Source organism: Ostrinia furnacalis, unplaced genomic scaffold (assembly GCF_004193835.3).
Source record: "Ostrinia furnacalis isolate ACB-3 unplaced genomic scaffold, ASM419383v2 OfSCF2998, whole genome shotgun sequence".
Taxonomy (NCBI): Eukaryota; Metazoa; Arthropoda; class Insecta; order Lepidoptera; family Crambidae; genus Ostrinia; species Ostrinia furnacalis.
Genome location: NW_021133237.1, coordinates 67,937 through 140,025, shown reverse-complemented (window position 1 = coordinate 140,025; position 72,089 = coordinate 67,937). Strand labels below are relative to the sequence as shown.

The following is a 72,089-nucleotide window of genomic DNA, read 5'->3' as shown; positions in this document are numbered from 1 at the left end:
ACTGATAGCTTCATCTTATTCAGGATACTTACTAAAACAGATAATAAAAAACGCGCATTGTAAATCGTTTTGTTACCATATTGTGTAGCAAGACTAGCAATATAGTATGTCGAAATATGTGTACCTACCTCTGTAGGTAGGTACTATGTTTACGAATAACCTATACAAAGAACCCACGCAGCTTATTCTTCGTATTCTTTAAGAAGAACTGCCATAGATCAGCCAAATACACGCACTACCTACTATCCGCGGGCGTACGTTTTATTAAGATAAAAGTTGAGGAGCCCTGGGAGGAATACCGATGAGTTCAATCACATAACTCGAATAAAAGGGTAGCCCTTCTGAGTTTGTCGCGCTATGTAGGCCACATGCAAATTGATTGAAAAAGGATTGTACCACCGCTTTGTTGAAGGTAAACACTAAACACGGTCGGAAGGAACGAGAAACCATCAAAAGAGTAAAGACGAAAATTGGTTTGTATTGTCAACTCGATACAGAAGCGTTTTGGATTACACGAAGGGAAAACCTCCAGACCGTAACTGGTTCCGGAATCCGAGAGATTCCGTTGGGTTTACGTTTACGAGAATTCGTGTTGACTGATTTTTACGCGCCCCTGAACCGCAAGTATTTATTGTAGTCGTTTTTTTACGAAAGATATACGAGTTTAATGTAAAAGTATACTTTGTTACATTAATATACTTACTAAATACACCCTATATCAAACGAACAACAACGAAATTGTAAGCGGGATGACATCATGCGTCGAAATGAAAATCCATTGACTTCTTTTTTCCTGGAAAATCCACGAATGACCCTAATACACACAGCACTGTGGTTACTTTGGCATCAAACAATTAATTAATTGTACATTCCGGAGGCAAAAACACAGTTCAATATAAGGTTATTTTACATTTATTAAGGACAGTATAATTCACTTTCAACTTTTTGGCGACTACTCTCTTCCACCCTGTATTTGTTAACCCTGAGTTGTATTTTTCTTGATAATTAGGTGGGTAGGATAAAACAAGTTTATCACGCACGCCTTGTTACCTCCAGGTTAAATGAGTAGCTAACTTTTACCTTNTTTGCCTCGAAACTCCTTATTCGGGAAAAGTAAAATAATACAGTACTTTTGCATGTTTTCTTGGAAAACTTTAATACTTAAAGCACGGTCTCATTTATGATTCAGGCGAAATTTTGTGCTTGTGTGCACGAAGAATTACTTTTGTTTAAGTAATAAATCTTTTGAGCAAAATGTAATTAGGAAGCAGTTGGTACGTAAGTTGCAAATGGGAAAACGGTGCATCTAAATACTTGAAGTACTCGAACTCTCCAGCACAAGACGTTAAACATGGAAATGTCTTCAGGAGTACTTCACTGAATTTGTGTGCTTTAAATTCTCAGTTCTTCAATTGAAATTCAATTTATTTTATAAGGTCTTGCTTTGTAGGACCTTAATGTAAATATACTGAAAGAGCAGTTTTTCTAATATTAAAGGGGATATGACAAAATAATAAACTATAAATTGGTTGTACATTCTATACTTTTCAATTTCAGTCTTGATAAAGTGCACATAATATGAAAATATGCCTTTTTTATCGAAGGAAAAAAATAAAACAGAAAATGTAACTTTTTGAGAAAAATCTGTATTTTCACGCGTACGAAGTCGCGGGCATGGCTAGTATCATATTAATCTGATGTTTTGACTAAGCCTCATTACTTACTTAAAAAAAGAAGTAGACAATATTATTCGTTCGTTCGTTTCAGCCGAAAGACGTCCACTGCTGGACTGCCTCCCCCAAGGATTTCCACAAAGACCGGTCCTGCGCCGCTTGCATCCAGGTACCTCCCGCGACCTTCACCAGATCGTCGGTCCACCTAGTGGGAGGCCTGCCCACGCTACGTCTTCCAGCTCGTGGTCAGCTATGTCAGCTCGTTCCAGCTGACATAGCCCGCAGAATCGCTAAAATCAAGTGGCAGTGGGCGGGGCACATAGCTCGAAGAGCTGATGGCCGCTGGGGCAGGACAATATTATTACTATTAAACATTTATTTATTTATTTATTTATTAAGGTACAGCAACAGATTGCAAATCATGGCTTAAAAATAAAGTACATTGAACAAAAATTAACAATTAATTTGCACTCCGATTGTAGCTGAACACAACATTCGTTTTAGTCTAGCTTTGATTTAAGTGATACAGTAATAATTCTAATAAATACATGCATGTTAGTTTACAATTTGCACCTACACAATTTAAGAAAAGATGCACGAAGATTTCTAACTATTCCCAGTCTACTTTGTTTATGATATCTTTATTTCAGAAGGTCTATAAACGTAAATATTATTCTAATAACTTCAGCCGAAAATCCTTTGCAATGGACCAACCATATCTTGGTGTTAAGAGGATTTATTCCAAGCTTAGATTACTTTTGTCGCTGTGCGAATATTTCTTTTTCTCTGTATCTTTAATAGTCCGGTCCAACATTTTCATAATCTAAGTAACATTTACAGATTCGATTTCGTGACCGCTTCGTTATGTTAGCACAATAACTTTAAATGTAAGAGACTTTATCAAAACTAAATAATGTCAACATTGTCTAAAGCCACAGATTCTCAAAGATTTCGTCCAACTAACTAAAGGCTTCGCCAAATAGAACTCGTACTTACACGGCGTAGAGTGCTAGCCTGACGTCTGAAATGTATTGGTAGAATGTAAAATCCGGCCGGCGCGCATCACCCTAAAGCTCGATTCACACATATCAATGAAGCTACAGTTCCGTCACAGTTCCGTCACAGTACCGGCACAGTACCGGCACGCATCCCATACATCTGACAAGTTTCAGTGTCTGTGACGATAGAAACTGTATGAAAGAATATTTCGCACTGTGCCGGTACTGTGACGGAACTGTGGCTTCACTGATATGTGTGAATTGAGCTTAAACGTCCTCATCGTCATCCTAATGCAACGCTCTGTCTTAGCTCTGTTTGACATAAAACTATCCACATTCTAACAACACAATTCGGTCCATAGCGCGCTCACGCGTAATGTTTAGAGAAGCCATTTTGATCACACTGGAAAACAAAACTTATCACACTCGCAACACATTTCTAAATATTTTTAATTAATGTCATTATTTTTATAAAATCTCCCAATTTCATTATGTCATGATGCTTAGTGTTATTCACAATATACAACTACTTCTAAGAATAAAACAAGTTTCCAGAACTTATTCAAGTTTGTTTCCCTGCTTATTGATTCCAGCATTTCGGAGTGCGCCGCAACACCGGTTTTCAAACTGGTTGAATATTTTACATCCGCCGGTGAAGTTTCCAGCGAACTTTGTTCAAGCTTCTAGTTGTAGTAGGTAAGTAATTTTTCGCTGAAATTGATAAATAACGCCAAACACTGTGTCTTAGAAATCGTAATACATCAAAGAAAACAGAAACATGTACAAAATATACTTAAATGACCTAGAAAAGTCTGTTTTTTTTAATTTATTTAAGGGCCTTTGTGGAGAATCTAAAAAACTAATGCGAGGAATCAAATGACGACGGTCTTTGAAATAATTAGTACGTAGTTAAATAGGTATTTAAAAATGTATTAAGAAAAAATTACGAAACAAGACTAGAAGAATCTACATAGATATTATGTATTTCTCGACAGTTTGATAACTGTCCATTAAAAATAGCTTGTGTTATAATAAAAAACTTCTATTCAAACAGCGCAAAAACATAGAGCTAACTTTAGATAAAAAGAACAGGCTGAATGTAATGTCGAACCTCTTAATCACAGCAGGACGCTTTTATTTTCAGTTCACTACATGTCTTGTAATTAAATCCTACACATTAAACACCACTTAAACTGCAGAGATAAAAATACAAATTCAAATACACCAGCTTGCGATTAAATTTACGTTCTAAAGCTGAAACCTGAAAATAGCTGGGAAAATTCCTTCAACTAAAACTCAAGATCTAAATACGCCACGGAAAGAACAATTAAAACTTATGACTGAAAATTCACTTAAACAAGTTGGAGACGGATAATAATAATAATTGCTCTCGGGGACACTTGAAGCAAGACTCGTTAAATTCTAGTGCTCTCCCCGTTGCAGGCCGGCCGGTAAACGAATCGAGCGGGAAAAAGGCGCAATCGAAAAGTACAAATTTTATGAGAACCCGTTCATACGGTTTAGTGCAAGTTTTTCTAAATCGCATTCCCGTCCACTCCTAACCTGTTCTAGGGTACACTGGGTGCAGTTGAAACAAATTATCATGATAGTAAGACAAAGTCCAGTATTTATGTGGTTCGTAAGCTCAGTGTTCTGTTAAGGAGACGCGATGGTTAAAACACTAATGGTATTAGTTAGATCTTACTTAATAAAATAAGCCACTCTAGCAGAGCTCGGTTTATTATTGACTCATTCTTAGTTTGCAATAATTAGCTTGTTTATAAGTCCAAAAAAATATCCCTCGATTAAGTCAGTACAATATGACAAAGTTCAGTAAATATTCATTACACCTCCCGTCATCAAATATATTTCAGTTCAGTCAAAGTTAAACATAACTCAACATAGTGTAACTAGAAAAAACGTTTAATTGATTCAACTTAATTTTTGCTAAATAATACTCGAACAAAGGTAACCAACAGGATAATCGACCAAACATTCAGAATATGTAGCATGGACATGAAAGCAACAAATGCGAATATTTTAAAAAGTTAAACATGATAAATCGTGATTTATGCGAGTCGCGCAAAAAGGCCAACTTTTCGTGTAGTGATATTACAAAAATCGCAAAAGCCTTTTTGCGAGGCGACTTTGATGTCAATTTTCGATAGCTACAGCTTTGCGGTCCATCGATCATCCATAAACAAAGTTAGCCGCGCTCTCGAAAGGGTCGGTGGTGAATTTTGTAATAAATAGGCCACGGAGCCAGTACCGTCTTTGCTGGGTCACAAGGGGCCCATACACAAGGTTTCTGACCTCTTGTAGGCCTAGCAAGACCGATTGTGTTCTTTACAAGAAAAAGGACAACATTTTTTCAAATTTCAGCGAGGTATTACTAAGAATTAAGTAGTTCCTAAACCAATATTTTTAATTAAACTTTTCTAAATCCACACTCAATTAATTTTAGCCCTGAAAGCTCAATAATTCATTTTTACTGTGACAAGCATTTTTACTATCTAGATACGTAAACAGCTCATAAACAGTATGTATGACATTTACCATGTTGGTTACTCGTATATTCAAATGTCAACCGGTCGATGATCAAAACAAAAGGTGTTAGGTGTAAGTACGTAGCCTATACAACGGGGCGCGAAATTTTGCAGTCTTGGGGCCCCGGCAAACCTTATACCTTACAGTCAGCCCCGTCGCGAGTTCACCCAAGTAGGTACACACACTTCACTTAAATTGAGCGGATACGCGGTTTGACCACTTGAATGAAATTATTTTCGCTCTCGTTTAATCTTGACTGCTTATTTATCTAGGATAGCCAATGTAGAGTATCAACCCCAAAACAACATACAAAAACCGTTAGCACAGCCTCTGAAACTCATTCTAAACTTTATACTGTAGATTCTCAATTAATGTCATTGCAGAATATTGTGAAAATTAGGCTTAGGCTGGGTTGCACCATCTTACTTTAACTTTAACAAACGTCAAAAATCTGTCAAACTCCATACAAAAAACACCGGTTATCGTCATAGTTNGAAATTTATTATTTATTATATTTATTTATTTATAGTTACGGTCAAAGCTGGGTGGTGCAACTCAGCCTTAAAAAATAAATTAGATTCAATAATGCTTCGAAGGATTCTATAAGTGATGTCCATGTGACTTATAGAATGACACGGCCGTGTTCCCAGTTGCTATCCACCAAGAAGACAATTTTCATAAAATAAAATTACCAAGATGAAACCTTAAAATTCATGTTTAAGACCAACTCGTGCCAAAAATACACCTTCGTTAGTGATTTTATGAAATTTTAATTAAAATGTAGCAAGTAGGTTATGTGCTTTTATGAAAATGATGAATACATTATTCCTTAATGAATCACCCAGAAGCAAGGTTGCCTCACTAACCGCACCACAACTATGATTTACGTAGCTATTTTCACTTAGCCTGGCATCTTAAACAGAAAACAAAGATTTTGCACCGTAAAAGAAACTGGGTAAGTGATTTATGAAATATGCAGGACTTTGCCAGGGTTAAAAATACTTACTCACCGTATCGTTAATTAAACGAAATTAAAAATAGTCTTAAAACGAGCTTTCATCATATATCAAATTAACTTTACGAAATTCCTAGAAAATTGTGAATTTCAAGTCAATAAAACTCCAAAGAATGGATCATATTCATTCGTAAAACTGAAACTTTTATTAAAAATAATAGACTGTAGTCGTATTATTTAGCCCTATCCTACAAATGAAACATTCCAGACCTTCAGCACAAATTATTTATATTTAAGCGCAAATTCACGTCCGTGCCACACNTCATTTACGCGGAAACCGCTTTGAATAATTTGACGCCTTTACGATTGTTAAATTCGTACTTTTCATGTGTTTTATATTTAAATGCGTTTAAGCCAATTAAGCCAAATTTCAAAAATAGTATGGTAATTAGGCTGAGAACGCCTAATCGTGAGAATGGCCGTACTAATTATTTTTATTTCGGTAACATTATGCACAGAAATGAGTGCGCTCATTATAAGTTTTACCAACACAAAATAATTTATATTCCTGGGCATCTCACACGTATGAAATATGAAAATAGAGTCTTTCGTTCTAACCGGGAAAAAGTACTTATGTCATTACAAAAAAAATACCATCCAAAAAACCTCCAAGTCTAAAAAAATCTTGAGTTAGATGCACTGAAACCTCAGATCATATAATATCTGAGACTGAAACATACCTAATGTGGAAAAAATAATAATCAAAGATCTCGACATGAAAGCAGAGCCGCGGGCAAAAGCTAGAGCCGTAATAACCCCGCGTTTATTTACACTGCTCTTGACAGAGGGCGCGGTGATAGCCAGGATTTACGCGGAGGTGATTCATGGCACACACAACGGTCATTAAGACCGCAATCTACGTTACGCGTTGGGACCATAGCGATTCCGACCGTTGCAAAACATTTATGACATATTTCCTTCCTGAGAACGAGAAAAATGGCGTCCAATCATGTTTGTCCACATTATCCATGTCAGAAAACTCCACGTTTAAACTGAATTAGGAAATTGTTATTAGGAATAGTCGTTTCCAGATCATAATAGTAGGATCCCCAACCCATCTGGCCAGCGAGGGGAGTGTTGTAAACCCTCCATTTGCCTCTGGTAAATTAGAGATGGCTCTGGGACCTACGATCATGTAAGATACATAAACATTTGCAATACAAGACGTTTATCTGCAAGAAGTATGCAATTCTAAAAATACATCAAGACGCTGGAAGCGTTCGCGTTCGAATAAACCAAAGCTGAATTTATTTGGCCAATATTTGCAGGCACTCAACACTATAACAAGTTCCCGCAAACAAAGCCATTCGTACAGCCAACCGCCGTCAAAGAAATAAGTTTCAGTTCAAAAGGATCCTTATTACCAAAGCAAGAAGGGCACCGTTAACAAGACGCTATGTCAGTTAGTACATAAACAAAAGTGAGTGCATTTGTAAGCAGCTACGAGTAGCTGAAGAACCCGTACGTACTGTTGAAAGATTAATGATTTGGTGCACGAAACTAATCTAAACTTCACAGTCTTCGGGATGATTGTGACTTTTATTGGATGTTCCGAACTTAGCGAGTTTGCGATGATGTGCACTTGTGCAGTGACAAAGAGCGTTATAAATAATTTCACGTTGGCGGAGTTTGGAAACTTTAAGGATATTTCAACGTTAAATTCCTGAAAATTCAACTTCAAATTTTATTGAAAGTAAAACTTTTCTGTCGCTTTTTTATGTGAAAACTTAAGCTATTTCTTTTTCATTAAGTATATTGAACGAATTAGATGCACCGAAACCATTTCCAAATCATCAATATCTATTACTGTACTAAAAGATTGGACGCGAACACGTTCCAACACTCTTAAACTTAGATCTGTAAAGCTACTTATAAATTATCTTTCTAATCTTTCATGTGTATTTTGCTAACTGAAAAGATAGGAGTGGTAGTTTTAAACGACAGTATTATTGTCTCAAAATATACCTCACTACTGTTGTCACCGCGACCCAATAAATCGTACAAAAAATAAACCTATAAACCTCATACATCACAACAACGGTAACTCATCGTAATCTGCCGAAAGTTTGCATTATCTATGGCCGCACGACGCAAGCGCAGCCGGAAGGATCCTGTCGCGGCGGCCGATTTATGACAGGGCGGCTATCTACCACCTAGCTACCGGCAGCTCCAGCGCTATTTACGACACCAACCTATGGGTAGCTGTGGATGATATTTATCGTAGAGCGATTCTATCGATATTCGACTTAAAGCTGTTTGGGGCGTTTTTAAATCGACAGAGAACATTTTTTCACCCGTAGACTAAGTTTGGCGTATGGGAAATATGACAATAAGAGATTGGAAAAACACTCCTCACGATGTTTTTGCGTGAAAGAAAAATATTAAATCAGTATTAACTGAATAGAAATTAACCTTCTACAGATAAACTTTTTATTTGGTATACCAATTTGATGCTATATTTTTTTCGAATGCCAAATAGGAATAATATGTCCAGATTACTATGAATCAGCAAAAAATATTCTGATTAATCCTTGATTCCCGTTAATGTTAACCGTTCAGAAGTTTCCAGAAACTGACATCAGAAAACGTAAGTAGGTACACTGTATTTTCCTTCTACAATCTGAGCTCGTATTATTACTGTGGTTTTGCGCATTTTGTATGAAACTACGATGAAAATAGCGCGATTAAGTACACGTGTATTCGGAAGGATACATCTGACAATATATTTTGGGAATACACTCGTACTACAAATTGGTTTTCCCGATGCATTGAACCGTAACGCGGTCATTAGGGTGACCGCCACTGGTGGTACAGCCCAAATAGGTACCTACACTCGAAAGCTCATCAGACTCTACATTTTTAATGCAAAATAGCCCTACAAATTACGTACCATCCCTTACTAAATTAATTGGTGAGATATTGCGGTCAAATACCTGCCTTGGCTAGCATAAAAAAAAAAAAAAAAAAAAAAAATGTCTGTACTCATACTTAACTACTATTATTTTACTGCGCCTTACTCGTCACCAACAGCAAAGTGACTCAGGCGTCGTTTTAATGCAACGAACTTTAAAATGTACCTAATTCATAGTTATTTACCGACAGTAAAACTTTGTGTTTGTTCAAAAACACTATAAAAGACTATGGAATAAAATAAAAATGAAAATAATAAATACCATAAATAAAATGGTGTGGTCATTCGCCAGCGGATAGCTTTTCAGTTTGGGATATCGCAGCTGCGATCGTTTTGAACAAAATTACATTGTTAATTCATTACGTACAGGGGTCCAAAAAGAAGGGACACTTAATTTATGTCATTATTCTCTGTGGTGTATTCTCTTAAGGTTCGGCCAAACCAACGCGATCAACCGGCGTGCAGCGATGGCGATCAATGCATTTAGGTCAGGTCGCCATCGCTGCACGCCGGCTGATCGCGGTGTGATCGCGTTGGTTTGTCCGAACCCTTACAATTTAATGTAGGTATATTACAATGGACAGTGGGAACATTATGCTGTGGTTGAATTGAATGCCACACAAATGCAATTTGGCATCAATTTACGTTGAAATATGAGTTCGTTCGTTCGTTCGTTTCAGCCAAATGACGTCCACTGCTGGACAAAGGCCTCCCCCAAGGTTTTCCACAATGAACGGTCCTGCGCTGCCCGCATCCAGGCTCTTCCCGCGACCTTTACCAGATCGTCGGTCCACCTAGTAGGAGGCCTGCCCACGCTACNAAAGACTTGGAGATCTGTCTGTTAAGGCGTGTCTGTTAAGGAAATATGAGTAAATGATGACAATCAATGTAGTAAATGGAGAAGAAGAACAAAATCGTTATGGATTTGTAATGTACTTACACTATTTGCCTCTTAGTTAAATTTTCTTTGTAAGAAACTAATTAAATATACCTAAAAGAGTAGAACAAAAGGCCGAATGTATGGTGATAAGAAATTTAAGAAATTAACATAATTTTGGAATGTGATTTTTTTTTCCTTAAAACTAATAAATACGGAAACGAATATGGACTCTAATTAACGTATTACCTTATAAACTTGTGAAAGTTACTAACATGTGTAGGTATAATGTTTAATTCTAGGTATACTAGGTATTTATTTTCTCCAAAATTAAACTTTATCGAGTTCATCGCTATTAAACAAGACTATTAGTCTTCGCTTTAAGTTGGATATAAACTGAAATTACCAGTGTGATCCTAAATCCTAGTAAATTAAAGCGAATAAATAATGCTCCATGGCAAAGGTAAGTGAAAGCTATAAATGACAATAGTCGTGAATCTTGCCTGTATTTTAGAGCTTTAAGCTTTTAGACGCAATATAATTATAATAAAGTTTATCATTTGATTTAAATATATTTTCAGGTAGTTAACAAGGAGACTTAGAAAATAATTTCGTGAAGATAAGATAGCTTTAGTAATAAACATTTTCACATTCAAAATAATCTGACTTTAGATTCAAATAGCCTAGAGCCTTAACCGGAGATATTCACAAATTCTCAATCAGATATAACATGAATCAATCAAGGAGCTTTGACTTTATTGCTAGTATCATTATTTGAATAATAATGAAGTAAGTAGTAACTGAATTTGGTTTAGATGTAAGTTTCAATTACATCATTAGAGTTTGTGCATATTGATGATAACAGATTTCTTTGGGAAAAGTAGGTTTTCATTATCATCGTCACTTCAGCTAATGACAGTTTCTCAGCTGGACACTTATTTCCTGCAAGTGTTTCATCTCTTGCGCATTTCATCCAGTCATTACCAAATCTCTCAATCTTAAGGTCGTCAGTACATCGAACTGGGTACACTAGTAACTTAAGTTGTGGTTTTCACTCAACATCCCATTCACTACGCCATTCATCGTATACACAAATGTAATGCATATAAATTATCCTAACAACCAAAATAGCCCAGCTATAGTATGGCCCTAGTTTATGCTACATACATGTAATGCAAATAAATTATTCCCACTCCCAAAATAGCCTAAGTAGACAGAGTACGGCCCTGGTTTATGCTAATACATAAACATGGAACACTGAGTACATAATACATAACTAGAGCTAGTTATTCTATTTTAGAGCCATTCAAACACCACTGGAAATGAGTAGTGATTTTAATAAATAATTGCAAGTAAGTACTTTTGTGTTACATTTTCATAATTACAGAATATCCTTTATAGTCCAGTCAATAAAGCATTATAGATGGAAAACTGTAGAACACAATTTCTGACTTCAGGACTTTATTTAGACTAGTTAGGAGGTGAACATAGCAAAAGTCCCCGCCCTTAGCCCTTGAGCCGGCGGGGAGAGGGGGGTTTAAAGGTGCCACTTTTCGGTTTTTCACTTAATCGCAGTAGTTTAGTTNGAATATCCTTTATGTAGGTATTCATCAAAGAGTATGAAATCTGTGTAAGAGTAGGTACAGTCAACGTAAAACAGTTCGTGACACCCAAAGTAGCCAATAAGTTCGGAACACGTCTTTGTTACAATTGGAATAAGGTTGTGTTACCAACTTTTTGGTCACCTTTGGATGTCACGAACTATTTGATGCTGACTGTACTGTTATAAGACTGTAATATTTTATCGTGCTTGGCATTTCTTTACAAGAAACATTTAGTATAACTGCATAGCAACTTTAAATTGCTAGTTAAACAGCTATTAGCTATGCTGAAGCAATACAATACAAATAACTAGCGCTTTTTCGTTTTTCTGGATAAACAGATGTAACAAGAACTAAAATTACCTTTCCATAAAATTGATCTTTCCCTATTCTCTCAAAGATCTTTTACCTCTACTATAAATGGAAATATCAAGGAACTAAGTTGATCGAAACTACTGCAGCGTAAATAGCGCGCCACGGGTATGTAGCCAGTTTGCTGAGATGCTTGCAATAACTTCGCTAAGATAAGGTTGGTATTGCATTACACGGTTGAAATGCCAAAGATTTTAAACAAAAAAAACTTTTTGAAAAAAGACTATTTGGTTAGTCAACTATGTTAGCCAGTTAAGAAGAGAGACAGTAGGGAAGAGAAATAAATTTAAGTATACTTACTGTAATAAACTTTTATTGAAAAATAGCAACTAGTCGTACAATAACATAACTATATTATCATTATATTGTTTTAAACTTTCATGTTCACTTTCATTAGAATAATTATTATTTACGGGATTGCTACCTTTTTAGTATTACATACCATAATAACCATACAATCATACTTTATGAACCCCCTTAATGGCCTGTCTGAGAATTGAACCAAGTTCGAAAAAGTCTCATGCGCCATTAATTACTTCTGGTACAGATTTCTACCTAACGTATAGAAAACTCATAAAATTAACATCTGGTTCATTCAGTACGTGAATTTAAAACGTTAAAGGCCGAGAAAAAGCGGAGTTTTATTTATATTAGTCAGGCGCGCGTTTTTGTAGCCATTCGAATAATGCCCGCTGCATCAGTTTTTCAGGATTATGGAAGAGAAACGAGGGCATTATCGGATCTTAGGGAAGTAATCGCCTGTCCCGCGAATGTTTTCTCATTACCATTCCCATTCCCTCCCTGCTGCGGCCGCTGACTTATTGCTAGTTATTTTGTTGCTTCTGAACGAATGCGTTATAGCTGAGTGGGTATTGATCAGGGTACTGGAGTTTTTTTGTTATTCTTATTATTCAATAGTTCGTTCTTTTCAATCGTGCAAATGCGTCTACAGCTGGTCCCTATGGACTCCACAACAGAACCCTGATTTATTGCAATTGGTCACTGAAACGTATAATACACATCTCATTTTGAGCTTAATATACGAGATAAAGTCTGTGTAAATAATATTATTTAGTAAATAGGTACGAAAATAGTAACATAAAATATTTTTCAGTACATTCCAGACGCCCTAGAAAGCCCAAACTGGCTTATCGTAATCCCTGTCTGTCACTAAACCGATTCCGATTTTACCTCGTTCGACTATACCAGGTGTTAAAAATAACTCAAAACATGTAAGTAGATACTTTCTTATTAAAAAAATCGTCACATCATTTTGTGGTGGAAAAGTGAACTGTTTTTTCATGAAAGAATTGATCGTTATTCCCAACAGCATAGCTTCAATGGTTTTTGCTCCAAAATAAGTTCATGTTTTCATCTAATCAAACGCACAACTAAGTATGCAGTTTTATGAAACCTTCACGCTTAGTTTTAGCAATAACGAAAGTGTACCAAATGTATACTATAATAATCAAATTAGTATTATTTTTGGAAAATGCCAGAATCTCTGAAAACTGATCATTTTCTCTTATTTTCGATACAGTTCTTCATAAAAGTCTCTTTTCAACACTTACTCGTAGTTATTACATTTAACACAAGATTTCATACACGCCCTGTATACGCCCACAAACCACTAAAGCTATAGATACACGGTATTTTATTGGCTTTCCTTTGGCCAGACTTCCGCGGGAACGATGTGAAAATTATTTTCTGTTTCGGATTTGCTGAAATTTCCCGAGCTCGGTTTGTGACATTCATGCGGTTATTTTTATGGATGTAATCGATTGAGTGTACTGCCATCGTGATGTCGTGAACTCGTGATGCGTAATAAAATTGTTGAGGATTCCGGGTAAAGCTCGCTTCATCTTCGGCCTGATCATCACTTACCATCAGGTGAGATACAGGCCAATAGCATCCTCGTTGTGGTTTAAAAAAATGGTATTTGAAAGCCTACGCAGACTACAGAATTTTAGTCGGCCGATAGTTGGGCCCGATTCTAATTTGTATGAAGAATCGGCTGATCCAATGTGCGCACTTTCATACATCTCCATACTGATTAACAGCCCGACTCAACTATCGGCCAACTAAAAGTCGGTGGTCTGCGCCTAGGCAAAATGGTTTTGATTAACTACGTCTAAAGTATCTTGACACCGTCATACTATATTATAGGTGTAATAATACATTGTTGAACATAAAAACATGCTGCAGGACAAAAGTTTTCCTTTTTTTTTCAGCAACTATTATTATGAAGAGGTCTTATGTTTATTTGCAGCAGAATATGCGCATGATTATTATCAATATTGGTTTGTACACACCGGTAATAAATAGGCTAGTGAACAGTAGACTAATAATCAAGCAGTAACTGCTATTTACAATCAAAATTCAACTGCGAATTGAATAGCAGAAACGGTATTCTCTCATGCTTGTTATTTTGGTAAATCTCGTTATAGTTCATGCTAATAGCATTAATATTCAGTCCATAATATTATCCAGATCTCCAAACTAAATGTGCTTTAAATCTATGCTATTTAGGTCGAATTTCACTCGTTAGTTTGTGTCATTTTCTAAAATTAGTAGTAATTTTAACATTCAAATATCGTTTGTTCTTTGCTGACACTAAGCGCATTACTTGACGACAAATCAATTCATTTATTTCACAGAAATACACGACCATTAGTTGTTTGTTATAAATTTCAATACAAGAAATTGTATCGAATTGTTTATACGGTTAAATTTTAATATTAATATGTGTTGTTACATCCTATATTAAGGTAAATTCTTCTAAGGCAGAAAAACCGTTGATTCTAATAAGTAACTCGTCAGTAACTGTTGTTTATCTAACACAACGCAAACAGCAATGACAAGACCGCACAATGGGCTGTCATATATTTGAAATTATCGATATAGGCTCCCCAAAATAATCGGCAATATAATGGGTCATAAAGGGTGCAATTTACGACTGCTGCCCCGCTGCCCCGGCAAATACTTCCACATTATCTGATTCAAACATTTTACACAAGCCACAACCACATCCAAAAGAATATTGCAGGTAACATAATGCAGTAATAGGTGATTTGAGGCTATAGATCTTTTTTTTTATGTGACATTATGTAAACGAGCAGACGAATCACAGCATCTTTTATAAAACGTAATAATAAAAGTTTTAATGTTGCAATTTGCATCCACAACTAATTTAAATTAGTTCCAATACTTCTGAAAAACGAATAGGATTTGTGTTTTGCCGATAGCAATCATACTATGTACGTACGTCAAAAATTATTGTTTTCAGAACCAACGATTCGTCAAGACCGGGAGCTTATTTTTCATTCAACTGTAGGCCAACTTTCCGATTTATACTTTCCTGATATTATTATTTTATGTATTAAAATCTGCTTATTTTGAGAATACTTATTCACGTGCTTCAGGGAAATGAAAACGAGCTTGTTTATCTACCAAAAGAAACTTTGTTTATTGTAAACTAAATAACGAGATGATATTTTACCATTCAAAATCTGTTTACCTGTACAGTCTCCAACAAAAACTTTAGCTAGCTAGTTAAATGGCACCGTGAACTTTAAAGTTGGGAAGAGGCAACTTAACGAAAATAAATACACTGAGCCTGGTGCCGGTAAAGTAATCAGGGGAACTTGATACTTGGAAGTCGGAACTTCGTCACGATACGGCATTGTGATAATAGTACCGTTTGTGAAACTGTACCATTTTGAGTCACTAAAGATTGAAATGAGTGTCAAAAATGCTATCTGAAAGCTTTTGTTCGCGAATTCGCTGTAATTTAGTTTAGTCACAGAAAGACCGACTCAATTCACACACTTATCGTTGTATGCCTATTAACTTAATAACCTATTCAGTAAATTTTGCGTCAAAGGTGAATTTAAGTTTAAGGTTAAGTACCAAACTTTCAAATGTAAAATATTAGTAGATTGATATTCATAAATAATAGGTAGGTAATTCATTTCACATACGAGTATTAGAAAAAAATATGCCAAAAACGGTACATAGATGTTCAAAACCGGTACGTTTTACCTTACTTTGAAGTTGAGAGCAGTTCCTCGACAGGTGGCGCTTTGTTCGCGGCCGCGGATGATAATAACACAACTATGTGCAGTATTGTTCAGCCTAAACTCAGCGGAACTCGGAAGTTACCTTCGTATTTGGAGCGAATGTTAACCTGACAAAGGCAATCTAGCGATGCTGAAGCCCCAGGCTTATCTCAGGATGCGGGTAGGCGGCATTTAGCCAGCGATACGACCTCATGTCGCCGAAATGCGCCAATTCCAGGCATCCGAGTAAATACAAAATGATGGCAACACCATACTCGTTATTTTGCCAGTTTCGGCGAGCGTGGCAATTTCGATTTAACTAGGGACATGATTAAACTATAGATAGACAATGTCACATTCACTATTGATCGATTCGCTGAAGACGAATTAACTGCTTCACTGATACACTGAACGAATTTTACTCGCTGGAAAGTGTATCCTCTTTCTTCTTGTACTAAAAGATTGATTGACAATGTTTTATTTTTCTAATACTTATTATTTTTTAACTTTATTGTAGCGGGAATTATCGTTAAACCAGATTAAAAGCATTATGATTCTATTAACAAAACGTTCTACCTGCGCCATTGAATAGGCATTAAAAACGCCGGGGAACAACGTCTTTGTGAAAAAGCAGTCGAATGAGACCGTTCCATCTAAGGGCGCTCTAAAAAGTAGGGTTATTCTCGGAAGTCACTGTTTGAATGACTTTTATCTAGCGTTATACAAATCATGACTAATGGTGTGAGTGTCCTTTTGAGGGGCAGGAAATAAGAAGCTGCGGTCTAGTAAAGGCGACCGCACATTGAGCTTAACAAAGCGTCTTGTGCAATCGTTATAGGTGCGATTATGGGACAAAAAGATGTAATCTAATGTGCGGAGTGCTGTGAATTAAAAAAAAACATTTCACACTGCCTCAAAGAAATGCTTGTACTAAAATTGCCAGACAATGTATTAATCCCAGTTCGACTAAACATTTTTTATAACAAACGCCAATAGTTGTCATCCAATTTAAAAGTCCTTTCGGGGAAATAAAGCATACAATTCGCACGATAGAGATCGACTGACACGCGAGCGTACGAGCGTCCGAGCGTCCGAGCGTCCAAGCGTCCAAGATGTCACGGAGATAAATGTGAGAATGCCCCAGCGAGTGGACGACGACTGGCTTCCAGCGCGATTCCAATTTGATATAGGATTTATATGAGAATAACTTTGAGAAATTTTGCTTTAGTAGAAACGACTGATTTCTAAGCCATCGTCGTTTCAACTTAAAGTTAAGCCATTGCTAAGCGCAAGCCATTTCCATTGACTTCCAGAAACTTTAATTTAGTTTGCTCTCTTTGCCCATCCATAGCTCTTTATTGCTGAATTAGTTACCAAAGCAAACATCCTTTAGAGATGTCAAAAATTGCGATTGACAAAATTTATCATTAGTTGTTAAGTCTCAGTTAGGTATACCTACCTTCTTAAATCTCAGTTTCTATTAATATATATTTTTTGCATAGGTATTATACATTTACCAAATAATAAAATCGTTCTTGTGAATAAAACCTTTTCTAGACTGTAACATCATATTAATATATTTTTACTCTTCCACACTTGAAAGAATTCCTTTAGGGATCTCTTTAAGATATTCAAGGTGAAGGTCGCCATATTGGAACACACACGGGAAACTTTTCCCGCCAACGGTCCCCGAATCTCTGGAATATTATGCAAATACTCTACCTGCTCCATTATCGGGAACCTTTCTGTCTATGTACAAAACTTTTGTATGTAGGACAAACATTTTTCAAAGGCTCAAAGTTATATTACGTACTACGAATTTCTACTCTACTAAAACTACATTTTATATCTATTACACATTACATAAAAGCGAAATATGAGCGGTGTCATTTTAATGGAAATAAAAACAAAGATAAAGTTACGGCTGTCATAGGTAATGTAAGTTCACTGTGACTGCTTGACGTTAAGTTTTGGAACATTCTGTACCTATACCTACTCATAACAATTAGTGCTATTTATCAGCGAAAATGTATGAACAGATAATGTACCTTACAGTACCTTAATTCTAAAAATAAAAAATAAAACATTCATATTTTTGCTTTTTAAATACAGTTTACAAGAAAAGATTCTTATCAGGAATCTTACACAGATCTCAAGGGATGCTCCATTTTATTTTGGGATCAATCAAAACGCTGTTATTGAATAAATTACTCTGAAAATGCAGACAACCCACGATACAAAACCTCGAGCGGGAAATTCCATTAAGTTTTTTAATTTTAGCTTCGCAGAGAAAAAAATGCAAAAAATGTTAAAATACATTGTGGTAATCGTCTGATATTTACGGTAATCGTCTGATATTAACGACGACATAATTTGTTCAGAGATTAAAACTCTGAACAAATTATGAACTTAACGTGTACCATTTCCTCTTAACGTGGAGTTAGAAGAAATCTTTTAGATTACAAAGTCAATGAAAGAAATGTGAGCGCAATGAAGTTTCTACAAGAAATAAATAGAGACAAGCACCAATGCAGTGAAGCCATTTATTTCTTTCACTGAGTAGAAGATCAAAACATAGAAACAAACTTCCAACTATCATTTCTGAATGCGGAAGTTAGAAATTTTATTTCGTTTAGNTCGTTTGGTTTCTTTAAGGTCTATTGTGTTTGTGTTCTTTTAAGTTATTTTCCCTGAATAATCAAAACATGTATCATTTTTAGTTTCCACCTAGTTGGTATTTGAATCTGGGTACAATCGCAAGCTCTACCACGACATTCACGACCGTAGGGTGTTTAAAAATATGGAACATAAGGGTAGGTAGTATCTACGCCCTTTCGTTTACCGCCCTACACCATCTCAGTAGCTTTTAAGAGTCTTTCAAAGGATGACGTTTGCCTTTTTGATTGCCACTCGCTAAAATAAAACTGGCTAAAAAACTGGCTTAAATAAAAACCTTAAATAACATTTAATAAAAGTCTAGACATGTGAGCTAATATTTTAATGTCTCAGAAGTAATATTAAAAAGATTTCATCGAAACTTCTTCTTTCAAATAACTTGAATATTGGTTTAAGAGAATTGATATCATTAAAAACCCAGGCAAAGGGTAAATATAACAAAGTAAAACGCTCGAAAGTAAACTTTAATATTGTTATAAAGACCACTTTTACACCGTTACTCAGCCCGAATTATAAAGTTGGAAGCGGATAGATTGATAAAGTTTGTTGCACGCCAACCACTATGTGAAATTAACAAACTTGAAGCCCTCGTCCTTTGGAGCCCCGAAGTTCAGACTAGTGGCGCTGGATTGCATAGAAATTGTGCCACGTCCGTGCTACCCCTTGTCCCGTATCACACATATCACTGCATAAACACAGTGGTAAATTAATTTCGATTCGTGTTCCTATCTCAAGTTTCTACAGGCTTAAAGATGGCTACGATGTAGCGACCATAATTTTAACCTTATCCATTTTATCATAAGGTCGAAAAGTAATTATATTTTTTAACACGCTGCAAAATAAAGAGTTGAACTTTACGAACAAATCACAGTCTAAACATTAATCTAACCCAAGCTGTGTCTTTTCAATGAACGTAAAGTATGACTGCAATAATTCGCGGTAACTCAAACTCGTAAAACAAAGGATTATCTTGGAAATCTTAAACAAAAATATGGCGTAATTGAAAAATGCCTTTTGTGAAGTTTTTAATTAAGCAGGAAACCGGAACAACTGCGAATATTCTTGTCGGGAACTCCGCAAACCGACTGGAAGTAAGAGCCAAGTGGGCAAAGAGTTCTTGGCTGAAGTGTTTGCACAAACGGAGTTAGTTGCCTAAAGCTATGTAGTAGTTGAGCGTCTTGCATTTATTCCGACTATTGGATTTGGACCGAATCATTCTTATTTCCGAACAACTCGATTCGGTCGGTCCTATTTTCGTTGAAGAGCCGAACGGCTCTATCTAAATAAAGATAACCCATTTGACGGGCAAGGCTTGCACTTACGTCATAAGTTACGATTGGGAATTTTGGACGTGTATTTTGTAAGATAGAGTAAAAAAATTTTTGACGTAGCAGTCTTCAATTTCCGAATCCGACTCTACCAATACTGTTAATTGAATAAAACATGTAATAAAAAATCTCGCCCGAACAGGGACTTGAACCCTGGACCCTTGGATTAAAAGTCCAATGCTCTACCGACTGAGCTATCCGGGCCGTGCAGTGAGGCCTAAATAAATGGGTCAGGAATGCTTGCTTATTTTTTGTTCACTTGGGCTGAGTTGCACCATCATTATTTTAACAGTAACTTTAACGATAACCGGTGATTTTTGTATGGAGTTTGACAGATTTTTCTCAGCACTGGCCCATTTTTTGTCCCGAAGCAGTGGTAGGGTTAACATTGGGACGTGTAAAAGTGCTTTTTAAAAGCCTATTTGAAAAAATAAATGAATTTTATTTTTATTTTTATTTTTTGATGTTTGTTACAGTTAAGGTACGATGGTGCAACCCAGCTTCAAACGTGTGTTCAAGGTAACAATCGTGCCTATTTAATTAGCTATTAAAATATCTGATAAAAAGCCGTAACATTTCGAACAACAGCTCATCATACTACACACTATGGAACTTAAGTAGTACAACAACTTATTACAATTTTGCTTGCATGTGCTGTTTTGCAAAAAAAAGTAGTTTGATGTGCACCTGTTATAATATCCGTAACTTTATTTCATTCTTTTTCTTCTTGTCTTGTCGACAACAAACTTATACAGTTTCAGCCCAATACTTTCTTTAATTGAAAAAGTGTTTAATTAATTAAAATTACTTACATTATCAGACTTATCTAAATAATAATGATACTTATGTACCTATGTAGTTCAGAACTGTAAATATTGCTGGATAGTAACGATTTCTTTGATCTTAGTTAAGGATCTGACGTTTATTTGACAGCTACAGGATATTGCTTTTCTTTAACAATCAAGCTCTCAGTACTTGAGATCGTTCTAAGTTATTATTAATTAAACTAAATTGTTGTAGACCAAGTAAAACAATGTTGCAGGCAACAATAGCATGTCTTTTGTCCTGTCGACTCTATAATTATTAACAATTTCCAAAGCAAAATAAATTCAAATAAATGCTTCATAGGTCTAAGTATAACTATAACACGTTAATTAAAATTGTAGTCTTCCAACCTCGAAATTTCGAATTCTTCAATCGATTTTAATTTCTAATCTTTATTAAAGATACAAAGTTCAAAATGTATTACAGATAAGTATTCGTAACTAACCGCTCTTTTAACTTTCTCGGCATGAATATTTTTAATGTCTCTGAATCCTGTTATTATATTCATTTTGCGGCAAAATACTCCCGCAGACTGAATATCGATTTTCTACTGTGTTTCAATTTGAATCCTACTAATAAGCAATTAATTATAGAGCTTGACCTCCATTGATTGATCTTGATGAAGTGAGGCGGGTCGTTACATTCCCTCTAATATGGTCGAGTGAAGCGATGGCTGGTTCACTCGTCATGTCTGTGAACAGGCGCTGCTTTCGGGGACTGGTCAATCCAAGTTATTCAAATTTATGTATGCGAGTCATTTCTACTAGTATCTTAATATGTAAGTCTAGAAATTAGCNTTAATAAGTAGGTGAGATGCAAATGTTTCAAGATCATAGAATGCAGCGAGCAATTCCAGGGTATTTTTATAAATAAATAATAAATAAATAAATATCCTTGGACATTTTACACTGCGCCGCTAGCCCCAAACTAAGCAAAGCTTGTACTATGGGTACTTGTATTTAAATGTAAAAGTAACTGTAACTGGGACCAATTTCCGATGGCTGTTACACGATGCGCGATTGCGGTTGAGGTTGACCAGTGGTTGAGGCATCGAAACAAATCATTTGATTGCAGGGTACATGATGTGCTGTGTCAATGTAATCTCTCCAGTCTCCACTATGCTAAATTATGTTTTAAATACTTGGCAGATGCATTATAATGTTTATTGTAGTTATTTGAGTAATTGAGTGCCAAGATGTTTTTCTCGGTAACTTCGTGTACATCCAGCCGTAATTTTAACGGCGGGGCACGCTGAGGTCAATAACCCCAAGAATGAAGCAAATTACTGGAATGATATTTTTCGTAGTTTTTAGCATTACTAGTGTCTTGCACTTTTGTTAAGTTAAATTAATTTCTATCGTATTAAATGTAAATTTTAGAAATGTAGGTAACATTATTATTTTGATTAGATAAAAAATCTTTTGTCCTCCTACCCTAGTTGCTCTTATAAATCTCCCGTTGTGTCACTACCTTGTTTAATATACCACGCAATCTTGTATACCCATTCTTATAAGATACACCATACAAGAATGCATGGTAAATTCAGTGAACTGCTCCTGAATCGAATGTACCTACTACTACTATTTCTATTTATTTATATTAACCGGCAGACAGTGGTGACTGAGTTTGTTGCGGCGCTTCTTCTCAGCACTTGCCAAATGTTGGTCTCGAAGCGCTGGTAGGGTAAAAAGATTATGAGACATGTAGAGGCTCCTTAAGAGCAAAATGACGATTTGTAAGAACTATTTATTAGTCCAAACAAATAAAGAAATTTTGACTTTGACTTTGACTTTGATCGGGTATAATACATAGCAGCGTGCATCCAATTTCCTATGATCACGCTATGACCCTCTGCCTACCTATGACAGATCACATACTTATATTGAAAGCCATAGTACCTATATCATACGAAAAATTTTGTCATCAATTGAGACTTTATGGAGATTTTTTGTCATAAAAGGTTTTCTAAAGTAAAAGTTACGTAAAGGAAGAAGTTCAGTTTCAGAGCTTTGTTTTGGACATATTTAGTGGGTTGTATATTTTAACACATTACTTACAAACTATGTAAAATAATGAGATCATTTAAGACATTCTCTACAATACCTATACCTCTAGCTAATGATAATAAGTTCCTCTTCAGATTTTTATTTGCTAACATCTGCTATTACTTAACTAATATCTCTCTATCTCCATATTTATAAGAATCCAACTCTATCCTCGGACGTATTGAAGCTCAAAAAGTCAAAATAAACATTTTCCAACGCCAGCGTCCAAGCCCGGTGCATCAGAGATGGGGCAGGATGTGTGGCAAATAAAATCCGAATGGTTCGATCTTCCCCAAAGTTATTGCGAGTTTATATACAGACGGACATATTCCTTTTTACGGTTAAAAGGCGAATTCACAGCGCCCCGCGATTGCTCGTTCGTTTCGACAGTTATTGTGGTACAGCCGGTTATTTATTTTTACTATCGTATAGAAATGTGCAAAGATCTTATTTCTGGTAAAAATAGAAGTTCTCATACTAGATAAGTAAATTAGAGCTTAAGTCCGTCATAGATGTTATTGATATTAGTATAGTTTAATATAGCTCCTTTTGAGTCGCCAGAATTACTCGACAAATAATCGTTAACAAGACCATAATAAGGATAATTAGGCAAAAGAATGATGGGCACAAATGTATGGAAAGTGGTACCCGCTCCAATAGCCATAACCAATACTTATTTCAAAAGGCCTTTAGATGTAGAAAAATGTCTGCTATGGGGCCAGTTCTAATTCACGTTTTGAAAGCAGTAATTCCACTAAGTATTATATGAAAGTATAACACAATCATCCATGTATACGAGTATGTACTATGACTAGAATCTATTAATATAACTAAAATAAACATTGAAAAGTAAAGGATTATACCTACGATGAACTACCCAAGCCATTAGCCCTTTATTCGCTTTCATCATCATCATCATGATCATTTTAGCCATAGGACGTCTAGTTGAACATAGGCATCCCCCAATGATTTCCACAATGGCCGGTTGGTGGCGGCCTGCATCCAGTGCCTTCCCGCTACCTTTATGAGGTCGTCGGTCCATCTTGTGGGTGGACTTATTGGGTCTTGTGGGCTTATTCGCTTTAGCAACCCATAATAAAACCCTTAAGAAGTAATAAAACTCCAACCCCTTTATTAATCAAAGCTACACCCTAGTTGAACTCTGGCTTAAATTGTCATTTGGTATGGAAATGTCATTTTAATCCAAGGTTCATCCTAGGTATAACTTTTTATTAATAAGGGGGTAGTAGTTCTTCAAATAAAAATATTTATTTCACAATTATCCCTATCAATAAAATTATAGAATTAAGGAAGGATGCTGGAGCAGTAAACCCTTCACGCCTCGCATAACCTAAGTAGGTACCATACGATGGACACGTATGATACTTCGCTTACACAAAAAGTATGTTTATCTTCGAACGCAACCAGATCTAAGGCTGGTGGTCATAGTAAATGTTGTTCGTCTGGGTAAGACCTTTCAAATGACACTACAAACATAACCATTGGAGCCGGGTCCCATTTTGCCCATTGTCCTTTATCATAAGCATAATATTTTATTAACATAGAGATAAATAAGTTCCATTCCAAATTCTCTATTACGGTCGGAGGAACTATTTACAGTGACTCTATTTGCTTGTTTAATTTCGTAGTTATGTCCGAGGGAAAACCAAACTGGGAATGACATCAACGCTAAACACAGTGCTCTTTATTTAACTGTAAATTTACCAAAAAGTTATTTTTAACTAAAGCTTAATTTTCATGAAAATCACATCAACTTCAGCTGTGTAAAATCCCTTTTCACCATTTTTGCTGCAGTTTTATTTTACGTGCGCTATCACAAAGCCCTATTTTAAAACAAAATAACCATGCAGTTTATGCACAGCTAAATTAACTTTCTCATTTGCACATACGAAACGACGTCGTATTTTTGAGGAGTTAGCACAAATGGTGCCGGCCCGAAGGCATTGTAACTTCATAACTTACGGTATCCGACGCGAAGGATGCAAGTTATTCGCTCTGAACATCCCTTGCTATGCATTTATGTTTATTACTCTCCTGTATCTCTCTTTTTCGGTCTGTATTTCACTGAAATAATTAAAAGAGTGAAGATAACGGATAAACGAACAGTAGCCGAATTCAACTGTAAAATTTTCATTGAAATGTTGTTTTAATTAAATCTTGGTTTAATCTCGCAACAAAAAATCCAAATGTTACGCTAAAAATTGAATTATAGTTTTTTATAGAAAGTTTACGGGAAACTTCCCTATAAACAACCAACAACCTATTTAATAAAACAAATAAATCATTCCCGTGTATCGAATAAGTATCCCAAAAATAGTTGATCTAAATCGATTTTCATTCCATTTTTATCGCGCGTCGCATTCAGGCACGAAAATCCATCGATTAGAGCTCACATTTTAGGTCGCGATAGTAAAATTGAATAAACTTTTTATAATCCTATCAATCACTACCTTTAGCCGTTTATTCCCGGGGTGGGCTATTGGTCACGTACACTATAAATATTGGACGGAATGTGGCAATATTGACTTTATTCCTTTCCATCTAAAGAATTAGCGCGGCTATATGGCCCGAGTTAATCCATAAAATCTTTGCTAAGATGGGTATTTCAAATGCCAATTTGATGTCGGCAAAATATAAGTACTTCCAAAATAATATTCAATGACTTATGTAGGTAACAATAACCTACTTACTATTTGTTGTACCTAATTACGCTATGAAATCAATTAATTTACGACGTGTTCAAATGTAAAAGTGTGAAATAACTACAAACTGACAACTTTTGATATTTTCTTTCACTTTTGCTGGTGAAAATCTTACCTACTTACCTTGATTGAATGAAAGTACGCCATAGGTTATCATTTTAAGTCTGGCAACATTCTGGTATAAAGAGCCACAAAAATGTCGGTTTTAAACACAGTTTTATGTAACTACTAAACATGTAGATTTTTTATGAAATTGTTGAAAACTTGCGACTTTTCGACGCCAAACATAAGAAAAAACTACACTCTAGAGAGCTACATAAATGAAACAACTACCGCAAATATAATAAATTTTAACCTTATCATAGACATTCTTGTTTCCCTAGAAGGCCTGAGCTCACCGGCGCAACGAAATTAAGTGTCACGTCAGACTTGGCCGTTTCTCTTTCGCTGTTTGTGCCTTTTTTCAGCGCCATTATTGTCTAAAAAGGCACCCGGGTTTTTCCCGTTTAATTTTGTCTGTATGCAATTTAGGGTTAGAGGAATTTGTATCTAAGTAGGTCCTTGAAAGGTAGCTACTTAAAAAGGGATAAGGGATAGGGATGATCGCATGAATTCGGGCGCTTTGGTGCTTTACGTTGGTTGGAATCGGTAAAATTCAAACCATGAGTTGCGAAGCTGTTTTTATTTGGGTTCAGGGTTTCTTTTCAATAGGTAGGAATCATTTAAAGTAGTTAGTATAAAAGCACTTCCTTTGGAAATTATTCATGTAGTTAGCTACATTTTCACGCGTTACATTAAATAACACTAGAATATAATACATTTGTAACTTCGGTCTTTTTGATTGAAAAAATAATTAACGCCAACCGTTTTTTAATCTTTAAGATCATCAGCATCAAGAAGTATTCGTTACAAAAAAATCAAAAGACCAACCTATCTATATCTAATAAGCTATATCATAAATCTCGCCTTTGATGACAAATCCACTTCGAAGCTTCAGAAAACTTCAGCCATTATTTTTTCCTCATTAATGCGCTAAGACGTGTATAACGCACGTAGATTATACGAGATTTACTCAGATCTTTACAAATATATTGTGGATATCTTGAGTCAGATAAATCGTAAACGGTGATTTAGGTGTCAGTATGTCTACTATACAACTCGATTATAGTATTTTGTTGTATTCTATCTGTCGCAATATGGCAGCAAATATTCGTAGTGGTATGAAAGAGAAAGTAAATAAAAGAAAATGTTATTTTTCAGACGCAAACAATTCAGAATCTTGTTGTAAATCAACAACAGATGTAGGCCCCACTTCGTAAATCTATATTTTTGCTCTACATCTGGTATGTATTTCCAGGTTGGGTGAGAAGCAGATACACCCAAAGATACTACGGGCTTCTTTTACGAAGACTGCAGACATATTGCGGATATCAATGGATGGTGTGCTAACAATCAGGTGGGACCAGTAAAGCTTCAACCACAACAACGCGTGCAGATCATCATCGCCGCGGCGCTATCATAGGCCAATGATAGGTCACGCGACCCATGACAGTCCGCGCGACCTGTCATTGGCCTATGATCGCGCCGACGTAGCATAAGCCCCTTACATGATCTAATGAAAATTTCAGAATAAAGACTTTCAATCTAATAATCCACTGCCATTGTTTAAACCCCGGCAGTAAACTTTAAGCCCAAATCTGAAAAAAGGTTAGTCGATACAATAGGCTAAGCCAAATGAAGCCCAGCTTCCATAGAACAATGGGCGGGTCGCACTCGCAAAGATACTGCTAAGCGTTTAATTAAAACCCGCAAAAATCATAAATTGAATGGTAACAGATGCGAAGTATCTCACAGTACGAAGCCTTAGGTCTAAAAGGGTCGTTTTAATTTTCAAGCAATTAGTAAAGTCATTAAGTTGGACTACAATACGCTTTATACTGTGTAATGCTTTTTTGATTACTTGTAACTTAAGATTAATAAATTGCCAAAACCTTTTTTCGAAGTTAGTAAGGTCTTGTTCCCAAGGAAACGTCCTGTTAGTTTGCGGGATCCCGTTTAGTAGGTTTTAATATTAAAGTTCACGCGAACATCCCGTTTGCAGTGTCCTGCAAAAAACGATCCTTTTGAATTTGTATGTACCTATGTCGAATTTCAAACACATCTGAGTGTTCACACGGCAGTCCAGTTTTGCGGATCCTGAATTACTGGGTCCCGCAAAACTAAATTGCTGTGGGAACGAGCCCTAAACGCGACTATTTCCACCTCTCGTTCCCACCGCTGCAACTCCTGTGTAGCCAGGATCTACAGCTTGAACGCCAATAAAAACCCAACCAGTGATGGTCAAGTTTGTCCCGGGGGAAAGTTAAACTGTCATTGGACCCGCAACGAAATTAATCAGTAGGTAGAACATAAGAGGAGTTCGAAATTAAAGTTCGACTTCCGTCCATTGCAAACGAGCCCGAAATAAAATACGAGTATATTCGCTCTTTTTCTTGTATTAAGATGTATTCGTTATAATTATCGGCTGACCAATACTGACCATTAATAGCAAAGTTTGTCGTAACCAACTTTGCTGGTGATGACGACACAAATCGCTCCATCTATATTAATGGCGTGTTTCGGGAAACTCTTACAACTTTCCAATTCTTTTACCGAATACTTTTAGTTAGATTAGTTTTTATCCTTTTTCTTTTGGAGCGTTCCACTAATTTCAATATTAATCAACATCTTTGTATTTCCAGTATACCTATTAATTCGATAAAGCTTCTCCATTAATTGGTGACAATTTGTTCTGTAATGTCTACAGTACCTATTACATTTATTGCAATGCAAAATAACACGTATCACGACTTTATAAGCTCCATTCTTGTGCTTGAGGCGCTGTCATCCGTAGTAACTGTGCCTGCAACTTCGTAAGCGTGAAAATCGTTTTCCAGTCGAAGAAACATTTCACATTTACTATACTATCTACAAATTAAGTACCGCGTCAAAGAGGGGTAATGTATTCTAGATTTCTAACTATCAAAAAATTAAAATATAATTTTAAATTCTAACTATATTTATTACATCACACATGAAATAGGAATTAAATTCATCCTAATACAGCCAAGTGTATAATCAGACGTTGTAGAGTTTTTTTTGTTACTTTATTTTTGTATTCGTTAACGTATAAATGCATAAATTACATTCATTGAAATTAGTAACATAGTAGTTAGAAAATCATCGGACGTCCACCCACAAGGTGGACCGACGACATCATAAAGGTAAGCAGGAAGGCGCTGGACGCAGGCCGCTACCAACCGATGAACATGGAAATAATTGGGGGAGGAGGCCTATGTTCAGCAGTGGACGTTCTACGGCTAAATGATGATGAGTTAGAAAACAAGATTTAAATTCAAATCCTGAGTTGCTATGGCATGTAACTACCTAATTAAACTTAATTATAACTATTACGCGTGGAAGACTGCGCCGAACAATGCAAACTTTAGAACTGCCTGCCTACCATGAGTTTACGTTAGGTGTGCTCGCTAGCGACTGCGTAAAAAAATGACATTTAAATGTATGACATATTGTGCAGCGCCCCTAGTGGCTACTTTCAAGAAATAAAAACTTCATAGAATTTTTTGACGTATTCGCTAGCGAACTCACCTAACGTAAACTCATGGTAGGCACACTGAACTTACTCTCCGTTTGTAATGCAGCGGCGCTCGTACTCTTTAGTTTTGCATTGTTTTACTAATAAGTTTTATAGTGTTATCATTTTTGCACTATTACCTACTGTTAATGTTATTTTGGAAGCTGTAATATTAAAATTTGTTCTTAATTATCCAGTCATCTATCTTATTCTGCAATCAAAAGATACAAAATTAATAACCTGCGGAAAATGTCATGTTATTTTTTGTCAATTGATAGTTACTCTCTCATCATATCTGTAACATTTCTCTTAAAATATGTATGAGTTTCTGCAAACGGCCTAAAATATTTGCATTTTTAACTGTTATCGAAAAAATTATGACATGTTACAAATCGAGTTCCAACAGATTGGAGGCTTGTTTGAATAAAATTTTGCATACAGATTGGGTCTACGTCCCGGATTAGCATAGGTTGTTTCCCAGCCCCCGAGGGAAACTAAAAGCAAGGGGGAGGGGGATTATCCGGTTTTTGCCTAGAATTTTTCAACGCACGTTTGCGTATATTTTATTTTTATGGAGACTTAAGCCTATGAATATGGCAGCGCGAAATAAGGTCAGGGAATAAGGTGGTAAACCCAATAGGCTTGTGATAAGGTTCATTTGTTATTGTTCGTTACATCGTGTATTTTGGAAAAATTTCTTGTTTAAAATGTAAGTAGGCTTAGCAGATTCACCTTTATTCCATTCTCATCCGATACGTAGGTAGTTCTTTGCCGCAGCGACACGATTCTATTTTTACGTTATACCTGTGTTTATACCTACGAGGTCTGATACAAGGTAAAATTCTATAAAATTTCTGGGTATTCAGCAGCTACAAAAACATTTTGTGGTTTTCTACACGACCTTTTTTGAGAAAAAAACTTTTGATCATCGAATCTAAAAATAAATAAAACTTTTTCAAGAGACCTCTCGCTTCTTCTCAGCACTGGCCCATTTATTGTCCTGAAGCAGTGGTAGGGTTAATACTGGGACGTGTAAAAGTGCTTTTTTTAAACCTATTTACAGAAATAAATGAGTTTTAATGAGTTTTTAATGAGTTTTTTAAATATGGCGGATGTAGTGAGGAATCTTGCAGTATAGTTACGGAAAATGTGTCATACTCGTAGCTAGGTGTATATTGGCTCACTCTTACTACCTATAACTTACTCTACAAACAAATAAATGTAACTTTTCTCAACACTCCTTCGTTACAACTTACACCTAAACAATTTTTCCTCTTGCTCTGACTCTGACCCTGCTAAAGACGTTTAGTAGTATTCTACATTTGACCTATGATAATGACACGGAACGGGGCTGAGCTACGAGGAAAATAAATTCTAATGTATCCCGAGTGGATACGGCCGCTTTGTGCTAGGCGCGACTTAATGCAACTGCTTGCAGATTACGTTCCCGTTTCTTCGACTCAAAGTGTTTTCGCGCTGGTTCATAAATAACGAAACAAAATACGAAGTCATTTTGAAATACCTAGATTAGTCTTGAGTTGAACAAAACTTATTACCTACAAAGCTTTGAAGGACAAATGTGAACTAATTAAAGTGTTGTTTCAGACAATTGAGTTTCTATACGAGTACATATTATTTCACTTGATCTTTGCATTAATCAACTGTTCTAAAGGTTACGATGCAGTAAAATAAACAAAGTTTTCCTCCCCCTTACATTTCCCAGTGACCTGCTGATCACTCTATACTTCGTTCGTTCGTTCGTTTCAGCCAAATGACGTCCACTGCTGGCCAAAGGCCTCCTCCAAGGTTTTCCTCAATGCACGGTCCTGCGTTGCCCGCATCCAGGCTCTTCCCGCGACCTTTATCAGATCGTCGGTCCAACTCTATACTTATCCAACTAAATTCTGGCACGATGGACTGACGACCAAATAAAAATTTTTTGGTCGTCAGTCCATCCTGCGCGTCATAAGCCAGGCTTTTGATTGAATAGTCTGCATTCAACTTTTTTTTATCCACAATGACTTAGTACAGTTCGAATAGGACAGAACGAAGAATCTTTTAATAGGACATTGAGGAAAGAAACTAGGTTATCCATACTATAGGTATAAATACTACACAAACAAGACAATAAAACCGTGCACCGCATTCATGAACACCGGATGGCACACTAAAAAATTTATGCAGTCAAAATAATGAAACTTACAAGATGTTTCAAGCTGAATTTTTATGAAAACAAATTCTAACGCAAGCCAAGTGTGTACACCGCTTTGTGCACTCATGGCAGAAATATACTTTGCAGATATTACGCCTGAGCATCTAGGTATTAAAGAGCATCAAAGACCATTCCTTGAAATTCAAATTAGCATTTCTTGAAATTCTTAGTAGAAAATGTTGATGATAAATGCATGGTGTTAGTTGTGGATATTTAAATAAACGAAGTTAAAACGAGAATTTATTTAATGTTTAAACTAGAAGCAGAGGCGTTCGTTCGTTCGTTTCAGCCGAAAGACGTCCACTGCTGGACAAAGGCCTCCCCCAAGGATTTCCACAAAGACCGGTCCTGCGCCGCTCGCAACCAGGCGCCTCCCGCGACTTTCACCAGATCGTCGGTCCACCTAGTGGGAGGCCTGCCTACGCTACGTCTTCCGGCTCGAGGTCGCCACTCAAGAACTTTCCTGCCCCAGCGGCCGTCGGCTCTACGAGCTATGTGGTCTGCCCACTGCCACTTGATTTTAGCGATTCTGCGGGCTATGTCAGTCACTCTGGTTCTCCTACGGATCTCCTAATTTCAAGCAGAGGCGTAAAAGAATTCAATATAACTGAGACGACCATCAATTTTCACAAAGATAGTAAAGTGCCAATTTAATTAATCGACCTAAAAGGTTTTTGTCTCCCAAAGTTGTCTAGGTCAAAGAGATAGTCAAAGGAAATAACGCGATTAAATACATTGCAAATTGTTCTCAATAAATTCCAAAGCCAACTGAACTTGAGTCATAAAAAATAAATGGATTTAGGCCTTAGGCAACCTTCAGACAGGGTCTGGCCTATAAAATAAATTGCGACCAAGCTTACACCAATTTGATTTTCTTGAACATTTCTCGTTTCGCCGGAATGAAAAGTAGGGTTCCGCTGTACACAAAGACCCCATTCAAAACAGACCTGTTCCCTGAATCTAGTCTCCAGGAGCTCCCGAGGGACGACCGCACGTCCTCTCACCATTTCCAATTCAAAAACATGTACTAAACTACTCCCGTATGTAGATACAGGACTTGTTTTCTTTGTACACGCACTATCGATAAACACAATTTGCATTTGCAAAGACACGATTTGTATGAATTTCCCACTTCTTAAAAGGAATCCTACGTACCTACAAGATACCTAGAAAATGGTATTGCCACAAATATGGATGTTTGCGAACAACTTCGGGTATTCCGAAGCTTTTCATTTCCAAACAAGACAGTTACTGCGTAAACTTGGATTACATTATGCCTTGTTGAAAATTCTCAGGAAGATTTTGGTGTCGACTTTGTTGATTAGATACTACCTACGAGTATTACGTTAATGAATAAATATAACAAGGGAAAACCTAGAAAACCCCGAAAATATCGCATAATTACGTGTCAAAAGTTAGGTCATGTTATTTAACAGCTAAATAATGTAGATTTGATTTTGGATCGGTTTCAAAACGACCGAAGAAGAATAACCTGAATAACCTTTAATACCTATGCGTTACATCCAGTAACCTAATAAGTATTTTTAGGAAGGAGAAAGATTTTTTGATAAAGCTCCCACTATTAGGTACAGGAAGGGCTTTCGGAGTTAAGTTCAAAAATCACCATTATGATATGTATTAGTTAGGTATAGCCTGTTCAAGTCATAATAACTGACCAAGGCACTAGAATATCCACATAGACGCTTTGAGTGTTAATTTAATTAACACCTTATTTCAAGCATAACAGAACACTATCTAGGTACTAAAACAAGTTACAGCCGTCAGAATAACGATATCGGGTCTTTCGGTTTTCGCATAGATATACGTCTTCCAATAAAAACTATGAATGGCCAATTCCAACCCCCCTAAAATTTATGGGATCGAGACAAAAGAAAGCAGTAATTTCAAGGAATCGCTCGTAAACTCGAAAATTATTTTTAGTTGTAAAATTGGGGCAGCAAGCATAAAAATATTGCATACGGCGTGTGATATTGAATATAAAGTTTTATTACTTGACTTTTCAATACATAAACAAAAATCGATTGAGCTGATTCGATTTGGATTGGCAGTATCAATAGGTATACTTGTACATAAAATATACCTTGGTGAAAGTGAATCCCTCATTGTTAAGTACCTAATCTGTGCCCCGTTTCTTAGTACGAGTAAGTAGTAGGTATCTCCTGAGAATATTCTACTAGACTAGACAGTAATTTTTCACGTGTAATTACAACACCCAACACAGCTGTTCAGCAGGCGTAATATAATATTTTCTAGCCTTGTTACCGAGTACCGACTATAGATCTACCATCATAAATATTATGTTATTAACACATTATTATCATCTTATCCACATTATATTGCGTATGAGAAGTACGTTACGATGCCTAAATTGATTTTAGCACATGTTGTTTACACGTTGTGGTGATGTCATAGCCTTGGGCCCTGAAAATCTATCAGAAATGAACAAACCAGATGCAAGTTCTGTTACGACGGAATTAAACTAACTGTCGCCCATGTCTTTGCACGCGTGAAGTTGTGTTTCTTATTTCTTATTGTATCAAACTTTAACCCTTTATTTCCCCAAAACCCTTTAGCACCTGCTTTTTACAAAATAATTTTACGGAATATTTTCGTGGCGTATTTTATAACAACTAATTTTACGTAATTTTTTTGAAAGATATTCTAACCAAGCATCTTATGAATGAATTCGATCTATATTTTTTTCTTTGAAATAGCTTAAGAAAAAGGATGGTTATCATGAAAAGATACATTTTCCTTTACATAACCGTTTCAGAATTCTGTTCTTCTTTACGAATATAACTGCAATATTTTTTTTTTTATTTTTTTTTATTTGTATTATGGATTGGACGGTCATGCAAAGCGTCATGCAATATTCGCATGAAACGGATGTATGATCATTTGATGTTTTCTCCAGTAACTTATTACTTTCCTCACTTTTTTCACCAGGATCTCCGGTTACAACTTTGTGATGACCAAACTATGTACATATGTAGGTTTAGTCACTAGCTTGAGATCAAATTATATTTTAGTTGCAAAATCAAATCTATTCCAATCAAATAAGGTGCTAGCTTGATGTGCTGTCGGACCATGATACACGTGATGTTAGGTAACTTATTGTTGTCATTTGATATTTGACTACCTGTGGTCAGCGATCGACTGTAACCTTGACCGTCACTCCAAGTGCGTGGTCACTGCCGTCCTGTCAACTCCGACTGAGTACATATCAGATACCAGAAGTATAGTGATACGAAATTATCGATAGCTCCTAATCTTTTAATTAGATTAACAATAAAAGTAGGTCGACATTTTCTAGTAGATTGCCAAACTAAGTTTGCAATTTTAAGGACTACAACAGCAGATGTCAAATAGCACATCAGATTCTTGAATAAAATTTTTTGTGACTTGGGAAGACCAACTGCCCGAAAAACGGAAAACCTGAAGTGACGGTTAAGATTAACACTTTTTAAAAATGTATAAATTCATTAACTCAGTTATAAAGAGCACTTTAACATGTTCCAACATAACTTTTTAACATTAACTCTACCACTGCTTCAGGAGAATGATATGAGCCAGTGCTAAAAAGAAACAGTGCAAGAAAGTTTATCAGTATTATCATAATAATTTTACAACATTCACTGCAATATTAAGGAAACACATTTAAACAATTTGTTGCGCTTTGACCTCAACAAATCTTGTTTAAGGAAATAGGTAACCTGCTTGTTGGTAACAGATTGCAAACACACTGAAACTTCTATCTGAACAAGTGAAAACAGAAAAAGTGGCTACAATCTCTCCAATCGATTTCTCTTGAATTTGCATGTCATCATGAGTATTTTTTTTCTATAAGGCATTTTTTACTTTGACCATCATACCTACACGTATCTTTAATCAAACTGTCAAAACGGACGATATGAAAATATCGTTCAAATATTTATTGCTGATAGCAAAATTAGCTCGCTAAATGCGTAAATATTTTCTAAATAACTTGTATTTACAGGAGCAAGTCTGTTTACTTCAGTAAAAGTCATTATCCTGTTTATTTTAAAATTCTTTTTGTTTGTAACAATGCACAATGACTCGAAGTTGGTTTCAATTTAATTGTTCTTCAAATTACTTCGATTAGTCATTCTCGCTTACTTAGGATTATAGCTAACTAAATATTGAAGCTATAATAGTATTAGTACAGTATTTATAGATGGGTAACTCATGATTCCTGTGAATTTAAATTTTATAAGTTTCAGGAAGCTATTCTTATTACCAGCGAGATCGTGTACTCGTACCTTTGTTTCGTGGAATTTGCGTGTGCAAGTCAAAGAAAAATCAACCATAACAGCTAAACTTTTTATTTTATTATTTAAACTGAAGACGAACCTATTTAAACATTTTTACTGACACGTGTTGCATGTATTTACATTTTAACAAGGCTAAGTCTGGTGTGTTATGATGGCGATAATTTTTTAATTGTTAAAAATATACGAAATTCGCACTGAAGTTCATGAAATCAATATCGTTTAATTTCTGAATTTCACGCACGCTATTGTATTGTTACTCTTGTTCATTTTAATTTGAAAATGTCAGTAACATGAACATAGGTTATTACGTTATTGTTTAATGCGTCAACAAATATTAAGTATCAATAAAAAATATTAAGCCGAAAAGTCATTGAACTTTCTAAAGTCATTAGAGATACAGACAAATCTTGGAAACTTAGACATAAGAAGTTTGTTGTGAGTTTCTTAGAATTTGCTATTTGAACTTTTTCTTCAAGAACCAGAAAAGTATGTTTTTCCACATAGACCTACAGACGACAGCTCATCAAGCTAAACTCTGTAAGATCTTATGCCCTTGTGATAGAGACTATTTTGCAGCAAAAATGTAGAGTGTGATGTGTTTTTTTTTTGTTTTTACAGGTGGTAACTAAACTCTGTGCTAACAAAATATTTTTCTTAGTTCGATAATAAACCATTTACAGTGCTACGTAAATTATTCGTGACAGCATCAAGTGGAAAGTAAATATACGAACAATAGACTGTGCTGGATATTAATCGACCTGGTTGTATGAGAATGACCATGAAAGCGGTTGGCGGCGAACCGCACTTGGTCATACAACTATGATATAAACGTAGAAAACAATAATAACATTTTAAAATTAAATGTCTTTATTCAGTTTTGTATGTATTGTTTTGTTTTCGGTAAACGAACTAAAGTCGCTGACATAGCCCGATGGATTAGCAAGCTGTAGTGGCAAAGGGCAGGGCACATAGTACGCAGAACTGACGGCCGATGGGGCAACAAGGTTCTGGAGTGGAGGCCGCGTACCGGAAAACGCAGCGTGGGACGTCCACCTACAACGTGGACCGACGACATCGTAAAGGTAGCAGGGAAGCGCTGGACGCAGGCCGCTACCAATCGATCAACGTGGAAATCATTAGGGGAGGCCTATGTTCAGCAGTGGACGTCCTATGGCTGAAATTATGATGATGATGATGATTCAATTTTGACCAAGATTTGGCACATATTATTATTAATGATCGTCAAACCATCAAACCAAAAAAGAGTTACCCTTTTAAGGGACTCTTTAAATATCTCCTTATCTTTTGGCCCGGCTATCAGCGCTTCCAGACTCGAGACAAACTTATTTATCGCACGTACTCGTATGAATAAACTTCAAAAAAATATAGTGCCGCTTTACATGTCTCTTTAACTTTTGGGTCCTACCAGCGATTCAACAAACTTAACTAATCAACTTTACTTAAAACAAGGTCTACTAATTTATGTCTATCAATTTCTTAAACCTTGTACCTATTCTTTGTAATTATCAGCTTTTGTAATAAAGTTAGTCTGTTACTTCCCTTATCTCCCTTTATCTTTAGAGGTTAATACACGGCTCTTTCAGAAACAAAAACTATTAAAGAATTTTCTAACTTCATAACCTTCGATAAAGGATTTGTATCGCCATCTGAATTTTACGGCGATATGTTCAACGTTGGAATGAAATTAACCGTTAAATGAAACGCAGCATACCATTCAATTTTCACAATATAGGTATATTGAAAAATTAATAAATATTTTTGAAAACGATTACATACAATAAATTAGAACTTAGACAACATTACTGAATTAATTTTTCAAATGTACATACGGGTCATATAATTTACCCCGGAACTTGAACTTAGAAAAACTGTTTCCAAGAGAACTACAAATAAACTTACGTTTACCCAATAATATATTATCCGACCTACGCTTCTTTATTTAGTAGGTAAAAATGGAAGAGGTGGGCTTGGGTTGAACTTGTTCAAGAGCGATAAATTATTCTAACTTTAGAAGAAAAAACTTGTACAAGTCACAACTTTCTGGCGCAAACTTGAAATGAGGTTCTTTAATATAATTAAGTTTAACCTATTTTATTCATTCAAGACATTTTCATGGTCAGAAGATTTCCCTGGCCACCTTGTAATTCCTAAAGTAAGATGATTAAGCAAAGAGTGAAAATACGTCAAATCATAAATTATGCCGATCCAATGACGTCTCTCACTCTTTAAGTATGAAAAATGTCCCAGAATTCTATTTGTGAAATCGCTCAAAGAGTAAAATATGATTTAAGTGATCTGCGGAAAAATACTTGAATGCTATAAATTTTATTATGGAATCTCTTATTCGCAGTACATATGCTACTTTGGCAGCTAAGCACCGAATAAGTACTTACATTAGTATAGATTCCCCAAAGAGGAAAATAATTCAGTATTATTTTATGCACACAACGAATTGCCATGAATACCAATTAACCTAAAACTGCGGTTCAAAGGCAAACCTACAGCCGGCTACCCGGTGACGTTATCGTGTGGCAACGCGCGACAAAGAATGATAAAGCAAATAGTTATCAGAAGCGAGTGAACACACGCACTGAGAGGGCGCCACGCCACGGTCGAGCCGCGTCACATTGACAGCTGGGACAGTCAACAAAACGGGAACATTATTGTCTGTAGTGCGTTCAACTAAACCATTCGCGCTTGCGGCGAAACGCAGACAGCACGTGGCTTACAAAATTAGACCGGCATGACACAACGCGTCCGCTCCTCCAGTGCAAAACACAGTAACCACAGATCATAAATGTTAAAACTTAGTGAGTGTATCAGCAATGGGCACCAGTCGAAAATGGAGGGAGTATATGGCGGCACTCAGTGGTCAGTATTCAATTGTTTCACATTAACTTTCAGGAATACGCTCCGTACCGCGTCGCTAAGCCGGCAACACTGAACGTGGTTCAGGCCTGTGTTCACACCAATTTAATAAACATTATTGTTTTTGTGTATTCAAAGTGAAATAGGAAGTGTTATGTGTGGAAATGTGTGTTGATTTTTACGAGCTGTATCCTCAGTAGAAATCGTCCAAAAATAAAGTGTATTTCATAATATTTTATCAGATTAAACTCGGTAGTCATGTCTACCAATTAGCTTTGCTCGCCGTGTTTACACCAATTAGCAAATAAATAAACTGTGTTTGTTGAAAACATTAGCAAATGTGCACATTATAATCTCAATTTGATATCCAAACACAGATGACATGATTAATGAGGTTAAGAGGTAAATCATATTATTGAGCTTAAAATGAGTCATCTTTCTATACATATAAATTGGTTCAACATGTTCATATTATGTCAACAGCATGTCTTCTATTACATTACACTCAGCTTTTTAAACTTATACTTTTTCCGCTACAACTCCTATATTTTCCAGGTTAGTCTAACTTTTTTATTTACAGTATAACACTGAAACACAAATATTTTGAAATTTCTGTCAAGAACACCTGTTGATATCCTGCGATATAAACCAGACTTATTTCCTTACTTTTTTTATATAAACTTATTTTGAGTAAATAAGTATGTGCCGAACTGTCTACTCTACTTACTACATTATTATTTGTGTCATTAATTTCAAAATACTCACGTAATAAACCAAATCTATAACTATGTATTAATAATTTTATCTTTTCGATACAATTATCAATTACAGGCACTATTAAAAACCCAAGATTAATATCAATTGCCTGCTTCTTCATTATCTTATCAAGATTATATTACCATAATCTACTTGATGACTATTCATTTACAAATCCGTGGCAAGTAGTTAATTTATTCCTAAACTTATTCTTACATATCGAATCCAATTTAGTGAATTTATCAAAAAAAATGAATCCTGTACTGAAGATTGATCTTCAACAATGATTCCAATCTTGAATGAAGGATCATTAAATGAATCAATTGCATAATTAAGCAACTTCCTTTAAGATCCTTTAATATTACTCGCAAATAATAATATCCTGTTTTTTTCTGCTAATTATACATTCCAGCATGGGGAACTAGAAATCATTCAGATTTCTATTCAGATCTCATTTAGAAAATTCTACTAAATCCAGCCGGTTAATCTTAGTTTATAATTGTAGCGGTAATAAATCTTGGTTAGTAACGTAGGTAATATGATTCCGTATTACGTAGGCACGTTAAACCGATGTCAGACCTCTCTGTAATGAATCACATGTTTTATTCTAGACAAGACAAATGACAAAAGCCATAAAAACAAAAGAAAACTGCCTGATGCAAACTCGATACTGCATTGATATATTCCGGAATGTGGAAGGCAGACTATACATTACTGCACGTGGGTTGCATAAGTAAACATTGTGTACCTAGAACATAATGTTTTTTCTAATCAAATCTGCAGTTTAAACTTTGTAGAAACAAATTAAGCTAATATCCTCCAATAAAATAAAACTGTTAAAGGGTGTGCTGTAAAATTAGGCTAAATAAATTCGCAATTTTGCTGATAAGGAAAATCTACAGTTATAGGACCTATCGGTTTTCCTCTTCCTTTTACCTGGTAAGAGAACATGCAAATCATAAATAATGATAAAAATTGAAATTACCTAAGTAAGTATATTATTATTTGAATTGAGAAGCAAATTGGCAAATGGAGGACAAGTATTATTAGGCCACCAATTTTGTTTATTTTCTTTTTGTACACTAATATTTATAAAGAGAGATTTGATTGTTTGTTTGTATTAAATAGGCTCCAAAACTACTGAACCGATAGGAAAAATTCTTTCATTAGAATCCTACATTAGGATCCTTTTATTAGTTTCGTATGTAATAAAGAGTAAGTAGTTATTTAGGCAAACAGATGATAAAAATAACGCCAACTTCGTTACAAACCCATCGTCATTCATTGTTTAACTGCCGATTGAATCCGAGTTCGTACATCGCTGTTGAATGATGCCTCGTAAAAAAAACAAAAGACGTCCACAATGAAGCATTTGACAACATAGTAACAGTTCGGTTAAGATACCCTGCAGACCGCAGACATTTATTGGCCGATAGTTGTGCCCGATTCTAATTTGCATGAAGAATCAGCCGATACCAAATTGGTGTAATGTGTGCACTTTCATACATGTCCACTATTTAAGCTGACAAAAAGTCTGTAGTCTGCGTCTAGGTAAAGCTAAAGTACTTGTGATTGATGCTAATCTCGAAAACAAAGTTGATCCTAGTACCTTATTAACAATGTACCGCGATTTTTCTACTACGAGTACATACGTATTCCATGTTTTGTATGAGTAATCGTAGCTATTCTATCATACTTCCTACTAATACGCGAAAGTTCATAAGAATGGATGTGTATCACTTTTTCACGATAAACGTAAGTATTGAAGCAATTTTCATGTTAAGGGGAGACTGGGTACGGTTGAAACAATTTTGCTTTTATTGTCTATAATTTTGTTGTTTAATAACCAAGTGACGATTACGATACGTGAAATTAAAATGTGAAGTTTTAGCTACGATATGGCTGTATCAGTATAGTTCCCGGGTTACTATTTATAGAAATATACGAAATTTAAAAAAAAAGAAATTTTGTTTCAACCGTCCTCATGCCAGGGGCGGTTGAAACAGCGATTGGGATCTGTTGAAATACATACAAATAATACAATAAGTACTAATAAAACGTGTTTTATTTATAATTAATACTACGAATATTAAAATTATGGTACCTACCACATGACGACATTCATCAGTCTAAGTTTAATATTTCTAAAACATTAATTAGCCTTTGATAAGTAGTAAACATTAAAAAAATAACAGAAATATGATTAACTAAATGATATCCAAACCTAATAAACATTAATAATAAAATAATATTAACATTCTGAATAAAGTTAACGAAAATCTTTTTTATTTTTTCAAACCATACTTTTCCGCCGCTTTCCGCAGTGAATATCCAGCTATTACCTCTTCTTATGCTTTACTAAGTCAATTTCCTCTCCGGAAATCTTCCTTACCCAAACTCTCGATATCTACAAAAAATTAACATTAATAAATTTTCTGTTTCAACCGTACCCACAAAAAATGTTTCAACCGTCCCCAACCCCACTTTTGGTAAAATATACTTTATAGTTTCGACACTAATGATAACACATTAAAAATAGTTACTGGCCCTTATTCTACAAGCTTCATTATAATCGCAAACGCACACTCGATACATTCACATAAAAAGAACAGGTAGTATAAGCGTTAATGTAAACTACTTACTTTGTTGGTAGTAGAAAAATACTTACTTTGGGTAGTAAAAAACAAAATGGTGTTTTACACACAACGTCAACGCGTTAGGAAGTTATTAGGTACTAAATTCGTGTTCGGACCTGTCTTCCGCTTCTTTTTCCCCTAGGACCCCTCACTCCCCGCGGAACCGTTTACGAGATATTTGCTCTGTTTCAACCGTCCTTTGTTTCAACTGTACCCAGTCTCCCCTACTTTTTAACCTCGCTCAAACTTATCCTTCCATATTCAGCCTATGTTCATCAGAGATACCTACTTAATGATGAATTCTATTGGTTGGTAAAAGAAAAAATTGGCCCAGTAGTTTCGGAGCCTATTCAAAACAAATAATCAAATCTTTCTTCTTTATAATAAGTTTAGTCTAGATATTGTAGACGACTTTTTTTTTTTTTTTTTTAATTTGTTCATTTTTAATTTCAGAGAGAGCGCGGCGCTATCGGTTTACGCGTTGCTCTCTCCTACGTGATTTAGAATTTTAATTGTTGAAAGATTTTAGGTTGCTAACTATGTTTTCAATGTGGGTGGTAAATGTTTTTATGGAATCTTGCTTGGTTATAATTTGTTGGAAATTGAATGGGTCGATGTTGTAAATTTGGCAAACTATATTATGGCTAAGTCTTGTTGATTGAAATCTTGGGCAGTCCTGAACGAGATGCAACATTGATTGGGTGGTTATATTATCACACCGACATGTGTCATTGTCAGTAATCTTGAATCTGTGGAGGTATTCTTTATGGTATCCGTGGTTTGTGAGTAACTGAGTAATAGAAAAGGAGGGTTTGATATGTGATATGAACTCGATAAGATTTTCATACGAAGGGAGCCAGGATTTAGTGTACGCGCAATTATCTGGTGTAGAGTAGAGTTTTTTGGATTCCTGTTCTGATATTATTTTATTTTTAGATTATTTCACAACCAAATCGAAAACCATTTAATCAACCTTGACCGTCACAGTGATTTTCTTTAGGTAATTTTCTGCAGATGCGGACGTATTTTTCGCATTGTTATTATAATTTGCAACTATTTTGTATTTTGATGTTATTCTTCGTTAATTCAAATCATACACGGGCGTTAATCTTCTTTTATGCAGAAAATGGTAATAAACATAATTTTCAATAACAACACGAAATGACAATACAATTCAGTGGAAATAATTTTACACAACACATTCACTGTAAGTATAGGATGTTCGCACACACATTCTATAGTAGGTACCTACTAAAATCTGTGACATGAAAATGAAATTCATGAAATTTACATTCAAACAGACTGCTTTAATCTTTTCTTAGTAATAACACAAAGTGGTAATAATATGCGAAAGTACCTTTGTCTAGCAGTCTGACTTTTGTTTGTTAGGTTATTGTTTCGATCACTAAACCAAAATGGGTATAGAAAATCCATAGAGGAATTAATTCCTCTATGAGAAAATCGTAAATCGAAGGTTTACTAGGTACCTTATTTAATTCGTATTTTTGATCTGAGGACGAACGTCTTTCTATGGTCTTTTAAAAATATCAGTATGATCTGAGGACGAACGTCTTTCTATGGTCTTTTAAAAATATCAGTAGTAGTCGCTAGTCACAACAAATTAAGAAACAGGTAAAATAATGACACTGCGCAAAAGTTTTACATGAATGGGAACGAAAGAGCTTACGTATCACATGTCAACTTGAAAACCTGTCTTCATATACTCGTATTACTTAACAATGACAGTAAGGATAAGTTTAAGGTCAGCCATGAAAGGCCGAGCGGAAGGCAAACGATTAAGTAAACATTAATTATTTTAAGGTAGTTAATATGAAATGGACAAGAAAAATTACAAAGTTGAAACTGAAGGAAGAACAATCAGTACTGTTTTTAAATTGAAAATTGTCTCAATTTAGTATTTTGTTATCAACATTTAAATAAAAACCAATGTATTTTTTTAAGATCGAAGATCTATATCCTAAAAGATACTAGCGGCCCGCCCCGGCTTCGCCCAGGTTGGTTTGGACAAATGAAAAAAAAACTTATGTTAGTCAGAAAAAAATAGAATTGTAATGGTGAAATGATATTTCTAATCGTTCTAGTAGTATCAGAACGTATTCAATAGAAATATACAAAAATACAAATATTTCCTCTTTATAATATTAGTATAGATTATCTTTGTCTGAAGAAGATTCAAAAATCACTACGTACGAGTAGAATAATAGCGGTGACTCACTTTTATCCCAATCGGTCACAATCGTTGCGTTATCAGATGATAATGATAACAACAACTAGGTTACAAGATGAAAACGAATGATATTTTCATAATATCACGTTATCCCGCGGCTCTAGTTTTGTTTCGTTCGTTCATTTCAGCCAAATGACGTATACTGCTGGACAAAGACGCTAAGGATTTCCACATTTGCGCTGCCCGCATCCAGGTCAGCGTTGCCAGACGTCCCGATTTTGGCGGGACGTCCCGATTTTTAAATCAAATTTAAATGTCCCGCGCGGGACAGGCTCTGTCCCGCTTTTCGGAGAGAGACACTCACTTCACCAGACTTGTTTGAAACCATATTATAGCCATATTATTCTAAAGAATTTTTTTTAAAAGACGAATTTAACGATAGAGTAATCTGATTCTGATCTGATTTAAAATATTATTTTTTTGTTAAAATACATTTTCTATGGCTACTTATGCTATCTATTGTCACGTAAACGTAATTTTAAGTCAAATAAAAGGATAAATATTTGAAAACCTTTGATTATAATACGTTTTTTTACTATGTCCCGCTTCTGACGGAAGAATCCCGCTATTTTCACTCAAAAAGTACCAAAGTCCCGACTTGGCAAAAAAAAAACTGGCAACGCTGATCCAGGTACTTCACGCGACCTTCACTAGATCAGTCTCATTTCATTAATCTAAGTAATCCATCTGCGCACAACAATTGCGTATTTCATAAAAAAAAAGATAAACTAAAAACACAGATTCTATCACAGATTACTTTTTAGGATGGATAAAATATTAGACAATGAATATTTTATTCCAACAATCTGTCGAGATGAAATACCCACGCATTCCATTTTCGTTACTGGAACACTTTTTCGCCTCTGCAACTAAGAATTCCCAGGATTAAAAGTTTTTTGCTGGAGATTAGCGAGAAATATTCTCAGAAATAAAATTGGATTAGATATTTCGAATATTATTACCCAAACTTATCAATTTATCAACAAAACGTGCGAGGAAATAAAATTACATTAACAATGACAATTATTTTACAGATGTAGCGTATCCGAGTCATGGGAGCGGCACAGGAGGGGTAACATGACGTGACAGAGCATACAAGTCTGAAGCACATCTGAAGTCTCGCTTACGTTTGACGTCACAAAAACACCCTCTCGTGACGCTTCCATACCTCATGCGCTGACTCAAACACTAAGGCTGAGTTGCACCACCTTAAAAACCGTAACTATTACCATAACCGGTATTTTTTGAATGGAGTTTGACACAATTTTGGCGTTTGTTAAAGTTAAAGTAAGATGCTGCAAGCCAGCCTTACTAAAGATAACCCTGAAAGAAACTGACCCGGCTCGCCTTAGTGCCTAAAGTAAGATCTCTTTCATTTACAAACATTTGCTCAGTACGGAAACCGAACCCTTAGACCACCGTCTCAAGTGTTGGTTGGAAAATGCTTTAGACAAAAGCTTCAAGAACTTAATAGGGTTTAAGTACCATTCGGCAGACTAGTTACTAGTGAATGGTTTTCAGTTGATAGCTATAGTATTGTATTCAATGATTTGTTAAATTTTACTGTAAACAAAACATCATAGGTGCCACACATTTTTTGTGGCAAAAGCGCACTCATTCGTCAAACATTACCTTCGTAGCCAAACATTTAAAATTCAAATGCACGTATTTTTTACATTTCATGGTGACATTTAAAATTTTTGCTTACTGATTCACTATTTACAATGTGTTTATTTTTGTAATTCTCACCTTACCTACAACGCTTAAATGATTTCACTACTGCCCAACAATCAAATCGGTCTATTATTGTGTCATGAAAACCTAAAATACAAATGACTACATTAGCTAGGTAACTTTGTATGTTGTAGGTAACAAATTCCATACAAAGTTACCTAGCTAGAGTATTGGAATTTTATCATTATCCAAAGGTTTATGATTACCTACTTCAGTACATTACAAAACCCTGGCATCTTAAGTTTTTAAATAGGTATGTGAAAAAAAATCTGCATACAAAATACTTATACCTATTAGAACATGCTACAATCAAGTAAAAACAGTAAATCTCACCGACATGGCCTAGATTTTATGTCTATGACAACTAGGTCTCAGTGCGCATTTAGAAATTTCTCGATTATTGCTCGTTGAGTGTTATTACTTGATCGACCTTAAATCAGAGATAAACAATTAGAAACCATATGAGCAGTAGTTTTATAACCTAGGTTAGATACATATGAACCAATTATTTCATACCAAAGGAATTTTATAAATATTTTATTCCCTTTTTTAAACCGAGCGCGATTTTATAAATTATTTACGAGGTCAATTGTCACAGTAGAGAAATAAAAGTATTGAACGTTGGAATTTTACAGTTATTGAGTGCCATCAAAAATAAAACCTATAAACTCTGTAAATACTGGACAGTAAATAAAAAATAAACGACGAAATAACTTAATTTTTGGCGATACTTGCCGAAACTTCGTTGTTATTCCGAAGTCGAGTCATTTAGTAGACAATGAACAAATAGTTNGGATAATTATTAGCATAATGCCAAAAGAGCGTGGCCGCAAAGGATAGGTTCGTCCTTTTTCTTTCTGATAAATTAAATAAGTAAATCTTTTCAAATAAATTAAATAAGTAAATCCCTGAATTTTAATTGACCACTCTTTTTAATCATACTAAAACCTACTTCTATTGAAAGATAAATTGGGACATAGACCTCATACTTTAATTAATTTTTCCCAAAAGAAAATTACGATACGAATTCACACTGGACCGCAAAGAAAAAGGGTCGGTTAGAAAATATTCTATATCTTCAAAAGTACCTTACTTAACTTTACGAGACCAATCATACTGGAAAAACTACGCATTTAAAAAAAATCAATTATTTAAATTAAAAACCTTGTATTTAAAATTCAGTTTATATTTCATAAAGCTGGATTTTTTTAAGATATTCAAGATTTTCTAACGCACCCACCCTTATTCTTTGCACTCAGTGCGCTTGTCTGGTCAAATTAGTTTTAAATCAAGTTATTTTTCCGACCCATTGAGTTGTCTGAATCACAATAGATATTTAATGAAATGGATAATTTCACTTTTATTCTAGTGAATTTTATTTTTGTTACTGAATATAAAAATGATGACAAATGACTTTAATGCCACTGACCTCTACTCGATAGACAGACGACCGCAAGAAGTTGTTGGCAGTTGATAGCTGGATAATAATGCGTGCTCTTTTAGAAGCTATCAAAACTACATATTTTAACTCAGTGGACTTTGATCACAAAATTGATGATAAAAAGTCGTTCAAAGTACGCTTAGTTCCAAATCAGTGCACCTTAAAATACTTACACCTGTAAATAAAATGGTTGGTGGTTTATTTATGTTTTATTATTACTATCTCTCCATTAAGATTTATTTATTTAAAAACACTTTTACCGAAAATAATCAAATTAACAGGATTATGATAGAGTCTTTTAAAGTTACTGTGCCTTGCTTAACTAGGTATATCATTAACGTAGGCAAACACCACCAGTAATTTCGAAGGATCCATATCAACATCTTAACCCTTAATCGGATAAGCAAGTACAAATGTCTCATTGTTTTTTGAACTTTAACATGCGGCAACAAAGTTCAAACTAATGCTACTAATACATTGATTGATTGAGGGACATAACATTGTAATTGCTACCTTTTCTATTATGCAATAAGACGTATCAAATCCCAAGATGCCGTACCAATTACCAATTGGCTTTTAACTCGGCTAATCAGTTGCGGGAAGCCGACGAAGCGACCTTCAATCAGGACATGTACTTATATTATTTGCATACAATCATGTTCAACTGAATCAGCCAAGTAAGGAACCAGCACAATGCAAAAAAGTTCGATAATGCGTTAAAAAAAATAAGTTGGGATGCGTGACTAGTTTTTCTAAGCAATGCTTCACTTTGATTTAGCAGAGATGTCATTTCTGCATTTTTTATTTCTGTTTGATACATCACATTGAGGTTGCTCACTAATCAAATTAAACTTGATTTAAGTAGGTGTAATGTTATTTTTTATAAATAAAACAAAAACAAATAAAAAACAAACATAATTAATAAAAATAAAACAAACATGATCAATGTTTAAATTATTAACCGATTAATTAAGGTTATAATATTACTCGCAGTGCAACTGATATCTAGTCACTCTGTTAAGTAGCAAGATGTTGTTCGATCCATTGCAACTTTGTATTGTAGTTATGTCCAGAAAAACAGATTAATTAAATAATCGTCTCTCATCAATGCATAAGCTAATTAATGTCAACTAGGATAATTTATCTACAAATTAACCTAGAGATCTATCAGTTAAATTATATCGATCATACATAGATATCCATCCATATCTGAATCGTAAAGATAGATATATTAGTTAGGTATTCTGTGAAGATAAGTAATATTACTTTACCAAATAGTTTCTAAGATAAATAGAACTAGATCTAGTGCACTATGACAAAAACTAGATTAATCTATACTTGTCTATTCTAATTTCAAATGCAAAAATATATTTACTCGGTTTCTTTTTTTGTCACCAGTGTGTTTTTGTGTCAGTTTTGAATTTAACGTTATGGGCCTTAACACAAAAAAGCTAGACGGTCGTTAAACACTAGCTTAAAATGATAAATCCATACTAAATGTCAATTTAAACAAGTGTTCAGGGGGTCTGTTTTCGATTTACTCAGACAAATTATTTTTTTAATTCCTGATTGTTTTTTCGCGCATAACAATTTTACTGAATTATAATAACAATGGTACGACGGACGACAGCCAACCATAAATAAATGATGTACTTAGGTATACTTACCTACATGATCTTGGGGTTCTACGTGTTTTTTTTTTTATATTTCTACCACAGATCACAAAAACTAATTTCTACGGACACGTTTTCAATGTTTTGGTCGCAGTCACATTACTCGCAGTGCAACTTATATCTAGTCACTCTGTTAAGTAGCAAGATGTTGTTCGATCCATTGCAACTTTGTATTGTAGTTATGTATGTCCAGAAAAACAGATTAATTAAATAATCGTCTCTCATCAATGCATTAAGCTAATTAATAAAAAAAAAAGATAGAGATCCTTACCTTAAATATGAAAACAACTATTAATCTTAAACGTCACTTAGAGAAGTTCTTTAAATAAATTTTTCAATAATGTAATCCTACTAGTTTTGATGAAACTTTACAATATTATTGTATTGTACAAATAAGAATAACATTTATAAGCTGTACCTCTAGTAGGAAAAACTTTCGAGTTCGTTTCGTTGCGTATTCAAAGTGTCATCGAAAAATTTTGTATGAAAAATTAAACAGCGCCCCCTATATTATAGCCGCCCTAGGGGGCGCTGTTTAATTTTTCATACAAAATTTTTCGATGACACTTTGAATACGCAACGAAACGAACTCGAAAGTTTTTCGTACTAGAGGTACTGTACATCGTTCGTTCGTTCGTTTCAGCCAAATGACGTCCACTGCNCGCGAGTGTAGTTCACTAATTACAAAAACTAGATCAATCTATATTTGTCTATTCTAATATCAAACGCAAAAGTATATTTACTGTTTTTTTTTGTTGTCACCTCTTAGGCTGAGTTACACCACCTAACTTTAACGATAACTTTATCGATAACCAGTGCTTTTTGTATAGAATTTGACAGATTTTTGACGTTTTAAGGCTGGGTTGCACAATCTTACTTTAACTTTGACAAACGTCAAAAATCTGTCAAGTTCTATACAAAAAGCACTGGTTATCGATAAAGTTATGGTTAAAGTTAGGTGGTGCAACTCAGCCTTAGAGTGTTTTTGTGTCAGTTTTGAATTTAACATTATGGGCCTTACCACAAAAAAGCTAGACGGTCGTTATACACTAGCTTAAAATGTCATTTTCATACTAAATGTCAATTTAAACAAGTGTTCATGGGGGTCTGTTTTCGATTTGCTTAGACAAATGATTTTTTTAATTCCTGATTATTTTTTCGCGCATTACAATTTTACTGAATTATTATAACAATAGTACGACGGACGACAGCCAACCATAAATAAATGAAGTAGGTATACTTACCTACATGATCTTGCGGTTCTACATGTTTTTTTTATATTTCTACCACAGATCACAAAAACTAATTTCTACGGACACGTTTTCAATGTTTTGGTTGAGAAATACAGTGAATCAACCCAATCTATTTTTAAACTTATAGTATAAAATAAATGTAATCTTATGCAACACCTACTTTATTGATAAACATTGTTAAGATGCTCAATCACACGACCAGTTGGGTTAATGTTCCACCAGGTGTTTAATACGAAATAAAACTTGATAATAAAAAGATAGAGATCCTTACCTTAAATATGAAACAACTATTAATCTTAAACGTCACTTAGCGAAGTTCTTTAAAGAAATTTTTCTTTAATGTAATCCTACTAGTTTTGATGAAACTTTACAATATTATTGTATTGTACAAATAATAATAACATTTATAAGCTGTACATCGTTCGTTCGTTCGTTTCAGCCAAATGACGTCCACTGCTGGACAAAGGCCTCCCCAAGGATTTCCATAACGACCGGTCCGGCGCTGCCCGCATCCAGGTTCTTCACGCGACCTTCACCAGATCGTCGGTTCACCTAGTGGGAGGCCTGCCCATGCTACGTCTTCCGGCCCGTGGTCGCCACTCGAGAACTTTTCTGCCCCAGGCTGTACATAATTAATTTATAACAATCTGTGACAAACTGAATTTCACGCGGATGAAGCGATAAGCTAGTCCATTAAAGTTCTAAGATTTCTACAGAACCTTAGTATTATTTGTATAATTGTTCCATGAATGATTTAATTTGCTAATTTGGTACTATCATAAGGAAAGGTTTTTTGTCCAATGAACTAGTTTAGTGACCTATTAAACTAGCAGCTAACTTAAATGCCACCCATTTTTTTTTAATATTCAAAATTAAGTTACTAGTTCCGTAGAAACAGTTTAATTTGATAATACCAAGATACAATACAGATGTTTTTAAATGTTTAATTAGGAGTTCTAAATTAAGATAGTAGGGAATTTTTATTTTTAACAGAGATAAGATGAGGTTATTCTTAAAGTCGGGTATTTACAAACAATGTTAGTTATTCTTAAATAACTTGAAAAAATCTAATTGCCTAATCAATTTTAATTATTTTATCAACTTTAGTCAGTTGTCAGCACATCAGACTATACAATTTTTGTTGCAAAATCAACCTTAATGCAACTAAATACGGTGCCACCATGTACCTTGATATGCTATTATTGTCTTTACATTGCGGTCAATGCTCTTTCTGACCTTAATAGATGAACCCAATTATTGAACTTGGGCTGACGCTGATTGATTGGAATTTTGTCTGGACCTTTTTTTATTCTAGTTAAATAAAAAGTATTATAATTCAAACTGTTCTAAAAGCTTTGTATAAATTGTCCATCTATTTTTATATTTCAATTACATATAATATTTAGTTCGTAACTTTAATAATTCAGTGACATTTTCCCTTCACACACAAAAAAAATATTTTGCACTTCTGACGTTGTTGCGCTTTAAGTGTGCGATATGCATTAACGCTAAGCAATATCTTCTATACCGCACACTTATTGTCTGAGGATACCTATAGGGGTATCAGTCGATAAAAGTGATACCCTAGATATAGATCTAGGGCAGTGGTTCTTAACCGGTGGTCCGCGGACCACTGGTGGTCCTTGGAGGCATTCCAAGTTGTCCACGAAGACATCGTAATAAACGGGTCCATATTCGGTTGCATAAAAAATATTGTCATAATTTAAGAGTGCATAAAGTTTTTTGGCATACTCATCATTTCGCATAACGTTCATAAAGAATAAATCATAAGGCATATTTTTTTTTTGCCATAACCACTTTTATTATAATAATATTTTAGTATATATTTTATCTGTATTCTTGTTTTTTTAATAACGATTTCTAGGCATAACATTTATTGGCATCTAAACCAATGCCATAAATATTACCATTCATAATACATAAAATACCATAATTTTAACAAATATGAAATATAAAAATGTTATACATATAAAATATAAGTTAACAAATATAAATAGACAAGCAAGCATGCAAACAAGCATGCAAGCAAGCAGCAAGCATGCAATCAAACAGCAAGCATGCAAGCAAGCTGCAAGGAAGCATGCATGCAAGCAAGGATGCAAACAAGCGAGCCTGCAAGCAAGCAGCAAGCAAGCAGCAAGCAAGCATGCAAGCAAGCAGCAAGCACGCAATCAAGCAGCAAGCATGCAAGCAAGCAGCAAGGAAGCATGCATGCAAGCAAGTAAGCAAGCATGCAAGCAAGCATTAGGATTGCCTTATCTCCGGCGCTGCGGGAAGTGCGGTCCTTCCGCTCTGGCGTAACATATACCCGGCATGCCATGCTCGCTTCCGCAGCTTCGGCTTGCTGGTCGCCTTCGGCGACCAGCCTCAGCCGCTCCAGCTCGCACGGCTGCCGGATATATGTTACAGCGAGCGAGGACCGCACTCCCTCCGCGCCTCCGGCTTTTAAATTACACTCTAGTATAGGGCAGACTAGTACCACGTGGAAGAGACCACGGCCAGTCGGGATCAACATAATTTCAGACCAGGCAAGCTTAATGTTGTAAAAGAAATGTGGACTGTATAATATGTGCGTTATTTTCGAGATCAAACAGAATGTATTTTCACGAGCTTAAGTTTTCTAAGAGACAAGTCAAAAATTAAGAATAAAAATGACAAGGATACAGAGAATTTAGTTTTTGCAAATCTATAGGCCGAAAGAGTATAAAGGTGGAAGGAGGATCGTTCGCAACATCACAAATACATAATTATTTACTCTTCAATGTTGGTTGCTCTTATAGACAATACTAGCGGCCGCCCGCGACTTCGTACGCGTGAATCCCGTTTTTCCCGCTAATTCCCGTTCCCGTGGGAATTGCGGGAATTTCTTTCTTAGTGCACCTCTACGGTACCTAAGCTACGTCCCTTCCAAATTTCAAGTGCCTACGTTTAGCCGTTTAGGCTGTGCGTTGATCTGTCAGTCAGTCAGTCAGTTTCTCCTTTTATATATTTAGATAGATTTATGACTTTAAATGTTATAAATAATTAAATTATGTTTATAGTATTTTATTAAAAACAAACTTTATGTATATAAAAATTATGTTCTTTACATTTATGATTATTTAAATTATGGTATTGAAAATTAGAGAAAGTTATTATTATGCCTAAGAAACCATTATGCATTTAGAAAACTATGCATATCAAAGTTTATGCGAAAAAACTTTATGCAAATACTGTTATGCCAAACTAAATTATGATGAAAAATGTTATGCGTCTGAGAGGGCACCCGTAATAAACAAGTGACATGACGTGATGAGTCGAGTCAACACAACGCAAACGGCGCACAGTCACAGTGGGCGAGAAATCGACTTCTCCATTTATAGGATTTTGAAAAAAAAAAGTGGTCCCTGACAAGACAGAAATTTGGTAAAATGGTCCCTCGTGACTTAAAGGTTAAGAACCACTGATCTAGGGTATTACTGAAACTGAAGTATCTTTAGTTACTCATTAATAAGTAGTTGGTTGGAAAGATGTCATTGATTCCATATACAGTGTGAGTCACGTTAAAGTGTACATATGAAAATATGTGAAACTATACCTATTTTTATCGACAAAAAAGAGGTCAAAAAATTTTTGAGAATTTTTTTTATTTTTTTATAGATTTTTTTTCTTCCAATTACTTCTCGTAAAGAAAACGTAATAACTTTTAAACTAAGAGGTATATCCTGATAAAATAAAAACAGTAATAATGCTAAATAACAGACGATACTAAAAAAATACATAAAATACCCAGAATGTGCCAACAAATAATAAAAAATGATACTTTTTGAAAACAATCTGCTTAAAAATTCGTATTTTTTTGGTTATTTGATAAATTTCTCAAAAAAATGCCCCTATAATAGGTGGTTTTTATTACTTTGTATTATTCTCTATCGTATTATCTTTGTAAAACCAAAAATCGCATGTCTCTATCCCTATCACAACATTTGCTATGATCGTTTGAACTAAGCCTCTCTGGGCGCGCCATTCAACGCTTCGTTAACAACGAAACTGAAAATGGCTCTAGATTTGTAATTTTGATAAAGACAAGTTAGATTTCAAATAAAAACCAAAGATTTCGAAGTAAAATAAGCATATTAGTTAAAATTAAAATTGTCTCTACCTGTAGCGGAGAATAATGTTGTGGCAGGCCTTTGTTCAAACGATCATAGCAAATGTTGTGATAGGGATAGAGACATGCGATTTTTGGTTTTACGAAGGTAATACGATAGAGAATAATACAAAGTAATAAAAACCACAGGTTATAGGGGCATTTTTTGGAGAAATTTATCAAATAACCAAAAAAACACGAATTTAAAAGCAGATTTTTTTCAAAGAGTTTCATTTTTTATTATTTGTTGGCCTTTTTTGTGTATTTTATGTACTTTTTTAGTATCGCCTGTTATTTAGCATTATTACTGTTTTGATTTTATCAGGATATACCGCTTGGTTTAAAAGTTATTACGTTTTCTTTACAATAAGTAATTGGAAGAAAAAAAATTCTATAAAAAAATAAAAAAAAATCTCAAAAAATTTTTGACCTCTTTTTTGTCGATAAAAATAGGTCTAGTTTCATCTATTTTTATATGTACACTTTAACGTGACTCACACTGTATTTTCATCAACCTTTTTTCATTCAGTTCTTTCAATTCTTAAAGATGCTTTCTGTCTTTTATTTATTTGTATAAATTAAAACAAAAACAGTCTTTTATAATATTAGTAGGATGTTGTGGGTACTGACCAGCCTTATCACTCGTAAGCCACAACAATTCATGCAACATTGTTTCAATGATGTATGACGTTCATGAATTAATAATTCAAACTTCAAAGGCTCTGTCACACAGACGAAGTGTACTTACAATAGTATGTGCCTATTGGGTGTGCATAGGAGTTCATACATAGTTCTGTATATTTTATACCTCAAGATATAAAAAAATAATCTGAAAGAGTTACTGAACTGTCTTAATGATCTCAACATCCTGGTAATCAAAACTATTTTTAAACTCAAAGTAAAGTCATTAGGCTAGAAGTTGCCATATTAGGAAATCTATGGACACGAAGAAAAGTAAATTGCATCATGAGGTTTTCAAATGTACCTACAGAATAAATAACACCACACTCTAACCAACCCAACCACATACCCGCTGTATGCCATGGGAAAATTAAAAATGACTGCTACTTTTTTAAACGTACATTTTCCTATTGGTAGTTTTAATTAGTGCTCTACTATCGGTAAATCTATTACAGAATGTTGGACAATGGCAGTGAAATGAATGGTTTTATGGCATGGCTCGAATGCTCGATTAATGGGATATCAATGCTACATTTGCTAATTAGCGTACTGCTGTAAGTAGGTATTTATGTGTACCAAAATACCAATGGATGGAAATAAAAATCATTGTGTCCATGTAAAATGGTTCGTTCGTTTCAGTCAAATGACGTCCACTGCTGGACAAAGGCCTCCCCCTAGGTTTTTCATGTAAAATGGTAAATGGTATTAATTTCTTTTGATAAAAAATCAGTACTCAGTTCAAATACAGACGACGGCACATCGAGCTTAATAATACTAAGCCTTCTTTTTTCTTCTACATAGGTGCTATTTTGCAACAAAATTGTACAAAAAATTTGAGGACATGAGTTAAAATTAAGTAACTTAAACTCGAGTCATAAGTAGCTAACACCCGGCTCGGCACCACAATGAAATCACTAGAGCTGAAAATTACAACGATAAAAATTGCTCCGTAGAATAGTTGTCCCAGAACTATACCAGCACATAAAAACATAATATCGTAGTATTAGAACTATTAGATGAAGAAGCAATAAAACCGGCGCGTCATCGCGACTTGTCCCTCTGGCGTCATTACGGGTGTCAAAGCGAAAAGATAATGGTTTTGCCGAAAAAGCTGACGCTCCGTCAAGCCACCGCCTCATTACGCTATCGGAGTGAACTGTCTTGTCTCGCCATTCGTCTAGTTTTATCAAAACACTGCTTTTGAAACCTTTTTAATCATTACGTGGGTCTTCAAAGATTGGCTTTCTACTGCCAAATTGATGATGACGAAAATCTTGTGAAATTTTCCNCTAGATTATTGACTCTAGTGCAAGTGGGAGACTGAAGGAAATATGCCCTAGAGGCAATAATAAAGTTATTATTTATTTCCTTATATCATGATAAATGTTTATTATTCATGCTAGAATTGTATTAACCGGAAACTTAATACATGTGTGAATACATAGACAAACAGAGTGTCACTAGTATGCCTCTACTTGACTAGCTCGTTAATCAAAGATGGTTAGTTTCCTAACCATAGACATGAGTTGTCATTTGATGAACGGGATCACATCATTAGGAGAATGATGTGATTGACATGACCCATCCGTTAGCTTAGCACTTGATCGTTTAGTTTATTGCTATTGCTTTCTTCATGACTTATACATGTTCCTATGACTATGAGATTATGCAACTCCCGAATACCGGAGGAACACTTTGTGTGCTATCAAACGTCACAACGTAACTGGGTGATTATAAAGATGCTCTACAGGTGTCTCCGAAGGTGTTTGTTGAGTTGGCATAGATCGAGATTAGGATTTGTCACTCCGAGTATCGGAGAGGTATCTCTGGGCCCTCTCGGTAATGCACATCACTATAAGCCTTGCAAGCAATGTGACTAATGAGTTAGTTGCGGGATGATGCATTACGAACGAGTAAAGAGACTTGCCGGTAACGAGATTGAACTAGGTATTGAGATACCGACGATCGAATCTCGGGCAAGTAACATACCGATGACAAAGGGAACAACGTATGTTGTTATGCGGTTTGACCGATAAAGATCTTCGTAGAATATGTAGGAGCCAATATGAGCATCCAGGTTCCGCTATTGGTTATTGACCGGAGATGTGTCTCGGTCATGTCTACATAGTTCTCGAACCCGTAGGGTCCGCACGCTTAACGTTCGTTGACGATATAGTATTATATGAGTTATGTATGTTGATGACCGAATATTGTTTGGAGTCCCGGATGTGATCACAGACATGATGAGGAGCTCCGGAATGGTCCGGAGGTAAAGATTGATATATGGGATTAGGGGGCGCTGTTTAATTTTTCATACAAAATTTTTCGATGACACTTTGAATACGCAACGAAACGAATTCGAAAGTTTTTCGTACTAGAGGTACTGTACCTCTAGTAGGAAAAACTTTCGAGTTCGTTTCGTTGCGTATTCAAAGTGTCATCGAAAAATTTTGTATGAAAAATTAAACAGCGCCCCCTAGGGCGGCTATAATATAGGGGGCGCTGTTTAATTTTTCATACAAAATTTTTCGATGACACTTTGAATACGCAACGAAACGAAATCGAAAGTTTTTCGTACTAGAGGTACTGACGTTGTTGCGCCAAGTGTGCGATGGCAATATCTTCTAAATCGCACACTGATTGATTGATAATACCTCTATATCTATGTAGGTTAATGCTAAATCTGAAGTTTCATAATAAATCCTTTACTCGTCGATCGTTGGATAATAAGATGTCATTGATTTTGTCATTTTCATGAACATGTTGTTTATTCAGGTTACAGGTTCTTTTAATCTGCATTCTGCCTTTAACTTATTTTTATAACTTAAAACAAAAACAGTCTGTGTAGAAAACTCAAATGTAGATTTTAATTGCAATAATTAAAATCTATATTTTTTGAGTTGTTTATTAATAATGTTGTGACTGACCAGCCTTATCACTCGTAAGCCACAACAATTCATCCAACATTGTTTCAATGATGTATGTAATTTAAACTTCAAAGGCTCTGTCACACAGCCGGCGTATGTCCACAATATGTATGACTGTGCATGGGAATTTATTTATAGTTCTGTATGTTTTATACCTCAAATAAAAAAATAAACTGAAAGACTTACTGAACTGTCTGATCTCAACATGTTTGTATCTGGTGATATGTGGCCTTATTGGTTTTCAAGATTATCAAAACTATGGCACGGAGAACAGAGTAAAAGCTTTTCAAATGCACAAAATAAATAACGCCACACTCATACCTACCGCATGCCCTCTGTAAGCCATAAGATTAAAATTTCAAACACCGCATTTCTAAAGCGCATTTCCCTATTCATAACAGTCCACAAGCTAAACAATAACAAAAAAGAAAAAATCAAAATAACTGTGCTACTTTTTAAACCTACATTTTCTTATTGGTAGTTTTAATAAGTGCTCTACTATCGGTAAATCTATTACAGAATGTTGGACAATGGCACTGAAATGAATGGTTTTATGGCATGGCTCGAATGCTCGATTAATGGGATATCAATGCTACATTTGCTAATTAGCGTACAGTGTAGGACGTAGGTAGGTATTTGTCTGTACCAATGGATGGAAATAAAAATCATTGTTTCCGCGTAAAATCGTAAATAGAATTAATTTCTTTCGATCAATCAGTATTCAGTTCAAATACGGACGACGGCACATCGAGCTTAATACTAAAGCTACTTTTTTCTACTACATAGGTGTTATTTTACAACAAAATTGTAAAAAATTGAGGTAAAATTAAGTAACTTGAACTCGAGTCATAAGTAGCTCCCGGCACCACTATGAAATCACTAGAGCTGAAAATTACAACGATAAATATTGCTCCGTAGAATAGTTGTCCCAGAACAATTCCAGCACATAAAAACATAATATCGTAGTATTAGAACTATTAGATGAAGAAGCAATAAAACCGGCGCGTCATCGCGACTTGTCCCTCTGGCGTCATTACGGGTGTCAAAGCGAAAAGATAATGGTTTTGCCGAAAAAGCTGACGCTCCGTCAAGCCACCGCCTCATTACGCTATCGGAGTGAACTGTCTTGTCTCACCATTCGTCTAGTTTTATCAAAACACTTCTTTTGAAACCTTTTCAATCATTACGTTGGTCTTCACTGCAAAAGATTGGCTTTCCACTGCCAAATTGAAGATAACGTAAATCTTGTGCNATAAGTAGCTCCCGGCACCACTATGAAATCACTAGAGCTGAAAATTACAACGATAAATATTGCTCCGTAGAATAGTTGTCCCAGAACAATTCCAGCACATAAAAACATAATATCGTAGTATTAGAACTATTAGATGAAGAAGCAATAAAACCGGCGCGTCATCGCGACTTGTCCCTCTGGCGTCATTACGGGTGTCAAAGCGAAAAGATAATGGTTTTGCCGAAAAAGCTGACGCTCCGTCAAGCCACCGCCTCATTACGCTATCGGAGTGAACTGTCTTGTCTCGCCATTCGTCTAGTTTTATCAAAACACTGCTTTTGAAACCTTTTTAATCATTACGTGGGTCTTCAAAGATTGGCTTTCTACTGCCAAATTGATGATGACGAAAATCTTGTGAAATTTTCCACAACTAGCGCGGTATCAGAATTTGTATGCACATGTCAATAATTGGCGTGCGAAACTAAAGAACTTTTTTGTATGGCCACTTGAATAAATTATTTAATAATACACTGAATGTGTCTGACTATTCGTGACGGTACTTTCCATGATATCATTCGTATTTATTGAATTCAATTGTACCTATCAGTCGTATGTAAATTATCTTTTAGAATAATTGACTTGCGTATTTCTTGGGTACACAAAATACTTAAGCAGGAAAACTTACACTGTACGTACGTACATTATTATTCTATGAACAGATAAGAATAGTTTTGTACGATATTATTATAATGCGTTTACTCTGGGAGAGTCAATATTAATGTTGTTTACCAGACGTCGTTCAAATAAAGGTAAATCTTGAACGTGGTTCAATGAAGCGTGCAACAGAAATCACAATACAAAATAGATATTATTTTACATTTAAAAAAGAACACAGTATGCAAATTTGTATAAGATTTTTAGAATATTTGTTGTGATATCTACGCTGATATAAGCGGTTGGCAAATATTAATGCTGGTAGGAAAGATTATACAGCACAGTACCATCAGGGGCATTTAAATTAATTAATTTAGAGCTGAAGATTTATTTGCCTACTAAGTACCTAGCTTCTACACGTGGCTTTTCCCACGTGAAGCGATGTTTTCTTCACAGTCACTATACAAGCATTTCGGAGATAATCCTAAACAAAGACAGGCAACAATCGGTCAAAAATCAAAGGTTGTAAGAATAGATGTACCTAAGTACTTAAATTAAAATGGTTTACATTAATTTGATAACAAGCAGTAGATACCTAAATGCTTAAAAACTTTGTAATAGACGTTAAGTAAAACGCATGCTGCCCGCATCCAGGCTCTTCCCGCGACCTTTACCAGATCGTCAGTCCACCTAGTAGGAGGCCTGCCCAGGCTACGTCTTCCAGCTCGTGGTCGCCACTCGAGAACTTTCTGCCCTAGCGCACGACCATTCATTGTGGAAAAACCTTGGGGGAGGCCTTTGTCCAGCAGTAGACGTCATTTGACTGAAACGATCGAAAATGCATGCTGAATAATATAAAAACTGAAAAGGTGCGAACACTTCTTGTGTTTCTTACATTTGTGTTGAAAAGTTACAGAACTTCACAGACAAAGCTTACACAGCTCAAAGGTTTCCTTTCAGAGTTAGAATATTTCTAGTTTAGTTTTCCAAACCAAGTCTAGATTTATTTTCTTTGAATTCGTTGCGAATGATTTCTATAGAGACGATGCAAACTCAAGGCGAGTCAAATAAGTCGATACCTTTGAAGAAAGCACGTTTGAGATTCTGTATTTTAGGTTTTGTATTTCAAGAAATAAAATAGTTCCTATAGATTCTGTGTCAGTTTACTTGGTCCCAGTTAAGAAAAATCTGGTAGCGAATTGTGTAAAACAATCGTAATCATTTGACAGTTCATAACGTACGATAAAGTCAGTTATACAAAGCGTTTGACAGAATAATCGTACGTTATGAACTGTCAAATGATAACGATTGCTTTACACAATTCCACCTCAGATCATATTAGGATATTATTTCGAAAAAGATAACACCAGGAGAAATGTTATTTTAATACCTATTTCAATACTGTATAATTTTGCAAGATTACAATCTTGCAAAATTACCAGCTGTAGAACCTGGATGGGCGTTTCGTTTCATCAGATCTCTTTCCGCTCGATTAAGTATGAAATAAAGACTGTCTAAAGCGCTGTGACTTGCCTTACGAGACTCCATATTGTAAAATTGATTCACTATGTCACACAGTAACGATTGATACACCTTTTTCTTTATCTTTACTTTACAACCCTTTTTTAACCGCTGATGTTTGGAGCTTAATAAAGCACCCAGCTTTAAATGTTTCCTCTCTAGTAAACCTTTTAAGCAAGCTATTGTTGTTTTGTTTTTCACCTAGGAAAGGATTAACCTTGTCTGGACATTGTGCGGAAAACTAAGTAGCCTATACTTATTTTTTCAGTGGTCTAAGACTATAAATATACTTACGGCCGAATACTGAAACGCCATTTAAATATTTGACGGCTTCTCAAATAGTTAAGCAGCTCCTAAACTTACATTTCGCATACTCAAAACAATATCTGAGCAGTTCTCAATTTTTAAGCACCTCTCAAATTAAGTTGCACTTAAACGCTACTCAAATGAATTTTCGCATACTGAAACGCCATTCAACGCTAAGCATTACTCAAACAACTGTCAAATCGTCTTAAGCAGCTGTTAAATTTGAGAGTGCTTGCCCGGTATCTTAAATCCTATTCTTATACCTAAATCGACCTAAATAGTGGTAAATAATGTGTGTCATCGTTATCATTTCTTTCGAGCCTCGAGGAAATACCTAGATCTAATCACAGGAACGCAATAAGGCTGAACGCTATTGAAAAATATTATTATAATGACATGCAATTCAGAGCGAGGTTCCGCGTCTCTAAAGAAACGGTGTTGTTTCTGGATTCATAATTTGGAAGCTCTTTGAAACCCCTCACCAAACGCCATACAACCAGTGGACCAAATACTTATTATAACCCTACTGTTCTACGCAACGGGAAGTTATGAACGTGTACAAGGTGTTAGCTTCCACATCTAACAGCCAACTGTGCATCGTATAGTGCACGAAGTAACAACCAAAATAGCTGCTATGAAATCGCAATACAAACATGCCTATTTCTGAGGACTATGGGGACATCGCTTAACAGCATTTCCAAGTTGTTGATTTGTCAATTTGATTGATGCTCTGTCAACAATGATAAATGTCAATTGTGGTTACGTTTCGGTCCAAGATCGCCACTTAATAGATTTCAACAATAAAAAGTACACCATTTTTTTAATTAAATAAAAATGCAAGCATTAATTTTTTTATATGACAAAACGAGATTTATTTATAATAGAAACTAAAAATAAACTGTTCTATGTTAAGTTGATTGAGTATATTTCCATAAAAGACAATATATAACCAAACGATGCTGCGTGTAATGGATAAAAAACGTAAAGTTATCATTTGTGTAAATGAAAACATACTTTTTTTGGTAAATGTTGCCATTATGTAAACATTTGAGAGCTGCTTAGCTGATCACGGCTTCAAATTCGTTGAGTGGCGTTTGAGAATACCATTTAAAATTGAAGGATACTTAAATTTAGGAGCCCGTCAGCTGAGTGAAAGATTTAAGTAGCGTTTCAGTATTCGGCCGTTAACCACTGAGACGTGTTTTCTCATTATTTACCTTATAGTATCCTTATGTGTAATCAAATATATTGTAATCAAAATACATTGATGCATTTTTCAAGAACAAGAGTCTTCGTTCGTTCGTTTCAGCCGAATGACCGACAAAGGCATCCCCCAAGGATTTCCACAACGACCGGTCCTGCGCTGCCCCCATTTAGGCACTTCCTGCGACCTTCATTAGATCGTCAGTCCACCTAGTGGAGGGCCTGCCCACTCTACGTCTTCCGACCCGTGGTCGCCAGATTCCGAGGCTATTTTGACGCATGTTCTTATAATTTTCCAGCTACCTTGATCACGGCGGCGGCTGGCACGACGGTGGGATGGACGTCTCCCATGCTGGTGCTGTTGATGGCACCAGACTCCCCGATCCAGACCTCGCCCGATCAGAGTTCGTGGATCGTCTCGCTCATGATCCTCGCCTCAGGTAATTAAAGTTGATATTATTTATATCCCATTCCATACGTATGTATGGAGAAGTATTAGGAGATTGGAGACAGAGGTTTGAATGGACGTCCCCATGCTATAAATCGTTTCATCCACGAAGACGCGCCCCGCCAAATTTTGGTCGAGGGAAGCGCAGGGTGCGGTGAGTTTGATCCGAGCAATCCGACCGTGTTTATTATAGTGTGCGTGTGCACTCATGGATAAAATTTAGCGTGTACCTATAACTTAAACATTAGCAGAAGAATGGTGGGGCGCGTCATCCTAGATGAAACGATCTATAGTGCTGCTGATGGCACCAGACTCCCCGATCCAGACCTCGCCCGATCAGAGTTCGTAGATAGTCTCGCTCATGATCCTCGTCTCAGGTAAATAAAGTTGATATTTATAACGTGACTAAAATATCCCATTCCATACGTATGGACAAATATTTTGATGTTGATATTTGGATGGATCTTTTCAATGCTGTTATCTTTGATGGCACCAGCCAGAACTGATCCAGACCTCACTCGACCAAAGTTCTTGGATCGTCTCGCTTATGATCGTTGTCTCAGGTAAAGACAGCAGTTACTTTTTTCACGTGTTCTGGGAAATTTATTGATGATATTTGAAGATTGGAGGTGATAGGTTGGACCTCCCCGAGTGTCTTTTAATGTCGCCAGCCTTCATATAACAGCCTCATTTTCAAAGCTTATAGTATCAAAATTGTATTTCGGCGGCCTGAAACCGTTTCAGACTTAACTAGTTAAAAAAAAATATTATCATAATTAGTACCTATAGTATTTCAGTCGTAATAATTACCTCTAGTACAATTATTATTAACTAGCTTTCCGCCCGCGGCTTCGCCCGCGTGGAATTTTGTCTGTCACAGAAAAACTTTATCGCGCGCGTCCCTGTTTCAAAAACCGGGATAAAAACTATCCTATGTTCTTTCCCGGGACTCAAACTATCTCTATGCCAAATTTCATCAAAATCGGTTGCGAGGTTTAAGCGGGAAAGCGTAACAGACAGACAGACAGACAGACAGACGGACAGACAGAGTTACTTTCGCATTTATAATATTAGTTGGGATTACAAGTACACTTCGCGAATGAAATTGATTCGTTAATTCGTGTCTCGCTCTCATTAACTAGCTCTTAAGTAGGTACTCGTAGTATAATTATTATGCTGAAATTGAAGCTTAACTTAGACATCGCACTACAATAATTAATTATTCAATAGATTCCATATTGATGTTTATGACGCGTGCTTTAGGAGGCACATCAAATTTGGCCCTGCCTGATATCACTTTAGTATGCCTGATATTAAGCAGTACTTCCAATCCAGACTAGGCTTAATATTATCTGATAATACATTACGTCACTTACAAAGTATAATATGTAATGAAAATATTTACGGTATGGTACATTTTCCTTCCCCGATTTTTACTGAACTACTGTCCTCAGCTGGTAGTATTTCGAAGGGAGCGCTTTTTGTGACCTTTTTTAATTTTGGCGTTTTTAGACTTTCTTGTAGTTCAGTCTTAATGCGATGCACATTACTATAGACTTATAGAGAATCAATAAACATTATTTTTCTCTAATGATCTTTTGAAAATAAATGCCTAAGTATTATTTTTCTTTAATTCCAGCTATCAGCCCTCTCCCTGCGTCATACCTCGCAGACAAGATCGGCACGAAGCGGACGCTTCTCCTAGCCGCCATTCCCTACATCATCGGCTGGATCCTCGTGATGCTGGCGAGCAATGTGGCCACCATCTACGTCTCCAGACTCATCTCAGGGCTGGGCTACGGCATCGCTTACACTGCTGCCCCCATGTACTTGGGGGAAATCGCCTCTGATAAAGTTAGGGGCGCCATGGCGACTCTCATCACAGTTATGTCTAAGGTATGTCAGTTACAATCATTAAAATGACAGCTCACATGCGGGATGATGCGTTTTATTGAATCAGTGGTTTTAAACTAGGCCATGGTAATTACCGTTTTTATTTTTTAGAATGACATTCAGGATATTAATGGTACACACCACCATCTTGTCACAACTTTTACCACCTTTATGGCTGGGAACAGAAAAAGTGTTTGACCAAATAAAATAAGTTTTTGCGCATACTTATGAAATCAAAACTATAGGCTTTGCAAAATTTGTCTCTCCATTTAAAAATACGTTGGAAGTAATCATCAGCAGGAAAAATTAAATACGAGTACGATAGCGTTGTAAAGTTTAACTGCTAAAGAAATCTAACTTGAATGTAACCTTATAAAGTAAATAATCTAGCTAAGTTAAACTTTTAACTAGTTTAATAGCAAGCATTCACGCGACTGTAAATTAGTGCGGAGTGAGCAACTTTTAATAGCGCTTGCCATAAGTTTAATGCTGTATTAAACTGTAAATAAACACTAATTTACTGAAGAAAATTCCTAAGTTTAATTTCCTATCTACTTTTTAATATTCATATTTAACGCACGATAATATCTTTTTATTTCAGTTTGGAATATTATCTCAATATGCCATCGGGCCCTACGTGTCAATGCTGGCGCTGGCCAGCTTCAACATTGCGATACCCATCCTCTTCGTCGTCACCTTCAGTGCCATGCCAGAGTCTCCGTACTATTTCATAAAATCCGGACGCCTCGGAGAGGCCGAAAGATCCTTGAAGAAACTGCGAGGCAAAGATTTCTTCAGAGAGGAATTGGACAGCATGTCCAACTTAGTGAACGAAAACATGAAAGAGAAAAGTCGATGGAAAGACTTGGTGACGGTAGGAGGCAACAGAAAAGGCTTGATAATCTTACTGGGGATTTACTTCACCCAGCAATTCTGTGGTAGCACGGCAATCATATCCTACGCGCAGCAAATTTTCGGTGCAGCCGAAGGTGGATTAGGGGCTGAAGAGTCGTGTATTTTATTTGGTTCAGTCCAACTGCTAACATCAGCTATATCCTCCCAGCTAGTGGACAGGCTTGGAAGAAAGCCCCTTTTGCTTGTTTCGTCGTGCGGCGTTGGTCTAGCCAACATCATCATCGGCGCATATTTCTTTGTGAAAGATCTGGACAGCGAATACCTCGTTGGACTCAAATTCATTCCTATCGTTGTGATACCTATATTTATATTTTCGTACACTATCGGTCTAGCGACAGTACCTTTTGCCATCACGTCGGAAATATTCCCGACGCACATCAAGTCCAAAGCAACTTGTGTGATACAAATAGGTGTGGCGCTAATGACATTTGCTGTTACGAAATTATTTCAAGTAGTTAAGGATAATTTAGGCGAGTATGTAGCCTTCTGGGGCTTCGGTGTATTATCGGTAGCAGGTGTGATATTCATATTAATTTTGCTTCCTGAAACAAAGGGGCAGTCTTTCGCAGCTATACAAGAAAAACTGTACACGCCCAATGAAAAAGTTGTGTATGAAAAACAAAATGGTAATTCAGGGCTCGTGAGAATTGATCTATAGTAATCTGATCTCTAGACTGCTTGAATACGTATAAAGTATATAAATATGCTACTATAATCATTAAGATTAGTATAATTATTATTATGTATTAAGTACTTAAGCATGTTGGTTACCTAAATTTGTGATATGTCGATTCTATAAAGGTATTCCAAACAGAATATTATTCTTCTGAGATACACAATTTACTTTAAGTATTAATTTACTATTGCTTATTTTGAGATTTCGTTTAGTGCATTATTTATTTTAATGAAATTATTATCTAATACTATATACCAAGTGGTGCAAAAATGACTATGCTACGAATAAAACTTTTGCTACAAAAGGAGGTAGGTACACCCTGAATTCATGGATGTAGGTACAGCCTTTACCATTGTACTTCCATTGTTACTGGACTACATCTGCATAATTTGATTTGATCAATTTCCTGATGATACACAAAATAACAATATTAATCGTAGTAGGTACATAATAATATTAAGTACACTCTTGCACCACTTTGTGTACTTGTATGAATAATGGTAGAATCAAAACAATCAAATAAGGAAACAAGTGTACTTACTAATTGTATTTTGATAAATATTTATAATTCTTAACGTTTATGATATGAGCTTTTAATCAGAGTGCCTTTATTAATGACATTTTTATTAAGTACAAATAAATAAATATTAGTATAAGTAATTATATTTTTATAGAATAGTTAATGATAAAGTTACCAGTTACAATGATATACAAGTTACGTTTAAGTAAGTGATTTCCAATATTTATTTTCGAATATATTATTACGCGAATTTATTATAAGAGCACCGCCAGTATGTAGAATTTAATTACATTATGGACATCTAAGTTATTATTATACCTAATTACAAGAAAAAATCAATCATTGAATAGACCATTAACAAGAAAAACGTCAGAAACATCTATTTTCTAAACACAAGCTTAGAATCAAACTTGTCCCTTGTTGGATTTTAATATTTAGAACCAATCACAGGCTTGAGTCTTTTCTTGAGTGCAGAATCCTACTTGGACGTTTTAGAAACCGTATAAAATCTAAGTCCATGTACCTAGATTGTGTGTTTATTTTAAACTTGACGTTTATGTAACTCAATATGTAACCGTATTTCAGGATCGTTTTAATTTTTAATAGCACTAATTGCCATCTAAAGTGTCTTTCATAGAACACAAATACACTTAAACTTTTCAATAGGTACTAATTTTTTTGTGTTACCTAATAGTTGTCGATTTTCTTCTGTTTGTTTTAATTAAGTGAAATTATTAAGTGTCTCTGGAAAAACGATGCGTCAGTTTTTATTTTAGTGATCCGTCTACTTACATTCCTTTGCTTGTTCTTCCAAATAAAAGATAATAATTGAATACGGGTTTTCAGCAATCACTACTTTGTGAAGTTATTTAAAAATATGTCTACTCGGTGCTACTTCACTTCCTGTGAAGAATATTCACATAAGTATGTTTACGATACGTGCCATTTTCAGTTTTCATCCAAAAAGATCATTGCACATAAAGATGCAATCGGATTTATTAAAATGCTATTAACCCAAATGTACTAAGTTTTATTTACCTTACCCCGCCATCTTCAAGATTTTTATCATCTCAATATACAGGGTGGAAACGTTAAGTGATCTCACTCAATTATTTCTAAACTATACAAGATATTGAAAAACTGGTTACTGATCCTGAAAGTGCTTTATGAGCTCTTTCAAACGGTACCAATAATAGGTTACAGAATAAACTGGATCTATCTGAAAATTCAATGTTTCCAAATGTTGTTTGAGATCACATATAGAAAATGTGACATAAAATGTATATATGTATGTACCTATATCTAGGCATATACTAGACACAAACACAAAATATGGTCTTTGTAGAATAAACGATTGCTTCAACGAACGTTGAACAATCAACACTTTTCAAATGGACTCAACCCAATTATCTATTTTGTAGAATGTCTCTCTTTTCAATCAAAATATGGAGAATTTAGTCATCGTCTAGCACAGAAATACATATATTGACTTCATTGTTCGTTCGTTCGTTTCAGCCGAAAGACGTCCACTGCTGGACAAAGGCCTCCCCCAAGGACTTCCACAAAGACCGGTCCTGCGCCGCTCGCATCCAGGCCCCTCCCGCGACCTGCACCAGATCGTCGGTCCACCTAGTGGGAGGCCTGCCCACGCTACGTCTTCCGGCTCGTGGTCGCCATTCAAGAACTTTCCTGCCCCAGCGACCGTCAGCTCTACGAGCTATGTGCCCTGCCCACTGCCACTTGATTTTAGCGATTCTGCGGGCTATGTCATGAAGGTAACCCCAGTCACGGGTTACCTACACCATAATTATCGAATTACAAATGATCGAACTCCTACGGATCTCCTCATTTCTGATTCGATCACGCAGGGAAACTCCGAGCATAGCACGCTCCATCGCCCTTTGGGTGACCTTGAGCCTTTGTATTGACTTCATTGTAACTTTAATTAATACAGCATCGCAACTTTTTATCAGTTTCAAACCACCTAAACTAAAGAANTAGGCTAAGTGCTATAGCTGACGCTTTGTAATGGTAATTTGAATTTAACTGAACAATTGAACATTTCTTGTGGTGTCACAAAAGAATTAAAGGATTAATAAGAGTGTAATTCGATTTTGCTTAATTATGTTGTAGACAAAGGACAAAATGTTTTAAATAAAACATTTGAACAAAATCTAATAAACCGAACTGTCTCAGGAAACCAAAGGTTACTTTATATTCATAAAACAATTGAATAGAACATCCCTTCTGACCTGTAACATTTTCTTTCTTTTATCTGGTTTAAGGTATGTCAAATGTTTTTATACGAGAAATCCCCTTATTTACGGGATTGTTATCCTGTTTATATTATTGTAGCTTTATGTCGTTAGCTGTAAGCCAAACCAGTCTAAAACGCAAAAGAAGCGATAAGCGAGTCATCGGAAGATTTTTCCAAGTCTAGTGATAATACGTTGTATCGTACTCAATAAAAGTTGTTTACTGTAATAAGATAATTGGGAATGGTAAACAAGGACTCATTGACTATTTAATACATGACTGTCTATTTAAAGGTAAAAGTATTGAAAGATAAACAAGTAATAAGATTATTGCTTGCTATTTTCAATTTTGTTTAATTTTGAAACTTTTGAGACCCCTGACCGAACGTATTGGCCTAGGGGCGGAATTTCGGGAATTCAAGAGTTGAGACCGTCCAACTCCAACCACTCGAATATAATATGTAAGCGATTATTTTTTTAAACGAACACTTATTCCTAAAATATAATATAAAGTGCCTAAAAACGTGTGTTATTTTCCTGCCGTATATGAGTTTGGTAAACTAATCAGTTCATTTATTTAATAGGAATATCGACCATGACTCGTACTTGTTTCGTATCACTTCCTTCTTTAGTTTAGGTGGTTTGAAACTGATAAAAAGTTGCGATGCTGTATTAATTAAAGTTACAATGAAGTCAATACAAAGGCTCAAGGTCACCCAAAGGGCGATGGAGCGTGCTATGCTCGGAGTTTCCCTGCGTGATCGAATCAGAAATGAGGAGATCCGTAGGAGATCGATAATTTGTAATTCGATATGGTGTAGGTAACCCGAGACTGGGGTTACCTTCATGACATAGCCCGCAGAATCGCTACAATCAAGTGGCAGTGGGCAGGGCACATAGCTCGTAGAGCTGACGGCCGCTGGGGCAGGAAAGTTCTTGAATGGCGACCACGATCCGGAAGACGTAGCGTGGGCAGGCCTCCCACTAGGTGGACCGACGATCTGGTGAAGGTCGCGGGAGGGGCCTGGATGCGAGCGGCGCAGGACCGGTCTTTGTGGAAGTCCTTGGGGGAGGCCTTTGTCCAGCAGTGGACGTCTTTCGGCTGAAACGAACGAACGAACGAACAATGAAGTCAATATGTGTATTTCTGTGCTAGACGATGACTTCTCCATATTTTGATTGAAAAGAGAGACATGCAATAAAATAAATAATTGGGTTGAGTCCAATAATTGAAAAGTGTTGATTGTTCAACGTTCGTTGAAGCAATCGTTTATTCAACAAAGACCATATTTCATGTTTGTATCTAGTACATGCCTAGATCTAGATATATAGTCCAGTAGAATTAGCTTTTAAATCGGAAATAATTCCTACAAAAGATTTTATTGTTTTAATGGCTTCTTTGGTTGCCCATTAAGACTCTCCTAAGTTTTCGACTTCGACGGAGTTGTGCTTAAGTGGTGGGGGCCCCCGAAAGAGGCATTTTTTCGGTTTTCCGGTTATACCGCGTAAAGGACTTACCCTATCAAAAAGTGGTCTTCATGACGGTTGAAGGGCACTTAATCCTGCATTGAATAAGACCAAATTCATATGTTTTGGACAAACCGTTCTCGCGCTAAAGTTCGGCAAAGTAGAAAATATACGTATAATTAATGACTCTCTCCACGTCCAATGGTTTGTTACCCACAGGCTTCCNAATTCTTTAGAAATTTCCATCGATGTAAACAAACACTTGTGCACACAATTACACTATAATACTCACGTTTTCTTAATATCATACACATTATTTCACAAGCTCATGAAACCAACTTTATTCTCATGATGAAACAAATATGAAATCTAACATTGAAATCAAAATATTTTAACAAAATATTTGGGTGGTGAAAATTTGTGCTTCATGTTAAAATGTCAAATCGACATTTGACGTTGAAATTTAGGTCCTATCTCTGGAAAATCTGTAAGTCATAGACAATATTCATAGATAATAATCTGTAAATTTTATCGATTTTATTTCAAGTATTCAATTATTTCAATTACCAATTACTTTGATAATATTAATTTAAAATAAATTATAAACGAGTTTATATTCAACAATGTATTTTTTCTTTATTGAATGCAACAACACACTTTGCGAAGAAGTCTTTGAATTCAGCCCCCTAGAAAAAACGCACTTTTTGATCGAATCGAAAATCGAATCCGTCAAAACTCCATACAAAAAAGGGGCTTTTCGACCACTTTTCGACTGGATTGCACTTTTTTACGATTTTATTGTGC

At 35.6% G+C, this 72,089-nt stretch overlaps 1 protein-coding gene and 1 non-coding gene across 3 annotated transcripts; one reads left to right on the top strand and one right to left on the bottom strand.

Annotated features, from left to right (window-relative positions):
* Positions 1–20,187: 20,187 nt before the first annotated feature.
* On the bottom strand, positions 20,188–20,260 carry TRNAK-UUU (transfer RNA lysine (anticodon UUU)). Its single transcript has one exon. It is a non-coding gene; the product is annotated as a tRNA-Lys (tRNA).
* An 18,131-nt stretch (positions 20,261–38,391) lies between these two features.
* On the top strand, positions 38,392–67,882 carry LOC114356913 (facilitated trehalose transporter Tret1). Of its 2 annotated transcripts, none has more exons than XM_028310301.1 (4): positions 38,392–38,700; positions 63,411–63,551; positions 65,199–65,455; positions 66,054–67,882. In XM_028310301.1, exons 1-4 carry the CDS (start codon positions 38,655–38,657, stop codon positions 67,023–67,025), a joined length of 1,416 nt encoding a protein of 471 aa, XP_028166102.1. In that variant the 5' UTR covers positions 38,392–38,654; the 3' UTR covers positions 67,026–67,882. The 2 variants fall into 2 exon arrangements, with proteins under 2 accessions (XP_028166102.1, XP_028166103.1); XM_028310302.1 differs by lacking the exon at positions 38,392–38,700 and adding an exon at positions 38,755–39,099.
* Positions 67,883–72,089: the final 4,207 nt, after the last annotated feature.

Bases quoted from the DNA above. Each gene is read 5' to 3' on its own strand.
- LOC114356913 (XM_028310301.1), top strand. From the start codon at position 38,655: ATGGGCACCAGTCGAAAATGGAGGGAGTATATGGCGGCACTCAGTG. The intron at 38,701-63,410 runs GTCAGTATTCAA...ATAATTTTCCAG, and splicing joins GTATATGGCGGCACTCAGTG to CTACCTTGATCACGGCGGCG. The intron at 65,456-66,053 runs GTATGTCAGTTA...TTTTTATTTCAG, and splicing joins TCATCACAGTTATGTCTAAG to TTTGGAATATTATCTCAATA.